The sequence below is a fragment of the Vicia villosa genome, linkage group LG4 (assembly GCF_029867415.1).
Source record: "Vicia villosa cultivar HV-30 ecotype Madison, WI linkage group LG4, Vvil1.0, whole genome shotgun sequence".
In the NCBI taxonomy this organism is placed as follows: domain Eukaryota; kingdom Viridiplantae; phylum Streptophyta; class Magnoliopsida; order Fabales; family Fabaceae; genus Vicia; species Vicia villosa.
In genome coordinates, this window is record NC_081183.1 from 93848247 (window position 1) to 93920335 (window position 72089).

Below are 72089 nucleotides of genomic sequence, written 5' to 3' on the forward strand. Positions count from 1 at the left end.
ATACCCGTGAGATTGGGATGGGACAGGAAACCTGACCTTCATCATACCCGGATTTCTGCTATTTAACAAAAGGCGTCGAACCTTTGATCCTGGGACATTTGACTTATACAGAAGTTCTATATCAGTTATCTATCAGAATCAACGTCGAACCTCTGAATCTGGAAGGTTCGACCTTATTTGACTTATGCACAATTATCTATTAGAATCAACGTCGAACCTCTGAATCTCGAGGGTTCGACCATCTCTGACTTATGCCCAAGCTATTTATCCAGAAAGTAACGTCGAACCTCTGAATCTGGAGGATTCGACCATATCTTATTGCCATGAGAAGTTGTTATCCAAGAGGCCTTGATCCTGATTCCTGCTGCATTTGCATCTTCATTAACATTTTTGCATTCATGCATGTGCATCCATGGTTATCAAGACTCTTACCTTCTTCCTCTCCATCAGATCAGTCAAGACGATTCCTCCGCACCGATATCTGACAAAAGCTCACAGAAGAAGAATCATGGGGAGTTACAAACGAGATCAAGCTACTATCAGAGAATCCCATGCCTCCTCATGAAGGAACCTTCCACCAAAGGAGCCTAAAGACTTTATGTTTGTCAAAGAACATTTCATTTGCATCAAAATAAGGCCAAACTTGTCATTGTATAGATTTCTCAAGTATCTTCAATTGTATTACTTTTGTTGTTATCAAGTACTTCTCAATGTAAGAAACTCATTCTGTTCGAATAAATAAAAATAATGCAATATACATGTTTTTCTCAAATCATTTCATCTTTGTCATTATGTTCATTGATACTTCACTCATTTGTCTTAAGCAACTAAAAAAGGAGAATGATGAAAATCAAAAACACATGAACTACTAACTGTATGCTTTTGGAACAAAGACCCTGCTGACGATGTACAGGCATTGTTTCAATTCCTAAACACTGGAGTTATAAGGGAGTGAAACCTTCGTCAACCCCTTTGAGCCTAAGGAGTAGTAGTTTCTTTTCAAAAAATACAAAACCCTCAATCTTAACCAGGGGCAGGGTAGTCTTCAGTTAGTGCGACCGAGCACTAAACTTTCAGGTATTCCATCAGAGGATCAACCATATCTCAGATCTCACAACAAAAAAGGGAAGAGCACAATCCACAATGAATGTCTCTCATTCACTAAGAAGAAGGCAGTCACAACCTTTTCATCAAGTCAATCACAAAAGTCATACAACTTGTTCCCGAACGAGACAAAAAAAAGAATGAAAAGAAAGTTATGAATCATGATCAAAAAAAAAGAAAGAAAGAATAGCCCGCTAAGTCAAAAAGAAAAAAGAAAAGCTTTGAAGCAATTGACTTAGGCAAAAATTAGGGCATATCCCGCTGGACAACGGAAACCAAATTCAAAAGAAACTTTTTCTCCAGGAAAAAGTTAGGGATAACAAAAGACAAAGCAAAGAGAAAAAATCCTCCAAGGGACAAGTGTTGTAACCATCAACAAAAACACCAAAGGGTGACTGCCACCTCCATCAAAGCCATAAAGGATCCTCATCCATCACAATCCTTCCTGAAAGGCGAATACTCGTGTCGAACTAGCTGAACATAGGACTGGAGAACATCACGAAGAGGGGTGGGTTAAGTAGAATTTGAGCCTTTATCCTTTGTTTCTCAAACCGCGAACCCGGCCACGTTACAACCCTCAAAAGTCCTAATTGAAGTAGGGTTCGTTCCGAAAGCATACAAACTGTAAGATCATGTCAAACTGACTCCTTATGTTGCTGTGTCATTTGTGTTAGTATCAATACAACATTTTGACAAATAAAAACTTTTCTTTGAGAGTAACATGTGCATTGCATTTCTCATTATCTCTTACAAAACAGAATTGTCTCCAATCTAAAAGCAAGTACTTGATACCAAGGAAAGTTCAACATTGAAACTCCATCGAGTAATCTTACAAAGGCAAAGGTTGGTCATCTGCAAAGCAAATATCTGAAGCATCCATTTGGTGGAATAGTTCCTTTCAATCTGGGGCACTCACTCCATGATCAACACTGGGGCAAACCATTGCAATCTCCATCATTCAAGCACTATCAAAATTTCTATCTCAAAAGATCACGTAAGCTGGGGAAAGATAGAAACAAGTCGTTTCTTCATCTTCAAGCAAGTGTCAGATATGTGTCGATGAGTCAAGCCAAACACCTCACCCTCAGGAGTCCTGTACTTCAAGCTATGACCTTTCCATAAAGGCATTCTCCATCCACTCCTTATATCCTGGAAGCAATCATTCCATTCATCATCATACATGCATCATGCATATCATTGCATTCTCATTGGCATATCTCCCTCAATAATCCAATCATCAACAAAACAAGGGCATCCACCCTATCTTAAATCAAGAAGAGTTTCTGAACTCCATCTAATCTACACCATACAAAGCAGAAACCTTGATCAATCAGTACACTGCATATAGAATTCATTACATAGCATCTCCAGAAGTGCATAAAATAAATCGAACATTTCATGTGAAGCATAAGCCAAGTTACTCATCATATGAGGTCCCTACAAACAATCAATTGATATTCCACTGGATTACTCAGAGTTACCATTGTGTTGTCATCTCCCAAAGTCAATCATGTTCATCTTTCTTCAACCCAGAGTTGATGTTTTTGTGTTCAACCCAGAGTTGACTTTCCTTTCATCTTTTAACCCCGAGTTAATTATCTCTTCCCACTCAACCTAGAGTTGACGGTTATCCCCTTTCTCAACCCAAAGTTGATGTTTTGGTGTTCAACCCAGAGTTGGTTTTCCTTGCATCTTTTAACCCCGAGTTAATTATATCTTCCCACTCAACCCAGAGTTGACGTTATCCCATTTTCAACCCAGAGTTGACCTTTCCTTTATTTCTCTCCCTCTCACCCAGAGTTGACGGATATTTATTATTGGTTCTCTTTCCCACTCAACCTAGAGTTGACGGTTATCTTTTCTCCTTTCTCATTCAACCCAGAGTTGACGGTCACCACTTGTTTCTCTTTCCCACTCAACCCAGAGTTGACAGTTATCTTCTTTCTTTCCCACTCAACCCAGAGTTGACGGTTGTCCCTTGTTCAATCCAGAATTGATTTCTTTCCCACTCAACCCAGAGTTGACGGTTGTCCCTTGTTCAATCCAGAATTGATTCCTTTCCCACTCAACCCAGAGTTGACGGTTGTCCCTTGTTCAATCCAGAATTGATTCCTTTCCCACTCAACCCAGAGTTGACGGTTATCTTTTCTCTTTTCTCACTCAACCCAGAGTTGACAGTTATCTTTTCTCTTTTTCCACTCAACCCAGAGTTGACGACCATCTTTTACCCACTCAACCCAGAGTTGACGGTTATTCCTAATTGTTCATCTTTCCCCTTTTAACCCATAATTGAATTAGCTTCTCTCAACCCAGAGTTGATGTCTATCTCTTCTTCAACCCAGAGTTGATTCTCTTGCTCAACCCAGAGTTGATGCCTATATCTCATCCCATTAATATTGATTTCCTTTTCCATCCTCAATCCAGAATTGATGTTTACCTCTTATTCAACCCAGAGTTGAATTCCCTTTATTCTTCGACCCAGAGTTGATCTACTTTTCTTTCTCAACCCAGAGTTGAAGTTTATGTCATTTCTAACCCAGAGTTAATCCATTCAACCCAGAGTTGATGTTTATTTCATTTCTAACCCAGAGTTAATTTGTTCAACCCAGAGTTGACATTCCTCAATAAAATGACACCATCTTTTCCCCAGTGGATCCTATCTCTCATCAGGCAAATTTTCAGGTTCACTTGGTATTTAATCTTCTTCTACCTTGAATACTCGAAAGGCCAACGCCAATCTCACCTTCAGGTTTAAGGCGATTAAATAGGGGCAGCTGTTGCACCCCAAAATTTGCCCATCTATTTTTATTTCTAACTGGCTTTTCTTTAGCATCATTTTGCATCTTAGGTCATCAATAAAATCAAGCATCAATTCTATATCATTCCATCACCGTTTGCAAGAAAAGAAATTAAAATTTTTTTTTACGTTTTCACCACACATTCATCAACCAATAAAACATGCATGCATTAACCAATTGCATAGGATCAGGGATCTTGGAAATGTAGGTTCTACTTATATGCTCGAATGTGTTGCAATCGAAGCCGATTTATACTGGCCCCTGGAATCCCCTCGACATATGGTCAAGATGTGGTGTGTCCAGGCGTCATCAATTCAAGTTACTTCTTTAGATCAATTGGCTCACTTGTAGGTTTGACCATTCATTTAATTATGGATCCTCGAATCTTTGAAGCTCAAGTCATCATGGGAATTAAGTTTAAATTGGAGGAGGGCTCATTCTCTCATCATATGCTATACGATTAGAAGATTCATCAAGTCGTTTGAATAATGATTAGGTTCAAATTCCCTTATGGTGTGCCATGACATGAAGCATTTGTTCATTGGTTTATTTGTGTTATAAGTATTGATACAAATTGAACAAGTTGGAAATGTGAGCGCAAGGTAACATGAAATTTGAATACTTATGATAATGTCACTTTGTGTCAATTGGAAAAAGAGGTTACGTGAACGTGGTTCACAAAACACAAACATCATGATTTCAAAGCCCATTATTTAATATTCAAGCTTCTATCCATTACAAATCCAAATCCAAGTGTACATTACAAGAAAAATTACAACAAAAAGGCTCCTGCAAATAAACTGAGACATGGAGCCATCCTGCAAACAAGAAGCATAAACCGGTCCGAACCAAAAGGCTGCCACCACCACGATTCCGTCTTCATCATCTTGCTTCCATGGTCATCTTGTCTTCACAAATAATACATTGCCAAGCCATGCTTCAATTTCATTTGCAGCCAGACACAATTTCTACCCTGCATCTGTTCAAAACAAAAAGAATCCAGAATAAATAAATAAGCTCCAAAACCAAACTGATTCAACCATGAAAAGCCATTAAAACAAGCACACTGTTTTGAATCAGTCCACACTTATTTTTCCATTCCAAATAGCCTTTCCTAATAACTAACAGCTAGCACAAAGCATATTTATGCAGAAAATTCAAACTATTTCATATTCTACTAAACCAATACAATACCTCCATACACAATTCAGCATCATCATAAAATAAACCTACACATGCCCATTCAAACCTTAACTAACTTAACTAGCCTTAACAGTTTTCTAACACATAATTTCTTATACCAGTATTCAACCAAAACAGAATTTAAACTTCCCATCCTAACTTCATATCTTACAAACTAACTCTGTTTTCAAACTAACAATCTTTAACTAACTTTCCCAAACCTCTCTAACAGATTTACCAACCATCTAACAGGATTTCTAACCACCCTAACAACTAACCGAATCTGTTAGCTTATAACAGAATGTAACCACTTACAACTAACTCTCTCAAAGCATAACCAACATATAACAGTTTTCTAACTACCATGCATCTAACATATAACAGCTTCATAACTGTCCATAACAGAATCCAACAGAAAGAAACTAACTTGAGAACCAATTCAATCCTCACCCTTCAATTCCTAACAGAATCTCTAAGATCTAACGGCCCATGTATTCCCTTCTCAATCTATTTAAACCGTGCTTCCCTCCACAATTCAGTCTCTCCGCCATTTTCACTCTTTCTCCACTTCATTCATCATCTTCAATCCTCTCTCAACCATCTCCACACACCAGAACCTCCACCATTTTTCTGATTCACTCATCTTCAACTTCCATTTCTTATTCCTCCATTTTATCTCCATCATCTTCCACAATCCAGAAACTTCCTCTTGCTCACCAATCTTCACTTTCAATCACCTTCTCCACTTCTCACCCTTCATCATCACCCTCATCAACCTCATTCTCTCTGAAACTTCTCCATCCATCGTGGGAAAAAGGAGACCATAACAGAAGATGAGTGTTATGACTAACCTCTGAACAGATTCTTCAATCTTCGCTCCTCATCAACCTGCAATCAACTTTCATCTTCTTCATCGTTGCGTTCAATCTTCATCTGCAACAACAACCTCACCACATACCTTCGACGTGCACCGCCTTCATCGTTGCGCTAAATCTCGCAGCAACAACGGAAATCGAATCACGACAAAGAAAGAGTAAAACAAGAAGAGGAGGAGCAAGGCGAAATAGAGAAGAGGAGGAACAATAGATACTCGCCAATTCGAGTTCGCCGAAAGATTCGCCTTCACCACCGCATCGGAATCTCAAGTCGCTTAATCAGGTACGTCCGACGCATCTTCTTATGCTTTTTTTAGCATTTGCATCTGATTAGAAGTCTTCTTGCTCCAATTGTTAGAAATTTGGCTTGAATATCAAAATCTTTGGCTTAGGGTTCGTCTTTCCCTTTCTCCGATTCGGACATGTGAGACCTCTTCTTAATAAATTGATGGTAGATTTGAGCTCAGGGCGTGATTTTAGGTCAAGGTTGTGTTTAGAGCACCATGATTCAAGGTGAAATCGTGGTGGTTGAAGGCGGAGAACACCGCCGGCGAAGTGTAGAGAGAGTTGAGTCTGAGAGTGATAACATGAAGAGTCACAACATTTCTCAACCCTAATTTCCCTCTATTCCTTATTTCTTTTTTTTTTTCAATTAATTGTTTTATTTTATTTAATCCAATTTTTGATTAACAAAATTCTGAATAATAAAAATCTGGATCAATAAGCTTTGGGCCGTGAAATCGCTAGATACACCTTCATGTGAGCCCATGCACCAATTCCATTTTTGGCATGCTGTTCAAACAAACAATAACTTCTGGGCCTGATTTACTGTTCGCACATCCCTTCAGGCTCACGGCCATTTTTGGCAACAAAAACCTGTAACAAAAATTGTCTTATAGGCTAGGCCTGGGCCCTGCGCCCATTTGCTAATCACACCATGCAATTCATTTTACACCCCTGGTTTCCATTCATATTTCTAATTTAATTTAGGTTCTTAATTGGATTTTGCCCTTTTCTTTTAGGTATAAAAATACTAATTTTTTCCTTATCTTTTTAGACTTCAATGACATAAAAATGTGCACAAATATATTAGTTTTTAGGCTATTTGTTTTTAGTCTTTTTACTTGACTTGTAATTCAATTTCTCTTATAAAAATCAACATAAAAATACTAGTACTTTTAATTCATTTTTGTGCTATATTTCAACTTGTTCTATTTCATGCTCTTGTACTATTTTCATGTATCCTACTTGTTGACTTCTAATTGTGACTTTAATTTCCATGTCTCCTTTAATCCTAACCTTAGGTAGAAACCATGATAACATTAGGTAGAAATTCCCTTCATACTTAGGCTAGTTTCTTTTTCTTTTCAACTTTAAAACACTTAACAACTACTTGAATTAAATCCCATAAAAAATACAAAGAAAATACTTAAAATACTAATAATCAAAGTGAAAATTCTAAAAAAGGGAATGGAAGCTTGAACATCCCTTGCTTAAGGGAATGTTCGAGTGCTTGGATCTCCCTTGCTTAAGGGTCCCATTCAGGCGTAAGTTCCCAACTTCTAAAAAATACAAACCAAAGAGTAACTCGAGTTTCCCTTGCTTAAGGGATTTCCTCGAAACACTCACATTCTTTCTCTTGCCTCCGAGGCATTCTTTCTCTTGCCTTTAGGGCATTCTTTCTCCTAATAGGACACGTTACTTCCGCTCCATTCCCAGCTTAAGACTCCAGAGGTCGAGCAGCGGAGTGCGAATGTAACTTCGTCCACTAAAAAACACAAAAACAAACAAAAACTAAAGAGCCGAACTACGGCGCTCTGATTCCTGAAAAGGATACGTAGGCATTAGGTCGCGGGGCCTAAGCGAGCACAACTATTTATAACCCTTATTTTCCCCGTGTTTCTTTTCTTTCATTTGCATGCATTCCCTGAGTAATTAAGCTTTAGATTTATAGCACACACCCTTTAGATAGCAACAAACATAGGTGGATACCATCGAGTACGATGGGCGTGAGGGGTGCTAGTACCTTCCCCTTGCGTAACCGACTCCCGTACCCTATCTCTGGTCGAAAGACCTCGTTCTTATTCATCCCAGGTTTTCTGATATTCCTTTCCCTCCTTGGGATAAATATATTGGTGGCGACTCTGTTCATCATTTTCGCGAGCGTGCGACACAAGGAACAACCTTAGAATTACTCACAGGAGAGGGGACGAGAGATGAGGTTGAAGAGGTTAGAGGGGCATCTGGAACCTGAATAACCAACGGAGTTCTCGGAGCCTGAATGACCAAGGGAGTACTCGGAGCACGAATGACCAAAGGGGTGCTTTGATTCTTTGACACCTCAGCAGGATAGTATGGTATCTCTAGAGTAGCCACATCTTTGTTAGAAACAACCCTTTCCACTCTAAGAACGCCTTCATCCATCAGTTTTTGAACCTCTTCTTTCAACTTAGCGCATTCTTCCGGATTAGAAGAACATTCCAAACAGAAGTCGTGTAATTCACACAAAACCTTTTGTTGCATGAGATGCTCTCTGATTGTTGCAAGCGGCATCTTAACCTCATTAACATCCGTCACCATGATCTGGTCGTCACATAACTCAATGGCATTGGTCGCACCAGCGTGAGGAGGCATAGGATTATTCTGCACATTAGGACCAGTGGGAGCGAACGAGATAAGCTTGTCATCAAGGAGATCCTGAACTTTGTAATTCAATGCTCTACACCTTTCAATCGTATGGCCTGGGGCACCTGAATGAAATTCACATCGAGCATTAGCGTCATATCCGGGAGGAAGAGGATTAGGTGGAGGACCCATTTCGCGGAGTTGCACCAATTGACCAGCAAGCAATTGGGGGAGAAGCTGAGCATACGGCATGGGAACCGGATTTATACGCCTGTCAGGGTATCTTTGCCTCTGTGGACCTCTCTGACCTTGAGGCCTAAGATTCTGTTGGCGATTCTGAGGAGCGGCAGCTTGTTGTTGTGGCACGAAAGGCTGTTGAGGTGCCACCCAAGGTTGTGGAAGAGCAGCAGCATATGCCTGAGGGATATACGGACCAGGAACAGCATAAGGCATCGGATAATAAGGAGGTGGAACAGCAGAATATGCGGGAGCTCGGCCTTGGTCAACAGAAGCGGTGCTAGTCTCACCTTCCTTCTTCTTCACAAACCCAGAATACGGCTTCTTACCATTACCACCTGGGTTGCCAGGACTAGTAACACCTTGAATGGTAACAGCTTTGACACAGTTCTCAACCCTCTCACCAATGATGACCACATCCGAAAAGGAAGGAGAAGTATTACTAACCATGTGCTGAAGATGCGGCCCCTTCAGAGTTCCCATAAACAGATCAATCAATTCACGGTCCAATAGAGGAGGTTGGACACGGGCAGCAAGCTCACGCCACCTCTGGGCGTATTCCTTAAAGGACTCTTCAGATTTCTGTGACATATTTTGCAGCTGTGCACGGCTAGGAGCCATAGCAGTATTGTAGTGGTATTGTTTTAAGAAGGCATCAACAAGTTCTCCCCAAGTACTGACATTAGACCTCTCAAGTTTCATATACCACTCCAACGGGGCTCCAGTGAGACTGTCCTGAAAGAAATGCATCAATAGTGGTTCATTCTCAGCATGAGCGGCCATCTTACAGCAGTAAGAACGAAGGTGAGTCTCTGGGTAGGTGACTCCCTTATACTTATCAAAGTCTGGCACCTTGAACTTTGGGGGGATCACAATCCCAGGTACCAAGCATAGAGCAGCAGCGTTGAAACTCGAAGTTTTAGCAACCTCAACGGCCTTAAGGCGTTCTTCGAGAGCTTGGTACATCTTAGCAGTTTCAGTCAACTCAGCAGTAAGATCATGTTCAAGATCGATAACCTCATGGTGGTCATCCACTACTTTTGGTATCCCCTCAACAGGAATCTCTTTAGTCTTTACTCCCCCATCAGTAGAGTTGGTAGGAGTATCCTTGACCATCCCAGCGACGCTCCTTCTGAGCTCTTCTTGTCCTTGGACAACGACATGGAGAGTCTCCATAAGTTGGGTCATTCTTTCCCCCATAAGATCCATATCCCTACGGAGGGCAGCTTGATTCTGTTCAAATTGGTCCATGATTCTCTTCTCGTTGTTTCTGGTGCGGTAAGGATGTAAGAAAGTCAGCTTCGTCGTCGGGAAAGAAATCTGTGTTGGAAGGGACCCCAATTAGAACCTGATAAAGACCTGAAAATGCAGTATGATATGAGTGCATGGGTGCATGTGCGCATGTTTTATTATTTTCAAGACTTTTTGGCTTTGCCTCAAACCAACAACACCAAATAATGGAAGAAAATAATGAAGTATAACCAAGATAAGCACAACCGAGATAAGCAAACATAATTGATTAATTCTGCAACCAAGTTCTTGAAGTACAAAATATTCTGCTCCCATGAGCCAACAAATACAGAAATAAAATCAGGAATCCCATCCAACAGGTCTGGTGGTGATTCTACAACAAAATCAACATTTAAGCAGGGTCCTCCATATCCACATGACGGAGGGGGCTCTCCCCAATGTTCTTATCACTCCAAGTCTTCATTTCTTCAAAGAGCTTATTGGTCTCAACACGGGTGGGTCTCTTAATGATCTCTTGAATCAGCAAGTCTTTTCTGAAGTGCATTGTTTCCATGTGACGATTCTTCACCTCCCAATACCTAGCTTCCTCTTGAACTTGGGCATTACTCTGGTCCTTTTCTCTTATCTGGCCCTTCAGCTTTCGAATCTCTTCATAACACTTCTCTATGGTATTCTGACGATCCAGCAAGAGTTTGTCTGCTTTCTTGCGACGAGATTTCTCTAAATTGGCGTTTTCAGTCTGAATCTGGAGCTTTTTAGTCAATTCTACCAACTGAGCCTCGTAATGTTCCTTTATCTTCTTCTCTTGGGTTTCAGTAGTTTTAGAATTCACAGTCATTCTTGGCCTCTTCTGAGAAGTGCTCCCTCTAGCATATAATTCTTCAAGCTCTATTTCTCTCATTTTCAACTTATGAAGAGCAGAAAGCTTCTCTTGTCTAGCAGTGTTCATTTCGACATGCATTGTTTCCACTTGTTCAGTTAATTTCCGATTCTCTTCCACAGTTTGGTTGTAACGGGGCATGGAAACAATGTTGGGTTGTTTACCAGCAGGAGGGTACAAAGGGTCCTTAGGAGGGAAAGGCATCCCTTGGGTATTGGCCACAGTCTTGACCCACTCAGTATAGTCTCCAAAAGTTGCATTATCTCTCTGTCCAAAATGCTTCTTATCTCTCCAACAAATACTCTTCCAGGCTTGCACAGCTTCTGCCATTTGTCCGATGTTGGTGGCCGCATGATAGAAAATGTTCTCAGCAATCTCAGTTTGCTCAGGAGGATTGATAAAAGCATATCCATAAGTTCTCCTAGCAAAGACGGGATTATAATTGATCCCACCTCTGATACCCATGAGAGGTACATTGTTGAACTTTCCAAAACTCATAACAACTTCCATGTTATCCAAAGATCTATTATACCAGACAATGTCCTTGGCCCTAAGCCCCATAATCCTTTCAGCCCATTTAGATGTGTGCCTACTATCAACGAAAGCTCCATGCTCAGGCAAATGTGATTTGAACCAACGGTATAGCAACGGAGCACAACATCTGACCAAACCTCTCTTCTGACTATTCTTGTGATGAATGGAGTGATAAACACCCCCCAGAAGTGTAGGAACAGGATTCTGCAGAATGAATATGTGAATGGCACTCCTATCCACAAAGTCAGGCACGTTTGAAAACATCATGATACCATAGATACTCAGGGCCAAGATAGCCCTAAAAGTGTCCCATTCTTTTGCTTCAGCAGCATCACACCCTCTTTTAACCAGAAACTCCATGCGAAAACCATGACAACCTCCTTTCTTGGAGAGATTTGCATCGACAACCGACTTGCTCAAATAAAGAGCCTTGGAGATTTCAATGGAAGTGGGAGCCTCCATGGTGCCATAGTACGGAACTTCTCCCTTCTTGATCGGAATACCGAGGAAAAGAGAATATTCCTCCAATGTGGGAACCAAAAGATAGTCGGGGAACGTGAAGCAACGGAGGGAAGGATTATAGAACTGAAGCAAGGTATGAACTCCCTCTTGCTCGTACTTGGTGAACGGCATCTTGAGAAGACTCAGAATATACCCATATTTCTCACGGATCTTGGTTGATTCATCTGGAGTGATCTTTTTTGCTAAACACTCAAGAGAATCCAGATTCGGATTTGGAAACGTATAGGAAATGTTGCGACTACCAGTCTTCAATGGTGGAGCCATGTGTTGGTCGGAGACAAAGCCAAATTTTCCTGAAAATAAATGAACATGCCTGTCAAATGATATGGTGGAATGCATTTCATTGGAAGAATCCTAAGGTCTTTTCATTATTTCTTTTCTTTTTCTTTTCTTTTTCTTTTCTCTTTTCTTTTCTTTTCTTTTTTTTTTTTTTTTGCAAAAAGTGCACATTTTGTCACTATTTTTGGAAATAGACTTTAGGATTCTCCACGAATGAAGTGAGGTGGATGCAATAACATGATGTGTCATGTGTGTGATGCAGTGAGAGACTGAATGTCCCTCGCAGCTCTGAATAACTGGGTAACACTGAATGTAGCGGGTTCAAAATTCCGGCTTCAGATTGCAAAATGGAAATCAGGGTATGATGAAGGCTAGTATCCTGTCCCACCCCAAACTCACAGGTATGAATTCTAGACACGGACAGGTGGTCCCTAATGGTCACCAGGGTCTACAGTTCCCATGGGGTACAAAGTGTTTGAGGCAACAAGCGTGCCAGACACAGTGTTCCATGAAAGAACCTCGCCCAGTTGTGGTACCCCATGTCAATCTCAGCCATAGCAAGCGCTACGGGAGTCAACATGAGCATCCACGCTAATCCTATGTGTCACTTGACCTGGGTAGTGGGCCTTTTACCTCATACAAACCCCCCACCTGCAAAACAGAACAGAAGACCCCAGGGAACACAAAATATAATCCATATGCATGATGTGCAAACAGAAATAAACATGATATGTAGGCAAAGAATAAGCATGCAGACATATATACAAGGTATAGACATAAAAACAAGTAAACACCCAGTAAATAAACAAACAAACGCAGGCTAGGATCGACTCGCTAAGAATGGACCCGCAATAGGTCTAGCAACATCCCCAGCAGAGTCGCCAGCTGTCGCACGCTCGCGAAAAATGAACAGAGTCGCCACCAATATATTTATCCCATAAGGGAAAGGAATATCAGAAAACCTAACAAAGGGTAAGATCAAGGTCTTGCGACCAGAGAATCAAGGTACGGGAGTCGGTTACGCGAGGGGAATGTGCTAGTACCCCTCACGCCCATCGTACTCGATGGTATCCACCTATGTTTGTTTCTATCTCAAGGGTGTGTACTATGTCTATGTCTAAATGCGAATGAATGCAAAATGTAGGGAAAATAAAGAATTGTACTCGCACGGGCCCTACCCCGCTGCCTACGTATCCTTTTCAGGAATCAGAGCGCCGTAGTTCGGCTCCATAGTTTTGTTTGTTTTTGTGTTTTTTAGTTGGGCGGAGTTAACGCTCGCGCTCTTGCATAAGGGATCGACCTAGGATGCAATAGAGCGGAGATAACAATGCCCTTAAGAAAAGAGAGAAGAGAGAGTTTGAGTGTTTCGAGGAAATCCCTTAAGCAAGGGAAACTCGAGTTACTCTTTGGTTTGTGTTTTTTAGAAGTTGGGAACTTACGCATGAATGGGACCCTTAAGAAAGGGAGATCCAAGCACTCGAACATTCCCTTAAGCAAGGGACGTTTCAAGCTTCCATTCCCTTTTTAAGAATTTTCACTTTGATTATTAGTGTTTTAAGTATTTTCTTTGTATTTTTTATGGGGAATTTATTCAAGTATTTTTAGATGTTTTATGGTTGTAAAAGAAAAAGAATGAAAGAGGGAACTAGTCCTAATTTCTAAGTCTATGTTGATATTGATTCTAAAAATCTATTTAAGCATTTCACAATATAAGAAAATATTCAAAAAAATAAAAGGAACAAAGTCTAAACTATTTATGAAAATTAATCACAAGAAAATTGCATTTTTTGATGTTAGGAACTATTTTTGAATTAATAAAGAAACTATTTATTTATGGTTTATCAACCAATCAAAATTCAAGGAAACAACAATTAAAATTTCAATTAAAAGAAAATAATATTCTAAAAAAACTAATTGGTTAGAAAAGGTTTTTTGTTGTTGTTTTTATTCAAGAAAATCAATCAATATGCAAAAAAGAAAAAAAGAAAATCAATTAAAAGAAAAAAATAAAATTCTAAAAAATCTAATTGGTTAGAAAAATGTTTTTGGTCATTTTTATTTTGGAAAAAAAGAATTAATATGCAAAAAAAATAAAAGAAAGAGGATCATTCTTATTTGTTTTTATTAACAGCAGAGGGGGTGCAAAAGTATTTTCAGTATGAACTAAAATTAGTTAAAGCAGAAAAATGGGCTCAAACAGGGGTGTATGAATAGCAAGATTGCTAAGGTCCAGTCCAAGCAAGTGGGGTGGTGCGCTAGTAGTTGTGGGGGGTACAGTCCAGAAGATAGCAAGGCCCAACGCGCGCCAGGGCCCAACATTACCACAATTGGTTCACTCAATTTTTATTCTATTTTTATTATTACCTTTTTTATTTGTATTACTCAGCATGTGAATTAGTGTGCAGCGTGACATGAAAGTATTCTGATGATGTATCAATTGGTCACATTATTTTAAAGTCACTAAAGGACAAAATTGATTCCCAGCCAATAAGCAAGTTACACGTCCATGGCTAATGATAGAATAAAACAAAAATCACAAGATAGTGGGAAGGCAGCCAACGCGCGCGCGCCACGTATTCCAGTCGGTGCAAAAACAATTAAACCAAACACGGACGCCGGAGCAGAGCTCCGGTCGTCTTCTCCGGCCAGCCTACGGCGGAGATGAAGCAAAATTTCCAGAAATCAAACAAATTACAACTGTTCCACTCGGATTTTCGTGTAGATCATGGATCTGGCATTAGTTTTCATTAATTCCTAGCCTAACAATCAAACCGAGGATAACTCTAAAACCCTAGTCAAGCACAACTTCACCAAAACTCAAGCTAAGCATATTAATCCACGTTTGAATGTGTCAGGAGCAAGATTATAGTATCAAAACGCTATGAAACGCCATCTATCATCATGAATCTTAAGCTACTAAGGAACTGTAAGAAGCTCATGCATACTCATCAGAACGTGCAAGCCAGATATGATACAGTTTAACATGCATCTCTATCATGTTTAGAGAGTTTAAGGCTTACTTGAAGTATCTTGAGCTAAGGATGAGAGCTTTCACGAATCCAAATCTACTTCTATGCGCTTAGATGATACGATCCACTTCAAGAAACTACCGGCATTGTCGTGAGCTTTGTTTGGAGCGTTCTCAGCAACCGATTGGCGGAGATGATGAAGTTGTTCAGTGCTGCGTTGATGGCGAAAGAAGCTCGTGTTTGTTGCTGAAGTTTGAATTGAGAAAAAGTGGCCGGAGTTTGTTATGGAGGTTGGTTAGGGTGGCAGTTGCGGTGGCCGGAGTTTGTTACAGCTCGTAACAAACTCTGATGGAGGGGAGAGTGAGCTGAGTGGTGGAGGTGGAGAGAACAAAATGCAAAAGAGAGGAAGATAGAAGAGAGTATGGAATGAGGAAGAAAGTGGGGAGAGTCAATCGTGAGTGTGAGAAGTGAGGAGTGAGCCTTGTTTTATAGTGTTAGTGTATGGGGAATGGAGAGGGTTTCTTGAATATGGGGCCTTAGTGGGTGAGATTTTGGCAGCAAAGTCATTTCTCTTGGTGTGGGACTTTAGGCATCTTAGTGAGCAAGTTTTGTATACTTGTGGAAGGTTTCTAGCATGCTTTCCCTAAGTGCCAACGTGCATGGCATTAATATGGCAAGAGAGGGATGTTTAGTGTGTATTTGCATGGGCTCTACTGTTGAAACTTTGTCAAAAACCAATGTTCACATTGCCATGTTCAAGCATGCATATCTCGAGCTTCACTTCATCATTCCATCCTCTCTAGGGCTCATTAGGAAGAATACATGGAGTAGATGAGGTTTGGCGTTGGGAGGATTGAGAGACAAAACCTGTAACCTATTCAAAATATGCTGGCAAGATGATGACATACCCTTGAACACTACCTGCGCGCATATCTTGGCTCTGGGCTCATGCTTCTTGGCAGAGGTGCAGTTTGGTGGAGGAGTAACTTTGCAGCCGTGTAACTTGCTCCATACATGTCCAAAATTAACGAGACTAGGCTCAATAGATAGGGGACATGGCAAGGAACAATTCAATATCAAGCTTGTTCAAAATGAAGGCTAGTGGAGGGAGAAAAGCGCATTGGGATTTGGCACACCATGTGTTTGCTGAAATGCATGCGTGTGCCTTAAGAATCTGCCTTGGCTGCATGCAGTGTTTGGCCAGTGTTGGGACACAACTTTGAAAGCTTGTATCTCACTCAATATTTGTTCAATTGTACCCATTCTTGTTTCAATGGATAGGGGGGATGGCAAGGAAAAGAATGATACCAAGTTTGCATTCATAGCACTTCTGTAGAACTCAAAAAATGGCTGGAGATTTGGCATGCCATGTGTTTGTGCAAATGCCAGGTCATGACCTGACTTGTGACCTGGAATATGACTTGGTTCAAATGGGTTTCCAGCAACTTCACACCACTTTATCTCTTCATACAAGCTTCAAATGAAAAAGTGTCCAACTACAAAGTTGTTCTCCTCCATGAGAGGAACAACTTTGATGTTGGAATTTTCTTCAAAAAATGTCATTTGCCACGTGTAATCTAGTGCTGAAGTGGACTGCTCAACAAGATTTAAAGCATCAAAATATTTTCTAAGTGTTGAAACTTTCTATTTTTGTCATTTTTCTATTTTTGGCAACTTTTTGTCAAACTCCCGATTTTATCCATTCTTCGACTTTTCTTGACCGATTTTCCTCCAAAAGTCAATATTTGAATAATTCTTTTGATTTTGACCCCAAAAGTCAACTGTTCTGATTTTTCCGATTATTGATGAAATTCCCGATTAAATCTCTTCTAGCCAAATCCAGTTAAACAAACACATCCACATGGTCAGTATGAGAAGCTTTTCACACATAGAAACCATTCCTGATTAAATGTTGACCAGAAAGTCAACTGGTTGACTTTGGTCAAAGAAACCCTGATTTAAAGAACCGGATGATTTGCAAGCTTGCACTCTTCAATCAATGCCCTGATTTGAAGCAGGGAGACACCCCAATCCAGGAGGACTTCAATGAACATAGAGCCACATGATTATACCTCAGTTTTCTCATTCTCTGATCAAACTTCTTTGTAATGGAGCTTTTTCTTGCTAGCCCTTGAATAACACCTATGATATGAATGCATGGGTATGGATTATGACCTAAGTGATGTATGTACATGAATGCAAAGCCTAAGCCAGTTAGAAGTTAAAGGGTAGGACAAATTTGGGGTATGACAGTTGTTAACTAAACTACTCCAGTCCACCCCCGCGGAGTGATTTACCTCACCTGAGGATTTAATCCACTAATCGCAACAGATTACAATGGTTTTCCACTTAGTCCGCGACTAAGTCTTCTAGAGTATCCTGATCACAACCTGATCACTCCAGGAACAAATGCTTAGACACAAGCTAAGACTTTCTTAGAGTATCCTGACCACCACGTGATTACTCTAATTACAACTGCTTAGACACAAGCTAAGACTTCCTAGAGTATCCTGATCAACACTTGATCACTCTAGTTACTTACAAATTAATGTAATCAATTCTAAGAGTATTACAAATGCTTCTTAAAAGCTATAATCACAACAGTGATATTTCTCTTAACGTTTAAGCTTAATCTCACTAATATATTACAACAGCAATGTAGTGAGCTTTGATGAAGATGAAGTTTCTGAGCTTTGAATTTGAACAGCGTTTCAGCAAGTTAATTATTAGCAAATCGTCTTCCTTGCTTCACATCAGAACTTCATATTTATAGGCGTTTGAGAAGATGACCGTTGGGCGCATTTAATGCTTTGCGTATTCCGTACAGCATTGCATTTAATGTTTCACGCTTTTGTCAACTACCTCGAGCCTTGTTCACGCTGTGTCTACTGACGTTGCCTTTAATAGCTTCCAACGTTCCTTTTGTCAGTCAGCGTAGCCTGCCACCTGTACTTTCTTCTGATCTGATGTTTGTGAATATAATATTTGAATATCATCAGAGTCAAACAGCTTGGTGCATAGCATCTTCTTGTCTTCTGACCTTGAAGTGCTTCTGAGCGTGATACCATGAGAACTTCAGTGCTTCTGCTTCTGATCTCAAGTTCTTCCGATGCTTTCATAGACCCATGTTCTGATTCTGCCTTGACCATCTTCTGATGTCTTGCCAGACCATGTTCTGATGTTGCATGTTGAACCTTCTGAGACAAAGCTTCTGAACGCTGATTTGTGCATACTCTTTATATATTTCCTGAAATGGAAATTGCAATGTATTAGAGTACCACATTATCTCACACAAAATTCATATCCTTGTTATCATCAAAACTAAGAATATTGATCAGAACAAATCTTGTTCTAACAAAGAGGACAAGTGACTCACGATGTAATCCTCTTCACCACAAACCGTCACCACTTTTCCGTCAACCGGGTACTTCAACTTCTGATGAAGAGTGGATGTCACAGCGCCAGCCTTGTGAATCCACGGTCGTCCCAACAAACAACAGTAATCGGGTTGAATATCCATCACATAAAAGGTTATAGTAAAGATCTGAGGCCCCACTTGGATTGGTAGATCTACCTCCTCGAACACAGACCTCCTTGAACCGTCAAAGGCACGCACTACCAACTCACTTGGCCTCAACTCAACACCAGCATAGTCAATTCGCATGAGGGCCGACTTGAGAAGTACATTCAAAGAAGACCCAGTATCGACCAAAACACGGGACAAAGTCGTCCCCTTACATTCAATCGAAATATGCAAAGCCTTGTTATGGTTTCTCCCTTCTGGAGGAAGATCACGATCCGTAAATCCCAAAGTTCCCAGCGGAGATATTATTGGCTACCGCCTCTAGCTGATTCACAGATATTTCATGCGGGATATAAGCGCCATTCAAAATTCTCAAGAGAGCATTTATATGACCTTCTGAACACATCAGCAGTTGCAAGATGGAGATCTTTGATTGGGTCTGACCCAACTGCTCAACCACTTTATAATCAGACTTCCTGATGATTCTCAACAATTCTTCCACATCCTTGGAAGACATAACATTGTCAGGTGCCCCATTCTGAACTGGAGAATTATGGACATCAGTCACTACTTGTTTCCCTTTGGTCTTAGCCACTGAATCTGCATTGCTTTGAACAGGCTGAGGGGAGAACACCCTACCACTGCGAGTAATTCTACCAGTACCGGCAAAATTATCAGTGTTTGCAACTGAGGCTTCCACAAACTTCTGTTTAGATGACACGCCCTCCTCCTTAGTGCCATAGTAATATACGTCCGAACCATAATGCCAAGGGACGGCCTTCTCACTCTCATATGGAATAGGCCCTGGCACGGTAATCATTAACGCCGTTGGTTGTTCCTCATACGGGATACTGACAGGTATCTGAATAGGCACTTGGATACATATTGGAGCAACCGGATCATACGGAATTGAGATCACAGACACTTCACCCTCATTACTCTTCGCACCTCTCAACCTTCGATAGAACTGAAGAGGACCCTCATCAATCAGCTTTTGTACCATACTTTTTAAATCAGCACAACCTTCAGGTTGACTCTTGCAATTCTTACAATCAATACCACAGCCCGGGAAGATGCCACTATTGACCAGATGTTGCTTCACAGACACAAGAGGGAAGGTCAAACAGCCCACGTCAGATACAACATTTATCTCTTCACTCTCAATGGCATTCACACCCGAACCTCCGTGAGCAGGCATCGGATTATTGAAAATATTGGGTGTAGGAGTAAACTGAATTATCTTTTGATCCAACAAGTCCTGGACCTTGTTCTTCAATGCGATGCACCTCTCTGTATCATGGCCAGCAGCACCTGAGTGGAAAGCACATCGTGCATTCGCATTGTAATTCGGAGATTGTGTGTCCGGAGCATTTGGAGCATCTCTCAAAGTAATCTTCTCAATCTTGAGCAAATGTTGTAGCACTTGAGCATAGGTCATAGGAATCGGATCAATCTTTCTGTGAGGCCTGGTCCTTGGAGGATAGCGGTTATTATTGGAATGATGTCCCTGCTGATGTTGTTGTTGCGGTACTGGAATCATGACAGCATTAACCTGTGAATTACTTCTCCCTGAACCCGTTCTTCCATATATGGCATCTGCATTTCCTTCCTTTCTTCTGGCATAACCCTCAGCTTGTTTTTTACCACTAGGAGTATTAGAAGAAGCTCCCAGCTGGATTTTCCCCATCTTTAGACCCATCTCAACACGTTCACCATATCTCACCATCTCAGAAAAGTTGGCTGAAGCACTACAGGCCAAGTAATAGTGTCCAGCCAAGTACTGGTGAACATATCTATCATTTCACACTCAGTCATGGGTGGTTGAACTCTTGCAGCTAACTCACGCCATTTCTGAGCGTACTCCTTGAAAGATTCTTTAGACCCTTGAACCAAACTTTGCAACTGAGTCCTATTGGGCGCCATATCAACATTGTACTGATAGTGCTTAATGAAAGCTTCCACAAGATCTCTCCAAGAATGAATATGACTGCGCTCAAGTTGAACATACCACTCCAAGGAAGCCCCAGCAAGACTATCCTGGAAGAAGTGCATCAGAAAGCCCTCATCCTCAGAGTATACTGACATCTTCCGATAATATGCCTTGACATGAGTCATAGGGCAAGTCGCCCCATTGTATTTGTCAAAAGATGGAACTTTGAATTTCGGTGGGATCCTCACACCAGGAACCAACCCCAAGTCATTGATGTCCATGCCTAACACCCCTTTGCCTTCAACAGCTCTGAGACGTTCTTCAATCAGACGATACCTCTCGGCTTCCTCATGTGCACCATCAGCACTATGCCTCGATACCTGATCAAAGTTTTCAACATTGAAATCCAAATTATCACGGTTCTGATTATCTCTCCTTCCCAACAGACGAGACACATGGAAACCCGTGATGCTGATTGAAAGGATTATAGTGCCCTCCCACGCGATCAAACTCATTCGGATCATGGTGATCGTCAATCCTGCCAGACACATCGTCAAATAGCCTCAAATAAACTGCGCCATCTGCGCATTCATCTGCTCTGTCAATTGAGCTCTCATCTCAGCCATTTGTTCCTAAATCTGTTCCATCTATCTTCTCTGATTGCTCCTAGTCGGATACGGGTGATTAGCCGTCTTAGAACTCCTTCTGGTAACAAAACAGCGAGACATAAGATATAAACCCTGCAAAACCTGCAAATATATGACATGTATGATATATGAATGATATGCATGAAATGTTTGTCAATTTTCAGGTATCCAAGAGTTCATCCCACTTTCAGATAGGACATAGAAACCCTGATACCGGATATATTTGCACAGCAATCCACACACAAGAATAATTCGGCAAACTGAGCATATTTCATTCAAACATAACAGAGAATTTGAGTTCATACAACAAAACACATAACCGTGTCACAAAGTGCTCATAAGGCATACAAAAGAATATCCAGAACATCAAAATGCGACCCCATCCAACAATCCTGGACATGGGCGACAAATATCAAGGTAAACAGTAAATCGACCATCATGGGCCAAACAAGTCCACTCCACAGCAGCACTAGGATCGTCTGATAACAGAATGAGCTCCACCATCTCCCCTCCGTTGGGCTCGGAGTCTTCTTAGTTCTTCTTCAAGTCGAGCGGTCTTAGCTTTCTCTTCCACTAGCTGTTTATCGAAATCCCGCTTCTGCCTCTTGAGACTACTCTCTGATCTTTGTAATTGGATACACTCTTCCTTTAACAACTCATAGGGACACCTCTGGACACTTGCCTGACTTGAACTTGCACCTTCGACTTGCTTGAGCTGGTGCATTAACCTCATCTTTGCCTCTCTCTCTTCAAAGAACTTCAAGTTAGTCTCTTGCTCTCTTTCGTGCAACCTGTAATTGGTAGCCAAAGCATTCTTGTAAAGTTCTGTCGGCACAAATTCAGATAAAATCAAAGGAGGTTGCTTTTGAAGTGGTGCAACTCTGTCATATGGCAGCAACAAACTTCCGACTCGATTTTCAATCCACTTAAAATACGGTGTCAGAGCAAGTGATTCTTTCTTCCCTAAATGAGCTCCATAATGCCTACGGATCTTCTTCCAAGCCACAATTATCCTCTTCAACTTTTCTGGGTCCGACCCCTTCTCAAAATAGACCGTCTCCGATATCAAATGATCCGTCGGCTTGTCCTTCAAAGTATACCCCAACTGGCGCAAGGATACCACGGGATTATAACTGATGCAACCTCTAGTACTGATCAAAGGAACATTGTCGAACTCCCCATACCCGACTATCACCTCGGAAACATTAATTCGGTATCTTTGCCACTGAATATCGTAAAAAGTAAGTGACATAATCCTGTGTGTCCACTTGAGTGTATCCCTTGTCTTCACAAAAGGGCCTTTGCTGGGCAACAAAGAGAGGAACCAGATGAACAACAACTGAAGGCAACAAGTGATAGCACCACCACTTTTCTCATATCGGGAATGAACGGTATAATAAGTATCGGCCAACAATGTGGGAATAGGATTCTTTCCCATGAAGATGTGTATCGCGGCCGAGTCTACAAAATTAGGAACACTTGGGAACATCACAATCCCATAAATGGCCACAGCAAGCAATGCATTATACGCATTCCAATTCTTTTTCTCAAATTCCTCTTTAGCTTTTCTCACCAAGAACTTCAAAGAGAACCCCGAGACACCTCCATTCGACTTCCAATTATCAGATACTTCTTTTATGCTCAAATAAAGAGCAGCAGCGATCGACTTGAAATTCACTTCTTTAGGAACGTCGATGAATGGCACTTCATCTTTTACCTTGAGATTAAGAATGATAGAATACTCTTCCAATGTCGGGGCCAACTGGTAATCCTGGAACGTAAAACACCTCATTTCAGGATCATAGAATTGCATCAAAGTTTGCAAAGCAGGTGTATCAACCACGGTTTCCAACAAAGTCAAAATATTCCCATAATTGTCCGTGAAGTTCTTCAAGCAGAAAGCGGTCATTAACGAACTCAAACCCTCTAATGCGGTCAACGGCTCTCGGAAGAAGCTGTAGGTGTGCGTATGTCTCTTTGCTTCCTTGACAGTATCAATGGGAGTGTCCATCTTTAGCTCGAATGAACTCCTGAATGTCCCTGAAAAACATGACATGCAAATGCTTATTATACATATCTTTTTTTTTGCGTTTCTTTTGGAAATAAATATGCTATGATGCAAAGTGGTGGGGCTTGTTGCCACCCACCAGGCATTCTGGACCGCCGGTAACACACATAGTACAAGGCCAAAGGTCCAGCCCCAAATGGTATACCACACGGAACACGGAATATCAATCCACGGAACCAAAGCCCATAGTCAATAACACACTGGAATAGAACACAGATTACCACTCGAACAAGAACCATAGTACCCCACGAACAGGAACCAATAGTACACTCGAACGAGAACAGCGGTAACCCACGAACAAGAACAACGGTAACCCACGAACAAGAACAGCGGTAACCCACGAACAAGAACAGCGGTCACCAACACTGTACCTGTTAAATGATCATTGATTCCCGCCCCACTCACGGGTAAAATCTAGGCCAAGGTAAGGTCATGAAACGCAGTATACGGTCCGCCCGAAGGTAAGCATCATCACAGTGCGGATGCGGGTGACGATAATACCTCCGTTTGAAACCACTACTCTGCTCGTGGTCACATAATCCATCCCGAGACGTACACCTCGAGACAAACCATGCTCCCACTATATCCTAGGGTTCCTATGGTTCACACATAGCCTGGGTATTAGGCCTTTTACCTCTTGAAATACCCACCCAACAGACAGAGATCCACCCAGTCCAGAATATGATGCAGAAAAGTAAAAGCGCACATAGAATGCAATGCAAACAGGTAAATATGCAAAGCAATAAAAACACCCAATGATAAACACACAAGCGCTAGGATCGACTCGCTGAGTCCGGACCAGCAACAGGTCGAGACGTCCCCAGCAGAGTCGCCAGCTGTCGCTACCGCGAAAATTAACAGAGTCGCCACTAACATATTTATCTTGAAAAGGAAGGGAATGTCAGCAAACCACAAAACAAAACAACGGTCTCACGACCAGAGAAAAAGGGTAAGGGAGTCGGTTACGCGAGGGGAAGGTATTAGCACCCCTCGCGCCCATCGTACTCGATGGTATCCACGCCTGTGTCGAAATCTATGGGTGTGTAACAAATCTACGCTAATCTGGACTAAAATGCATGCAGAATGTAGGGAAAAGAAAGGATTAAACTCGCACGGGCCCTACCCCGCTGCCTACGTATCCGTTTTGCGGAATCAAAGGTACCGTAGCTCGGCTAACTAATTTCTGTTTGTTTTTTGTTTTTTAGGTGAACGAGTTACATTCACACTCCGCTGCTCGACCTTTGGAGGCTTATGCTGGGAATCGAGCGGAAATAACAAGTTCTTAAAAAAGAAAATCAAAGAGTGTGGTTTGTGTTTTAAAGAATGCATGAGGAAAACCTAAGCTAAGGGGGAAAGCTTTCTACCTAATGTTATCATACAAAGGGTACAAGTCTAAGCTAAGCTATCAGCCTACGAGGAAAAGGGGAAGCATACAAGAATATCACACAAACGAGCATCCGCTCGTAAAGCAAACAAAACCAACGGTACTGACCGAATGGTAGAAAAGCGGTCCCGCCATAGCCAAGGGGAGCAGCTCAACCCAAGTCAACCAAGCATTAGACCTCGCGAAAATGATCGGGCCATAGATAAGAGGGCGGACCCCTCTCAGCAACCAAACCGTCACGGATCGTAAAGGAAAACGGTGCGTGCGTACACCGAGCATCAACGTCGAGCGATGCGAGCTATAGGAAAGGCGGGGGTCCGGCTACATGAACCATTTTCCTGACATACTCGATAACAAGATCTTGTGCAGGTTCGGAAGCAAGCAACGTGTAGCGTGCGCATACCAAACGGACTCGATGAAACTAGGCGGGGGTTGATTGCTAACCCTTTCCGCATGCCTTCCATGAGGACTTAACGGAGTGCCATATAGGACTTATTACACCGTGACTCCCTGCCGCAAAGCACAAATGTAAACACACCAACAAAAACAGAGCCTCTTTCGAGGGCTTGGCCAGATGCATGTCTAGGTCCTACTTCTCATGTTAAAGGATGATGCGAGAAAGCGATAAAGTGCGAGAAAAGTAAAATGAAACGGAATCAATACCAAACGGATGATGATCCGTAAACTAAAGCGAAGCAAAGCGAAGAAACTAGAATCCCGCGAGCGAGCTAGCAAAGCAAAAGAAAATAGTCAGCACACCGATTAGCCATGAAAGCACACAAGGGTCGACGTATGCGTCGAGCATAATCACAATACACATGCAAGAGGAACAAGCAAACCAAACAAGCAGATATAAAGTAATAGGAATGTGTCTCTAGGATGAGAACACAAAGCAGGTGAATGAACCCGTGTCCCGCAAGTAAAGCGGAACACTCATAGAATGAGCATCGATAGGTGACCATCCAAAAGCCTCGCACACTAGCACACACGTTAGAGATAACAAGATACCGCAATCAGAATTGCGTTATTGCTATTCTAAAATAAACCGGACAAAGCAAACTTGGAAAACGTGCGGTAATATGCGAATAAGCATGCAAAAATCACACCGGAAGCCGACAAAAATACCATCATGGAAAACACAAAATTCAGCAATACAGATCATTCCATCAAATAGTACATCTCACAAGCTTTCCAACGATATAAAGAACATGCGAATCGGAGTTACGAGTCAAAAGATATGAACATTTGAAGTTGGAAAAAAAAACTAAAAAAGAGCATGTAACCGGTTACATGAATCAGGTAACCGGTTACATCACTGGCAGAAACTGGAAAACAGGGTCATGTAACCGGTTACATGAATCAGGTAACCGGTTACATCACTGGCAGTGGCTGTTTTTTTGAGAAAAAGGGGACATTTAACCGGTTACATGAATCAGGTAACCGGTTACATCACTGACAGTGACGAAAAATGACCAAAAACAAATCATGTAACCGGTTACATCAATCAGGTAACCGGTTACATCAGCACCAGAAGTGAAAAATCAACAAAATCAACATCCAAAAGCACTTCAATCATGCATCCAATAAGAGATGTAACCAAGCACGAATTTGCCTCAATTTGTACAGCATTATGAGTATCAAACAAGCACAATTAGGTATCAATCCACAAAGATTTCAAGTCATCATCAATAATCATCAAGCAACAAGTTCATGCAAGCATTATAACAAACACATAGTGCACCAAACTTGTATCCACATGCAATTGCAAGCAACGATATCAATGGATCCAACATTTAATCATCATCAACATCAATTAAGCATAAACAATCACTAGATCTAGCATTCAAATCATGTTAACATCAACAATTAAGCACTTAATTCAAGGTTCAAAGGCTTATCGGATGAAGATCTTTAACCGACGCGCGAACACGAACATGACACGAACGCGAACACGACACGAACGCGACACGAACGCGAAAACAAAATCCCAAGGGAGAGAGAGAGAGGTGCGCGAGATAGCGAGGAGAGAGAGAAGAGATTCGAACTTCGATTTTTGATCTTCAATCCATATTGCTTTTGATTCTCCAAGAAAATTGATGAATATTGATGGAAGTTTTATGTAATTTGTGGTTTTGATTCAAGAGAATTGAGAGAGAATTGAGAGAAAGTGTTTTTGATCCTTTTGGTTAATTGAAATTATGAGAGTCCTCCCCTGATTTGGGAAGAGCAAAATGTTTATATAGTGTCAACGCGAAATGTCCAAATTGCCCTCGGCGCGTCTTACTTTGGCTCGTTTTTAAGGAAATTCGGTTCGGCTCTGAATTCCGAAACGAAACCAATGCCATTGTGAAGATGACCAAATTCTTGACTCGTCGCCGCGAGAATCGTCTGAATCCGATAAGCGATGAAGAAATTACGCGCGTTTGAATGACGAGAAACGTCGATTCGTCTGGCGCGACTGTGAAGAACTTTGTGAGTACCGCTCAAAGAACTCGATAAAACTCCAACTTCGGCTCGAAATCTGAACAAGCATGTGTGACGAAGATTCGAAGCTAACGAAATTTATGAGAGAATGCCGCCGGAATGGACTTCATACGATAAAAATTGAAGGATTTATGAATTTTCGAACTCGGCGCGACATACTCGAAAACACACTTTTTACCGAAACAACGCGACGATCCTTAAAATTCTGGGAATTTTCCGTGCATAATTGGCCTTCGGTCCGAACATATGAAATCATAGTAATGATGGTACGGAGCTCCAGTTAAATTTTCAGGCGAATCCGACGAGCGGATTAGGAGATATGAATTTTCCGAGGTCCGAAACCCTACATTCAACACTGTTTTTCACTGCGAAACCTCAAGTAATTTGCAAATTTGACGACCTTCCTCAAAGAATTGGCTTCCGAGCCGAACACGAAAGTTGTAGATACCGTCGAAACAGTTGGGACAGCGCGGGAAATTAGCTCATATCACCTTCCAAATAGAACTTGCGAATTTTATCGTAGTTACACTGTTTAAACCATTTTTCCAACCTTATCTTCATAAGCCCCTGAAAACTCTTTATTATTTTTCTTCAATTTTTGAATGACGAAATAAACGTCATTACTAACTTACAGCTCAAATAAAGAGGGCAAATTTTGGGGTGCAACACCATGCAAGTGTTACTCATAGCCCATAATACCCTCCAACTAATTGGTAATTACCAAGATGCCACTTAGTTGGATTCTAACTAATCCATTAACTTTCTTAATAAATCCACATATATTCCCAATTATGCTTAGACAATTAGGGATGTCACAATATCTGAACATGTAAACAATTTTGGTTCTTCACTAGTCTCGAATCAAACTTAATATTATTATTTTAAAATTAAAAGTAAATTTTGTAAATACTATTAATCAATTATTTTGATAGGTTACAAATAAAAAAAATATTTTGAAATAAAAATGCAGATAAAATAAGAAATAGGTGATGCCTTTAATACAAAATTGTTACTTAGTCAATTAATATCTAAAGAAATCCGTCTACGCTTTTTGAATGAGTTTATTATAGAGTCTAATGATATAGATATAATTATTAACGAGCTTTTCGTGCAAGCTTAGCGTACATTCAATATTACTAAATAAGAGGAAGATTTACGTATGAATCAACTATATTAAAAATTACAATTTTGAACAAATTTACAAATTGTGATCCAATTTTATCTTTTGCATATTATTTAACACAATCTAGGTCAAATTAGTTTATAAATCCAAAACATTTTGAAAATTCAGCATATTTCTTCATTTCTCTATGTGGATTGCAAAAGGTTTTGGATTTATGAACCATAATAACCTAGGAAGAACATTTGTGAATTTTTTACCACCAAAACTATATTTATATTAGGAAACAAAATTTCTTCTTTGATGTGAAATATTTAAGGGAAGATTGTTGGATACGCTGAAATAACTGAGGGGGGTTTTTAGTATTATGTGAAATATTTGAGGCATGTTTGTAGGCTAATCTGAATATTTAAGCAATTTTGGTTCTTCGCCAATCTCATATAAATTCTTCTGTTCCTATTTTTAAATTAGAAGTAAGTTTTTTCACTACCACTAAACTTTTATTTTGATAGTTTGATAATGATAAAATATATAATTTGGAATGGAAATGTAGATATAAGGAATAGGTGATACCTTTAATTACATAAATATAAATTATCATACACATTTATAATGATATTCGCAAATACATTTTAAATGAGTTCGTTATACAGTCCAATGATATAGATGTATTTATTAATGAATTTTTCGTCCAAGCTTATCTCTAAAAACATATTTTAAAATTGACTTGATTAGAGTACATAGAATATTAATAAATTAGATAAACATTTGTGCATTAAAAAACTAGTAAAATATCCAATTTGTGAACAAAATTGCAAATAGTGATTCAATTTTATCTTTTGCAATACATCCATAACAATCTAGGTGAAAAGAGTTTATAAATCCAAAACCTTTTGAAATTTCACCACATTTTTCCATTTGTCTAAGTGGACTGCCAAACGTTTTGGATTTATGAACCATGATAACCCACCCAAGAAGATAAATTGTTACTTTTTACCACCAAAACTATATCTATATAAGGAAACTAATTTAATTGTATGATGTGAAATATTTTTGGAAAGTTCATTGGATACGTTGATTTAGTTAAGGAAGGTTTGTAGGCATATCTTAACATGTAAACAATTTTGGTTCTTCACTAGTCTCGAATCAAACTTAATATTATTATTTTAAAATTAAAAGTAAATTTTGTAAATACTATTAATCAATTATTTTGATAGGTTACAAATAAAAAAAATATTTTGAAATAAAAATGCAGATAAATTAAGAAATGTGTGATGCCTTTAATACAAAATTGTTACTTACTCAATTAATTTCTAAATAAATCCGCCTACGCTTTTTAAATGAGTTTATTATAGAGTCTAATGATATAGATATAATTATTAACGAGCTTTTCGTGCAAGCTTAGCGTACATACAATATTACTAAATAAGAGGAAGATTTACGTATGAATCAACTATATTAAAAATAACAATTTTGAACAAATTTACAAATTGTGATCCAATTTTATCTTTTGCATAATATTTAATACAATCTAGGTCAAATTAGTTTATAAATCCAAAACATTTTGAAAATTCAGCATATTTCTTCATTTCTCTATGTGGATTGCAAAAGGTTTTGGATTTATGAACCATAATAACCTATGAAGAACATTTGTGAGTTTTTTACCACCACAACTATATTTATATTAGGAAACAAAATTTCTTCTTTGATGTGAAATATTTAAGGGAAGATTGTTGGATACGCTGAAATAACTGAGGAGGGTTTTTAGTATTATGTGAAATATTTGAGGCATGTTTGTAGGCTAATTTAATTATTTAAGCAATTTTAGTTCTTCGCCAATCTCATATAAATTCTTCTGTTCCTATTTTTAAATTAGAAGTAAGTTTTTTCACTACCACTAAACTTTTATTTTGATAGTTTGATAATGATAAAATATTATTTGGAATGGAAATGTAGATATAAGGAATAGGTGACGCCTATAATTACATAAATATAAATTACCATAAACATTTATAATGATATTCGCAAGTACATTTTAAATGAGTTCGTTATACAGTCCAATGATATGGATGTATTTATTAACGAATTTTTCGTCCAAGCTTATCTCTAAAAATATATTTTAAAATTGACTTGATTAGAGTACATAGAATATTAATAAATTAGATAAACATTTGTGCATTAAAAACCTAGTAAAATTTCCAATTTGTGAACAAAATTGCAAATAGTGATTCAATTTTATCCTTTGCAATATATCCATAACAATCTAGGTGAAAAGAGTTTATAAATCCAAAACCTTTTGAAATTTCACCACATTTTTCCATTTGTCTAAGTGGACTGCCAAACGTTTTGGATTTATGAACCATGATAACCCACCCAAGAAGATAAATTGTTACTTTTACCACCAAAACTATATCTATATAAGGAAACTAATTTAATTGTATGATGTGAAATATTTTTGGAAAGTTCATTGGATACGTTGATTTAGTTAAGGAAGGTTTGTAGGCATATCTTAACATGTAAACAATTTTGGTTCTTCACTAGTCTCGAATCAAACTTAATATTATTATTTTAAAATTAAAAGTAAATTTTGTAAATACTATTAATCATTTATTTTGATAGGTTATAAATAAAAAAATATATTTTGAAATAAAAATGCAGATAAAATAAGAAATGTGTGATGCCTTTAATACAAAATTGTTACTTACTCAATTAATTTCTAAAGAAATCCGCCTACGCTTTTTAAATGAGTTTATTATAGAGTCTAATGATATAGATATAATTATTAACGAGCTTTTCGTGCAAGCTTAGCGTACATACAATATTACTAAATAAGAGGAAGATTTACGTATGAATCAACTATATTAAAAATTACAATTTTGAACAAATTTACAAATTGTGATCCAATTTTATCTTTTGCATAATATTTAATATAATCTAGGTCAAATTAGTTTATAAATCCAAAACATTTTGAAAATTCAGCATATTTCTTCATTTCTCTATGTGGATTGCAAAAGGTTTTGGATTTATGAACCACAATAACCTAGGAAGAACATTTGTGAATTTTTTAGCACCACAACTATATTTATATTAGGAAACAAAATTTCTTCTTTGATGTGAAATATTTAAGGGAAGATTGTTGGATATGCTGAAATAACCGAGGAGGGTTTCTAGTATTATGTGAAATATTTGAGGCATGTTTGTAGGCTAATTTGTATATTTAAGCAATTTTGGTTCTTCGCCATTCTCATATAAATTCTTTTATTCTTTTTTTTTTAAATTAAAAGTAAGTTTTTTCAATACCACTAAACTTTTATTTTGATAGTTTGATAATGATAAAATATAATTTGGAATGGAAATGTAGATATTAGGAATAGGTGATACCTTTAATTACATAAATATAAATTACCATAAACATTTATAATGATATTCGCAAGTACATTTTAAATGAGTTCGTTATACAGTCCAATGATATGGATATACTTATTAACGAATTTTTCGTCCAAGCTTATCTCTAAAAATGTATTTTAAAGTTGACTTGATTAGAGTACATAGAATATTAATAAATTAGATAAACATTTGTGCATTAATTAACTAGTAAAGTATCCAATTTGTGAACAAATTTACAAATAGTGATTCAATTTTATCTTTTGCAATACATCGATAACAATGTAGGTCAAAAGAGTTATAATACTCCTTGCTCGACCCTCCCCCGATTGACTCTCTCCCGACCCACAAAGGAAGAATACTCCTCACTCGACCCCCCACCCGATTATTACGTTCCTCAAAGGGAAGTTCCACAAAAGTAATAATGCACCTTACTTGACCCTCCCCCGACTTTTGCGCTCCTAAATGGAAAGTCCCACAAGAGTAAGAATGCTCCTCGCCCGACCCTCCCTCAATTGTTGCGCTCTTCAAAGGAAAGTCCCAAAAACGTAAGAATGTGCTTCGCTCCACCCTCCCTCGATTGTTGCGCTCCTCAAAGAAAAGTCCCACAAAAGTAAGAATGCTCTTCGCTCGCCCTCCTCAGATTGTTGTGCTCCTCAAAGGAAAGTCCCACTAAAGTAAGAATGCTTCTCGCTCGACCCTCCCTCTTATGATGCGACGTAGGATATGATTGTAATATTCACCTGTTCTTCTAAACATAAGTGTTGTGTTAATTTTCATCAGTGGTTAACGTTGTAATGGATTTTAAGTCAATATATATTAGGAGCTTCATAACTGCATTGATTTTTGTTGAGAATATAGCAAGTGTGAGTATTATGGAGAAATAGTCCCACATTGGATGTCCCACTAAAGAACGAATGCTCCTCGCTCGACCCTCCCCCGATTGACCCTCTTCCGATTATTGTGCTCCTCAAAGCAAAGTCCCACAAAAGTAAATGCTCCTAGCTCGACCCTCCCCCGATTATTGTGCACCTCAAAGGAAGTCGCACAATAGTATGAGTGCCCCTCGATCGACCTCTCGCTTGATTGTTGTGCTCCTCAAAGGAATGTCCCACAAAAGTTAGAATGCTCCTCCTTTGATCCTCCTCCGATTGTTGCGGTGCTTAAAGAAATGTCGCAAAAAAGTAAGAATGCTCCTCGCTTGACCCTCCCCTGATTGTTGCGCTCCTCAAAGAAAGATCCAGAAAAGTAAGAATGTTTCTCGCTCGACCCTCCCCCGATTGACCTTTCCCCTATTGTTGCGCCCCTAAAAGGAAAATCCCACAAAAGTAAGAATGATCATCGCTCGACCTTCCCTTGGTTGTTGCGCCCCTCAATGGATAGACCCACAAAAGTAAGAATGCTCCTCGCTCAACCCTCCGCCGATTGTTGCGCTGCTCAAAGAAAAGTCCCACAAAAGTACCAATGCTCTTCGCTCGTCACTACCCCGCTTATGGCGCTCTTCAAAGGGAAGTCCCACAAAAGTCATTGATTAAATCTTTCTGAATATTTTTAGGGTTTTATGTTTTTCTTGCACTTTTAATATTAGCATTTGACGTTCCATCAGTTGGCAAACCAACTTCACCAATTATAAGGTTCATTGTCAGCTGATGTTGTTGTTGTTTACTTTGGCACGATAGATGGATCAATATGAAATTGTTTGCTAATGCAAGAAGGGGAGAATGTTACGGGAATGTTTAAATTCTTATAAAAATAAAAATAGAATGTACTACTGCTGTACAAAATCAAAGATAAACAACAGTTAATCATTATATAACTTTATTAACCCTTATATAATTTTATATAGACTGTGTGAAATTGTATATGTAATTTGATTGTTTGAAGTCTTATGTGAACTTACTGAAACAGAAATTGTCAAATCAGAGATGGGACTTCGGTTGCCAATTCTTTTGGTGGGAGGACCAACTCAGGCGTTGTTTGTGTGGTGAAGGTATGTGTGCCCTTGTACGATACGAAGACAAGGGCATGGAAGTGTGCTCCCTGCAGGTATGCAAAATGTTGTTTTATTGAAGATGGCAATGGTTCACCAGCTGAATCTGAAGATAGCTAATTATTGAATAGGTGACAGGAGTTAACCAATTTTTTCTAAGCAATATATTTTAAATTACTATTGCCTGAATTATCTGGTACCACAGGGTTGTTCACCAACTGAATCCGGAGAGGGCAGTGGTTCTTCAAAATCTAGACAGTGCCAAGTTTTATCAATCAAAATCAAGATTTTGGAAGCCAAGCTGGAGGTTGCTCAATCTCCGGAGAAGCACGCCAACACATCATCCGCCATTTTATACGAAGCTTTGGAAGAGGTGTCTGATGCGGTGGCGGGACTAATGCAGGATCATCAACCAAATATTTCTTAATGTGATTGTTGACAGTATAGGTACTTGAATTCATTTAGGTGTTACTTGTTTTTCATTCTTGTAATTGTGAGACTTGTTAATTGTGCCCTGTTTTGGAATTTTATGTTAGCTTTTTATAGTTTATTTGCCCTTGATTTTGGTAGTATTTGACATATTGTTGTAGTACTGTACCGGCTACAACAGAAACAATAGAATCCTATAAGTATCACTTTTTTTTACTAGAGTCTCTAGACACACATGCGTTTATGTAGGGGTGTGCAAAAAATCCAATAACCGTAAACCAAATTGCTATCCAAATTAATCCAAATTTTAAAACCCAATCCATTATTATATTTTTAAATTGGTGGCCCAATCCGGTGATACAGGTAGCTATAACAAACCAATGGTTTAGTTACCCACATTAAATCTGCCCTAAACATACCAATCTATTTTTTTTATTTTATTTTATTTTTTATTTTATTTTATTTTTTATTTGTTGATTGACATTTGACATGATTTGGTATGTTTAGGGCTGATTTAATGTGGGTAACTAAACCATTGGTTTGTTATAGCTACCTGTATCACCGGATTGGGCCACCAATTTAAAAATATAATAATGGATTGGGTTTTAAAATTTGGATTAATTTTTGTTACTAAATTCTCTGTCAATCTCTGCAGTTTCTAGGGTTATCTATCTATTCAGAATTTGTTTGCCTTCGAAAGAGCTTTGGTTTGCATTGAAAAAGGTTTGCAAGCTTTCTGCATTCCAAAGTTTTTTACCTTAAGAAAAGATGGTGGACAATAGATTATAGACTTATGTGGTTTGGGCATTCAGAGAGAAGACGTGTAGATTTTGTGGTAAGGAGAGTAGGTTAGATGGAGAGGAGTCAAATAGTTAGGTAGAGAAAGACCTAGAAAAACTATAAGGGAAGTTATTAAGAAAAATCTCGAGATTAACGATTTGGATAGAATCATGTTCTAAAAACATTATGGAGGAAGTTGCTCCTTCTAGCCGACCCTACTTGAATAAGGTTTGGTTGTTGTTTTAAGAAATAAATTCATTGCCACTTTCATCGTGGAAGCGTAATCACGATATCGCTCTGATACCATGTTAGTAACCACATGATAAATGAGATTAAGATTTATCTCATATGAGAAATAACATTGAGAATTTGATATAAGAAAGACCTTAAAATTTATATTGAATTAGATTGAAAAAATAGTAAATGAATACATGAGATACTGTCTATAGAAAGGCTAGCCTGTAGGCCCTTTGTTATCGGTCTGCCTATTTCCACCACAACTTGTGCGACACTAACAAACTAACTACTTATTAGTAAACTCTATCTGACAAACTAAATGTTAACTAACTCAATATTAACTTTTATATTCTATTAAATTTAAGATCCATTTATATGTAAAGTTCATGTGTGAAAACCAAAACGGGATGAAATATCAGGGAAATTATCTGTCATTTATTCTATAAGTTAGTATTTCATTTATATTTTCTACTTGTCATTGAGGTTTAGATTCTTGAAATGTACTAGGTTATAGAAGTGGAGATAAATGGGGTGAAGCAAAAGAGTGGCGTCCGTATAAAAAAATGCAGGTAGAATATCATTTTTCTGAAATTGATAATTTAACTTAGCCCATATTATATGTAAGTTTGTATGTGAATCTAAACATGTAGATTTATATTTAGGGGTGATCATGGTTGATTATTTTCAAAAACCAAACCATAACCATTTTAAAACCATTTAAATGGTTTGGATTTATAACCATAACAACATTTTAATCAAAAGTGGTTATAAAATTGGTTATAAATTTGGTTATGATTATATAATCGATTTTTAAAACAAATCCAGTTTTAAAAATTATTTTTTCCGAAAATATATTTTTTCAAAAAGAAATTAATATTTTGAGAATTAAAATATTTGGATTTGGATAGTAACCGGATTATAACCAAATCCAAAATAATGTAACCGGTTAATAACCATTTAATAATATCCGAATTATATGAATGGATAACCAAACCATTAATAACTAAACCGGTTAATAACCCTTCAATTATATCCGGATATTTAAAAGCGGTTTAGGTTTGATTATGGATTTGGACATCAAAACCGGATATTTTGCACACCCCTATTTATATTAGACTGGTCTTTGTATGAATGAATAATGTTACAGAAAGTAATATTTCTGTTAGGAATTTGGTTAGTTTGTTAGAGTTAGTTAGTGTTTTGGACTGACCAAAATAGTCTCTATGTTACTTGGGAATCGAGGCTACGGATAGTTTATATACAACCTCACACTCTTTAATCCAATGCGACACACATTTTCTAAAAGACAAAGTCGTAAGGGTTCTCACACTCAAATCGGACAGTACCTCATAGCTACAGTGACGCAAACTTGAAGTCGACCGAAACATTGGTGCTGTTTATGGTGCTGCTTGTGGAAACTCGAAGTTCGCACCGTGTCTCTTAGCCTCGATGGAGGGGCCACTGTTATAGGTTATGCTTGAGAATAGAGAATAAGGATAGTTTTTATATATAATAGTTAGATTTAAATTAAAATTCTTGAAAACAACTAAACTTTGCATTGATTATATGGCCCTTGTAATGATTTTCTTTTTGGGTTTTTAATTGATTTATATTTATTCTTGCAAATAAGGTACCTGGAGAACACTGGTTGTGTTGGAATGTGTGTCAATATGTGCAAGATTCCTACACAAGATTTTTTCACTAATGAATTTGGACTTCCATTAACAATGATTCCAAGTATGTTTTCTTGACATTGTTTACTAGCTAGCCAAGATTTTATTGGAATTTTTACTTACAAAGTTGTGAGTTCATTTTAAGTTTTTATTCACATGTCTGAATTTACTATCAGATTTTGAAGACATGAGTTGTGATATGGTGTATGGCCAAACCCCACCTTCATTTGAAGAAGACCCAGTTTCCAAGCAACCTTGTTATGCTGATATATGTAAGTATGATCATTCTCTTTTATTCAATCAAACAATACATTTTTTATATTCTAAATAAGGAGTAACTTGCAGGTTCAGTAGCAAATCCCAACTCTAGTGTATGTCCAAAGTTACTAGCATGCAAAGACACTTCTTTTGGATAATTTTCAATGACATAATCAGTGTACACTATAGAAGCTTCTAGCGATTGCGACTTGAGGTTTTGTTGTCACTGGAGTATAGTTGTCAAAGGGAAAAATATAGACCAACATTACAAACATATGGGAAATATTAGGGGTGACAATTGGATCCATTAAGCTAAAATCCATCCAATCCATTCACAAAAAAATCCATCCAATCCATCCACCAAATAAAAAAATAAGTTAATGGATGGATTAAATTCATCCATTTATATACATGGATGGATCCAATCCATCCAACACATTTTGATAATCCAATGGATTATTTTTATTTTACACTTTAAATGGTTTAAATTATTTACGAGTTTCTTCATAAAATTGAAAAATAGAGTTTTTTTCCGAAAAAACGAAAAAATCGTATTTTTACGAAAAACAAAAAAATCGAGTTTTTTCGGAAAGACAAAAAAATCGTGTTTTTTCAGAAAAACGAAAAAATCGAGTTATTTCAAAAAAACGAAAAAACCTAGTTTTTTCCCGAAAAACGAAAAAAATCAGGTTTTTCTCAAAAAACAATAAAGTCGAGTTTTTTTCCAGAAAAACGAAAAAAATCGAGTTTTTTTCGGAAAAACGAAAAAATCGAGTTTTTTTCGAAAAAATGAAAAAAGTCGACATTTTTTTGGGAAAACGAAAAAAATCGAGTTTTTTTTCAGAAAAACGAAAAAAGCCGAGATTTTTCGAAAAACAGAAAAATCGAGTTTTTTCGAAAAAAAATAAAAAGGTCGAGATTTTTTGGGGAAAACGAAAAAATCGATATTTTTTTGAAAAACAAAAAAAGTCGAGTTTTTTTGGGCAACGCGAAAAAATCGAGTTTTTTTCCGGAAAAACGAAAAAAGTCGAGTTTTTTTTTGAAAATCGAAAAAAACGACTCTTTTTCTTTCTGTCTTTAAAAAATCCTCACTTTATTTTTCTTTCTCTCTCTAAAAAATAAAACCTCAGTTTATTTTTCTTTCTTCACTTTGTTGTATATGTCTAAAACAGAGAAATGAGAAAGAACAAATAGATCGAAAACGACGATCTAAGCTTCTTCAATGTTGTTTCTTAATATTTTCTTTTAATAACTAAACCTTTTTTATCGCTTAATGTTGTTTTAAGGAAATATACTGAATATTTCTTCTGTTTTCAATGGTAGAATGCATTGCAGATTCTTAATAGGAACTATTACAAGGATGTGGGTTTCAGGTAATTTTTAAATTATACTTTCTGAATTGTTTGTTTATTTTTACTAAATCGTTTGGTTAATTTTTTTTTTTCAAATTAGTTTTGTTTTGAGTGTGATGAAAATTGAATTCTTGGTGTTAATTGGATTGAATTGTTTTTTTGTTCTATTTGTTTGACTATCTGAAATGTTCAGGTGTTGAATTTTGGTGTTTTGAATTGTTCTTTCTGTGTGATTAATAAACCGTTGGTTTGGTGATTGTTGAATAGGATCTGCTTTATTCAAATTTGTCATTCGTTTAGGTTTTTTCTCTCTGTTTGTGGGTGGGTTTTTAATCTTTTGTTGTAACTAAATTGAGGGAAGACTTGCATGGTTCAGTGTGAATAGATTAAGATTTTGTGTTACTTTATTCTGTTCTTGATCTTTTTTACTCAAACTTGGAGCTAAGGGTGATATTGTGATGCCTAATTTGAAATTGTGGAGCTAAGGATGAAATTGTGATGCCTAATTTGAAATTGTGGAGCTAAGGATGAAATTGTGATGCCTAATTTGAAGCTGCTCCACTATTTTAGTAGATTTTTCATTACACTGATGAGCCTATGTGTAACTATTTTGGCAGAGAATGAATAGTTTTTAATGTATTTGAAACCTGTCGCCAATTCGTAATTTGGTTTCAACCTGTGGTGTGATAAGTTGGATTTAGATGTATTCTCCTAAGGATGAAATTGTGATGTCTAATTTGAAATTGTGGAACTTAGGATGAAATTGTGATGCCTAATTTGAAATTCTGGAACTAAGGATGAAATTGTGATGCCTAATTTGAAATTGTGGAGCTAAGAATAAAATTGTGATGCCTAATTTGAAATTGTGGAGCTATGGATGAAATTGTGATGCCTAATTTGAAATTTTGGAGCTAAGGATAAAATTGTGATGCCTAATTTGAAATTGTGGAGCTAACGATGCAATTAGTAGATTTTTTATTACACTGATGAGCTTATGTGTAACTATTTTCACTGCAATTTTGAAATTCCTTGGCCCGAGATTAATCGGTGAAGAATGATTTTTTTTGATGCATTTGAAACCTGTGGTCACATTGCAATGTGGTTTCAACCTGTGACGTGATAAGTTGGATTCAGATGTATTTTCCCAATCCTTGTCGTCCATCAAATTACTTTTGACAACTAAGCCAAAATTCGAGTGGGTAATTTTCTTGCATAGTTGCCACTATTTTATTGGGTGAATTTGAAAATGTGAAAAGATTTGATTCATGATTAGAGTTATTGGCTTACTTGTATTGCTTGTTCAACTGTTAGAACTGAGTGCTGGTATTTTTGTTTAGCAAATATAGACAAAATAACATTGGAATACGGTGATTTTCAAGCTTTCTTTTTCCAATACTGGGTGTTCAGAAGTATTTTCACCTAATTGGTGTATCATGAGATCATTGCATTAGTGTAAGCTTTTCATATGTTTTGTAGTTTTTTCCTGTTAAATGGTCCTTATGCAAATTGTATTGGATTGAATGAACTGTTGGGTTTTCGTTCTTAGTAAACCTGTCTGTCTTCTTGCAAACATAAATCATGTTGGGTTTTCGTTCTTAGTAAACCTGTCTGTCTTCTTTCAAACATAAATCATGACAGATTATACTTATAGGTGAGCATTAATAAATGCTTGTATTTTGTGACCTGAAGTCCTATTATCACAAATGCTCTTTACATGGCTGACCCTTTTGCAACCCTATAGTTTGGTTAATTTAGGGATTTCCTCTCTTTTTATTTGCAGTCTGAAGTAGTACACATTCGGTTGTGGTATTGCTAAACATTGCAAAATCTGTTATGACTGTAATATTCACCTGTTCTTTTAATCATACGAGTTGTTAGTTTTCATCGGTGGTAAACGTTGTAATGGATTTTTAGTCTAAAGTATATGACATATAATATGAGCTACATAAGTGCATTGATTTCTGTTGAGAATATAACAAGTGTGGGTTGTATGGGGAAAATAGTCTTACATTGGAAGTCGCACAAAAGTAAGAATGCTCCTTGCTCGACATTCCACTGATTGACCCTCTATCGACTGTTGCGCTCCTAAAAGGAGAGTTCCACAAAAGTATGAATGCTCCTCGCTCAACCCTCCCCCGATAGTAAGAATGCTCCTCATTCGACCCTCCCTCGATTATTGCGTTGCTAAAGGAAAGTCCCACAAAAGTAAGAATGCTCCTCACTCGACCCTCCCTCGATTGTTGCGCTACTCAAAGGAAAGTCCCAAAAACGTAAGAATGCTCCTCGCCCGACCCTCCCCCAATTGTTTCGCTCCTCAAAGGAAAGTTCCACAAAAGTAAGAATGCTCTTCGCACGACCCTCCCCTGATTGTTGCATTTTAAAAGGAAAGTCCCACAAAAGTAAGAATACTCCTCGCTCGACCCTTCCCCCGATTGTTGCGCTCCTCAAAAGAAAATCCCACAAAAATAAGAATGCTCCTCACTCGACCCTCCCGCAATTGTTGCGCACCTCAATGGGAAACCCCACAAATGTAAGAATGCTCCACGCTCGACCCTCCCTCGATTGTTGCGCTACTCAAAGGAAAGTCCCACAAAAGTAAGAATGCTCCTCGCCCGACCCTCCCCCGATTGTTGTGCTCCTCAAAGGAAAGTCCCACAAAAGTAAGAATGCTCCTCGCACGACCCTCCCCCGATTGTTGCATTTTATAAGGAAAGTCCCACAAAAGTAAGAATGCTCCTTGCTCGACCCTTCTCCCGACAGTTGCGCTTCTCAAAAGAAAATCCCACAAAAATAAGAATGCTCCTCACTCGACCCTCCCCCGATTATTGCGCACCACAATGGGAAGTCCTACAAATGTAAGAATGCTCCTCGATCGACCCTCCCTCGATTTGTGCTTCTCGAAGGAAAGTCCCACAAAAGTAGGAATGCTCCTCGCTCGAACCTCCCTCGATTGTTGCGTTGCTCAAAGAAAAGTCCCACAAAAGTAAGAATGCTCCTCGCTTGACCCTACCTCGATTGTTGCGCTCCTCAAAAGAAAGTCCCACAAAAATAAGAATGCTCCTCGCTCGGCCCTCCACCGGTTGTTGCGTTCATCAAAGGAACGTCCCACAAAAGTATTAATGCTCCTCGATCGTTCCCCCCCCCCCCCCGATTGTTGCGCTCCTCACAGGAAAGTCCCACAAAAGTACGAAAGCTCTTTGCTCGATCCTCCCCCGATTGACCCTCTTCCGATTGTGGCGCTCCTCAAAGGAAAGTCCCACAAAAGTAAGAATGCTCTTCAATCGACCCTCCCGTGATTGTTGCGCTCCCCAAAGGAAAGTTCCATAAAAGTAAGAATGCTCTTTGCTCGACCCTCCTCTGGATTGACCCATCCGAATTGTTGCGCTCCTCAAAGTAAAGTCCTACAAAAGTAAGAATGATTCTCGCTCGACCCTCTTCCGATTGTTGTGCTGCTCAAAGGAAAGTCCCACAAAAGTAAGAGTGTTCCTCGCTCTACCCTCCCTTGATTGTTGCGCTAACAATATCTATAAGTAGTTAATATGTGTTATTTTAGAGGATGGATCCTCTCCTGCTGAATGGAGCTCTGCCATCATGTTGCCCATGATCTAATGGTTTCAAAATTTTGAAATAGTATAATAAAAATAAAAATGTTGTTTTCAAGAAAAATGAGTGGTGGAGATTGTGGATGAACCTAAGCATGAGAGAAATAGCTGTAGAGAATTCAAACCCGTTATTTTACAATAAGGAGTCTCTTTGTTTAAGGATCTCAGAGCTCGGTGTTGCTGGGTGGTCTTTCGTCTTCTCCATGGATGTTGGTTTTTTTTACATTCACTTTCAACTCAGTATTTCAGTAAGACTTTCACCTTTTTATTCTCTGGGGAATTAGCCTTATCTGTTCAAATCTTGTTGCATTTGTTTTAAACAAGGGGTTAAGAGTTGGAGAGACCAAGTGAAAGCTAGGATATGATGGCAATATTATTGGTTTTCTAGTGAGGTTTTCTTAATTTTTTCTTTGGAAGTTGAATACAATATTTGGTTATGATTTTTAACTATGAGGTGCAAAGACTTGTAAAAAATGAAGAAGACCCATATGTTAAGGTTTCCAATGGCATTATAGTGCAAGGCTTTTAGAATGCGTATTTTATTATGTAAAGCTGACTACTAAAATGTTAATCTGCCCATGGAAAAATTAATTTACTAGTTTACTTCAAGACACCTCAACTGTACTTAAGTTATGAATATTTTTTGTTAAAATTTACTTTCATTCATTATACTTCTAGATAAATGTATTTGAAAAGATGTGGAAATCTGATTAATTCACATCTTTTCTTTTCCTTTTTCTATTAAGTTCCCTTAATAATCCATGTATTATGGGGAAAAATTAAATTTTTCAGTAGAAAACTATCTTTGCAATTGCTAGCACTGTAGATGTGTTACCGTTTCATCGTTTGGGTAACTATTTGGATATGGCTTTACATCATTAAATCTAGTAACGAGTCATTTAATTGTATGGCTACTTTTCAAGGATTGAGTTATTTGATGGCGTGCTGTATTTGGGATGAGTATGAAATAAATTAAGATATTGCATGGACTGCGATATTATTAAGTCGAAAGAGAAGCTATATATCACTACTTAATTTATGACAGAAATTTCTTATTAAAATATATTTATGATCAATTATCAGGGAAGGTAACCAAAGTTTAGAGTCTTCTGGGAAACTACTCGATGAGAGTTCTTAATGAGGAATCCAGCAGTTGCGGCTAGCCCCTATTTTATGGAGATAAAACACTGACAAATGGGCAATATTATCATAACCATCTTCCAAGTGTCGCAGCAGATGTATGTTCAGCATATGATAAGGATGTTGTGAAAAGGTGATGCTTGAGCACCAGGCCATAATTAAAAATCAGGTATGAAGTTCTAGTTTCTTTTGATTCTTGGCTTATGCACCTTAAAGGTTTTGCGTACTTACAGATCAAGTATATAGTTTATATTATTTATCATGTTTTGACTCAAAATATGAAAATTTTCAATCGATGGTTTTTAAGTTCTTAACAGTGAGATACCAACAGTAGTTCACTTCAATATTGACTTAAATAAGTTTTAGAATGGGTGATATAGTTTCACTTAATTTTTTTATTTACCTATAATTGGTAAAACTATTGATAATTGGTTCAATGTGAATAGATAAAGATTTTGTGTTACTTTATTCTATTCTTGATCATTTTTACTCAAACTTGGAGGATGAAATTGTGATGCCTAATTTGAAGCTGCTCCGCTTTCTTTGTAGATTTTTTATTACACTGATGAGCCTATGTGTAACTATTTCACTGCGGTTTTGAAATTTCTCCTCCAGAGATTAATTGGCAGAGAATGAATAGTTTTTAATGTATTTGAAACCTGTCGCCAATTTGTAATGTGGTTTCAACCTGTGGTGTGATAAGTTGGACTTAGATGTATTCTCCTAAGGATGAAATTGTGATGTCTAATTTGAAATAGTGGAGCTAAGGATGAAATTGTGATACATAAGTCATGTCAGATTACACTTGTAAGTGAACACTAATAAATGCTTGTATTTTGTGACCTGAAGGCCTACTATCACAAATGCTTGTTACATAGTTGACGCTTCTACAACCCTATAGTTTGGTTAATTTAGGGATTTGCTTGGTTGTGGTACTGCTAAACACTGCAACATCTGTTATGCACCTGTTTTTCTAAACATAGGAGTTGTTAGTTTTCATCAGTGGTAAACGTTGTAATGGATTTTAAGTCGAAAGTATATGACATATATTAGGAGCTACGTTAAGTGCATTGATTTCTGTTGAGAATATAGCAAGTGTGAGTAGTATGGGAGAAATATTTTCATATTGGAAATCCCACAAAAGTAAGAATGCCCCTTGCTCGACCCTCCCCCGATTGATCCTCTTTCGATTGTTGCGCTCCTCAAAGGAAAGTCCCACAAAAGTAAGTATATCGCTCGACCCTCCCCCATTGTTCACTCCTAAAAGGAAAGTCCCACAAAAGTAAGATATCGCTTGACTCTCCCCCATTGTTGCGCTCCTCAAAGGAAAGTCCCGCAATAGTAAGAATGCTACTCGCTCGACCCTCCCCAATTGTTGCGCTCTTAAAAAGAAGGACCCACAAAAGTAAGAATGTTACTCGCTCGACCCTCCCCCGATTGTTGCACTCCTAAAAAAGAATGTTCCACGAAAGTAAGAATGTTCCTCGTCCGACCCTCCCCCAATTGTTGCGCTTATCAAAAGAAAGTCTCACAAAAGTAAGAATGTCCCTCGCTCGACCCTCCCCCGATTGACCCTTCCTCGATTGTTGCGCTCCTCAAAGGAAAGTTCAACAAAAGTAAGAATGCTCATCGGTGGACCCTCCCTCGATTGTTGCGTTCCTCAACGAAAAGACCCACAAGGTAAGAATGCTCCTCGCTCAACCCCTCCCTCGATTGTTGTGCTCCTCAAAGAAAAGTTCCACAAAAGTAAGAAAGGTCCTCGCTCGATCCTCCCTCGATTGGTGCGCTTCTCCAAGGAAAGTCCCACCTCTCTCCCGATTGATGCACTCCTCAAAGGGAAGTACCACAAAAGTAGGAATGCTCCTCTCTTGACCCTTTTCCCGATTGTTGCGCTCCTCAAAGAAAAATCCCACCAAAGTAAGAATAATCCTCGCTAGGCCCTCCCCCGATTATTGCGCTGCTCAAAGTAAAGTCCCACAAAAGTGAGAATGCTCCTCGTTCGACCCTCCCCCGATTGTTGCGCTCCTCAAATGAAAGTTCCACAAAAGTAAGAATGCTCTTCGCTCTTAAAAAGAAAGTCCCAGAAAAGTATGAATGCTCCTCGCTTGACCCTCTACCGATTGCCCCCGCCCCCATCGTTGCGCTCCTCAAAGAAAAGTCCCAGAAAAGAAAGAATGCTCCTCGCTCGACCCTCCCCCGATTGTTGCGCTCCTCAAAGGAAAGTCCCACAAAAGTAAGAATGCTCTGTCTCGACCCTCCACCAATTGTTGCGCTCCTTAAAGGTAAGTCCCAAAAAAGTAAGAATGCTCCTTGCTCGACCCTCCTCCGATTGGTGCGCTCCTTAAAGGAAAGTCCCACAAAAGTAAGAATGCTCCTCGCTCGACCCTCTCCTGATTGTTGCGCTTCTTAAACGAAAGGTCCACAAAAGTAAGAATGCTCTTCGCTCGATCCTCCCTTGATTGTTGCGCTCCTTACAAGAAAGTCCCAGAAAAGTAATAATGCTCCTCGCTTGACCCTTTACCGATTGACACCCTCCCCAATTGTTGCGCTCCTTAAAGAAAAGTCCCATAAAAGTAAGAATGCTTCTTGCTCGACCTTCCCCCGATTAACCCTCCCACTATTGTTGGGCTACTTAAAAGAAAGTCCTAAAAGAGTAAGAAAGCTCCTCGCTCGACCCTTCCTCCGATTGTTGCGATCTTCAAAAGAAAGTCGCACAAAAGTAAGAATGCAGCTTGCTCGACCCTCCCCCAATTGTTTCCTCAAAGGAATGTCCCATAAAAGTAAGAATGCTCGTCGCCCGACCCTCTTCGATTGACCCTCCCTAGGTTATTGTGCTCTTCAAAGGAAAATCCCATAAAAGCATGAATGCTCCTCGATCGACCCTCCTCTTATTAATCATCTCCCGATTGTTGCACTCCTCAAAGGAAAGTCCCATAAAATTAAGAATTCTCCTCGCTCAACCCTTCCCCTGATTGTTGCTCTCCTTAAAGGAAAGTCTCGCAAAAGTAAGAATGTTCTCGCTCGACCCTCCCCCGATTGTTGTGCTCCTCAAATGAAATTCCCACAAAAGTAAGCATGTGTCTCGCTCGACCCTCCCTCGATTGTTGTGCTCCTTAAAGAAAATTCCTACAAAAATAAGAATGCTCCTCAAAGTCCCAAAAAAGGAAGAATAATCCTCGCTCGCCCCTCTCCCGATTGTTGCGCTCCTCAAAGAAAAGTGCCACAAAAGTAAAAATGCTCCTCGCTCGACCCTCTCTCTTTTGTTGCGCTCCTCAAAGGAAAGTCTCACAAAAGTAAGAATGTTCCACGATCGACCAACCACCGATTGACCCTCCTTCGATTTTTGTGTTAATCAAAGGAAAGTTTCACAAAGGTAAGAATGCTCCTCGCTTGACCCTCACCCGATTGTTGCGCTCCCTAAAGGAAAGTCCCACAAAAGTAAGAATGCTTCTCGTTCGACCCTCCCCCGATTGTTGCGTTGCTCAAATGAAAGTTCCACAAAAGTAAAATGCTCTTCGCTCGACCCTCCCTTGATTGTTGCGCTATTCAAAAGAAAGTTCCAGAAAAGTAAGAATGCTCCTCGCTTTACCCTGTGTTGATTGACCCTCCCCCCGATTGTTGCGCTCCTTAAAGTAAAGTCCTAAAAAAGTAAAAATGTTCGTTGTTTGACCCTCCCCTAATTGTTACGCTCCTCTAAGAAAAGTCTTAAAAAGTAATAATGCTCCTCGCTCGACTCTATTATTGCGCTACTAAAAAAAAGTCCCACAAGAGTAAGAATGCTCCTCGATCGATCCTTCCTCCGATTTTTGCGCTCCTCAAAGGAATGTCCCACAAAAGTAAGAATGTACCTTGCTCGACCCTCCCCTGATTGACCCTCTCTCAATTGTTTCCTCAAAGGAAAGTCCCATAAAAGTAAGAATGTTCCTCGTTCGACCCTCTTCGATTGACCCTCCCCAGATTGTTGCGCTCTTCAAAGGAAAGTCCTACATAAACAAGAATGCTCCTCGATTGACCCTCCCCTTATTAATCCTCTCCCAATTGTTGCACAAATCAAAGGAAAGTTCCACAAAAGTAGGAATTCTCCGTGCTCAACCGCTCCCCCGATTGTTGCGCTCCTCAAAGTGAAGTCCCACAAAAATAAGAATGTTCTCGCTCGATCCTCCCCCGAATATTGTGCTCATCTAAGGAAAGTCCCACAAAAGTAAGCAAGTGCCTCGCTCGACCCTCCCCCGATTGTTGCGCTCCTTAAGGAAATTCCTACAAAAGTAAGAATGGTCCTCGCTCGATCCCTCACCAGATTGTTGCGCTCCTCAAAGGAAAGTCCCACAAAAGTAAGAATGCTCCTCGCTCGGCTCTTTCCCGACTGTTTCAATGTTTAAAGGAAAGTCCCACAAAAGTAAGAATGGTCCTCGCTTGACCCTCCCACTATTGTTGCGCTCCTCAAAGGAAAGTCCCACAAAAGTAAGAATGCTCCTTGCTCGACACACCATTAATTGACCCTCCTCTGATTTTTGCGTTCATCAAAGGAAAGTTCCACAAAAGTAAGAATGCTCCTCGCTTGACCCTCCCCCAATTTATTGCGCTCCTTAAAGGAAAGTCCTAAAAAAGTAATAATGCTCCTCGATCGACCTTCCCCCTATTGTCGCGCTCCTCAAATGAAAGTTTAACAAAATTAAGAATGCTCTTTACTCGACCCTCCCCTGATTGTGGCGATCCTCAAAAGAAAGTCAAAGAAAGGTAAAAATGCTCCTCACTTTACCCTCTGCCGAGTGACCCCCCCCCCCGATCCACCATCAATTGACCCTCCCCCGATTGTTGCGCTCCTCAAAGAAAATTCCCACCAAAGTAAGAATGTTCCTCGCTCGACCCTCCCCCGATTGTTGCGCTCCTCAAAGAAAAGTCCCTAAAAGTAATAATGCTCCTCGCTCCACCTTCCCACGATTAACCCTCCCTCTATTGTTACGCTGATCAAAAGAAAGTCCCACAAGAATAAGAATGCTGCTCGATCGACCCTTCCCCCGATTGTTGCGCTTTTCAAAGCAAACTCCCATAAAAGTAAGAAGGCACCTCCCTGGATTGTTGCGTTCATCAAAGGAAAGTCCTAGAAAAGTAAGAATGCTTCTTACTTGTCCCTCCCTCGATTGTTGCGTGCTCAAAGGAAAGTCCCACAAAAGTAAGAATGCTAATCACTTGACCCTCCCCAGATTGTTGCGCTCCTCAAAGGAAAATCCAACAAAAGTAAGAATGTTCCTCGATCGACCCTCCCCTTTTTAATCCTCTCCCGATTGTTGTACTCCTCAAAGGAAAGTCTCACAAATGTAAGAATTCTCCTCGCTCGACCCCTCTCCCGATTGTTGCACTCCTCAAAGGAAAGTCCCACAAAAGTAAGATTGTTCTCGCTCGATCCTCCCCCGATTGTTGTGATCCTCAAAGGAAAGTCCCACAAAACTAAGCATGCGCCTTGCTCGACCCTCTCCCGATTATTGCGCTCCACAAAGAAAATTCCTACAATAGTAAGAATGCTCCTCGTTCAACCCCTCACCCGATTGTTGCGCCCCTCAAAGGAAAGTCCCACAAAAGTTAGAATGCTCCTCGCTCGACCCTTTCCTGATAGTTGCGATGCTTAAAGGAAAGTCCCACAAAAGAAAGAATGCTCCTCCCTCGACCCCCCCCCCCCCCCACCCCCCCCCCCCCTCTATTGTTGCGCTCCTCAAAGTAATGTCCAACAAAAGTAAGAATGCTCGTTGCTCGACCCATCACTGATTGACCCTCCCTCGACTTTTGCTTCCTGAAAGGAAAGTCCCACAAATATAAGAATGCTCCTCGATTGACCCTCCCTCGATTGTTGCACTCCTCAAATGAAAGTTCCTTAGAATTAATAATGCTCGTCGCTTGACCCTCCCACGAATGACGCTCCCCCAATTGTTGCGCTCCTCAATAGAAAGTCCTACAAGAGTAAGAATGCTTCTTGGTCGACCCTCCCCCAACTGTTGCGCCCCTCAAAGAAAGTCCCACAAAAACAAGATTGCTCCTCTCTCGACCCTCCCCCGATTGTTAAGCTCTTCAAAGAGAAGTCCCACAAAAGTAAGAATGCTCCTCGCTCAACCCTCTTCGATTGGCCCTCCCTCGATTATCACGTTCTTCAAAGGAAAGTCCAACCAAAATAAGAATGCTCCTCGATTGACCCTCCCCAAATTGTTGCACTCCTCAAAGGAAAGATCCTTAAAATTTATAATGCTCGTCGCTTGACCCTCCCACGATTGTTGCGCTTCTCCAAGGAAAGTTCCACGAGAGTAAGAATGCTTCTTGCTCGATCCTCCCCTAACTGTTGCGCCCCTCAAAGAAAGTCCCACAAAAACAAGATTGCTCCTCTCTCGCCCTCCCCCGATTGTTAAGCTCTTCAAAGAAAAGTCCCACAAAAGTAAGAATGCTTCTCGCCCGACCCTCTTCGATTGGCCCTCCCTCGATTATCACGCTCTTCAAAGGAAAGTCCAACAAAAGTAAGAGAGCTCCTCGCTCGACCTTCCCTTATTGTTGCGCTCCTCAAATGATAGTCTCACAAAATTAAGAATGCTCCTCGCTCTACCCCTCCTCGGATTGTTGCGTTTATCAAAGGAAAGTCCTAGAAAAGTAAGAATGATCCTTGCTCGACCCTCCCTCGATTGTTGCACTGTTCAAAGGAAAGTCACACAATAGTAAGAATGCTACTCGATCGACCCATTCCCTATTGTTGCGATGCTTAAAGGAAAGTCCCACGAGAGTAAGAATGCTCCTCGCTCGACCCTCCCTCTATTGTTGCGCTCCTCAAAGGATAGTCCCACAAAAGTAAGAATGCTCCGTGCTCGACCCACCAACGATTGACCCTCCCCTGATTTTTGCGTTCCTCAAAGGGAAGTTCCACAAAAGTAAGAATTCTCCTCCATTGACCCTCGCCCGGCTGTTGCGCTCCTCAAAGGAAAGTCCCACAAGAGTAAGAATGCTCCTTGCTCGACCCTCCCCTCGACTGTTGTGCCCTTAAAAGGAAAGTCTCACATAAACAAGATTGTTCCTCTCTCGACCCTCCCCCGATTGTTGCGCTCCTCAAAGGAAAGTTCCACAAATGTAAGAATGCTCTTCGCTCGACCCTCCCCCAATTGTTGCGCGCTTCAAAGAAAAGTCCCACAAAAGTAAGAATGCTCCTCGCTCTACCCTCTCCTGATTGACCCTCCCATGATTGTTGCGCTACTCAAAGAAAAGTCCCGCAAAAGTAAGAATGCTCCTCGCTCGATCCTCCCTCGATTGTTGCGCTAGCAATTTCTATAAGTTGTCAATATGTGTTCTTTTACTAAAGGAGTCTGTTAGTTTATGGATCTCAGAGCTCCGTGTTGACCCGTGCTCTTTCTTCTTCTCCGTTGATGTTGGTTTTTTAGCTTTGCTATGCATTTCGGTAAAGGCTTTCACCTTTTTATTTTTTGGTGAAGTAGCCTTATCTATTCAAATCTTGTTGCATCTGATTTAAAAAAGGGGTTAAGAGCTGGAGAGACTAATCACTAAGTGAAAGCTAGGTTATGATGACAGTATTATTGATTTTCGAGTGAGGTTTTCTTAATTTTTTCTTTGTAAGTTGAATAAAATATTTGGTTATAATTTGTAACTGTGAGGTGCAAAGATTTGTAAAAAGTGAAGAAGACCCATATGTTAAGGTTTTCAATGGCATGATAGTGCAAGGCTTTTAGAATGCTTATTTCATTATGTAAATGTAAAGCTGGCTGCTAAAAGTAGCAGGTCTCCTTGTTCAAGGGTTCAATACTTATTTATATAGCTTTTTCCTTATTGAAAAATTAATCTGCTAAAATGTTAATCTGCTCATGGAAAAAATTAATTTACTAGTTTACTTCAAGACACATCAACTGTACTTGAGTTATGAATATTTTATATTAAGATTTACTTTCATTCATTATACTTCTAGATAAATGTATTTGAAAAGATGTGGAAATCTCATTAATTCACATCTTTTCTTTCCCTTAATAATTCATGTATTATGGAGAAAAAAACTAAATTTTTCGATAGGAAACTATCTTTGCAATTGCTAGCACTGTACACACTACTAGAAATACACGGTATAGCTCTGATCAAATATATTTTAACTTTTGCTTCGTGTGTTTTGTTTTTATTTTTTCAGGTGTCCGAAATGCATGGAATTGAAGCTTCCTCGTGAAGGTTCTGCATTCTGGTATGTGATTGTGTTCTACTGTAAGTTGTTTGAAGTTCCATTATTTTGGTTATTTAATCTTTATAGGTAAGTATGAAATGAAATAGCCATGAGGATAGATTCTATATGATCTTTTAGAATATTTAGGGAATGTTTGGTATGCTGCAACTGCAGCATAATGCTTGATTTGCTCCAGTGTTGTCAAATAGTGGATATAGTAGTGGCTTTATGGTGCAGCGGATATGAAAAAGCTTCTATTTTTTATGCGATACACAATTTAGTGTAAAGTGTTGCCAAATAGAGGCTATAACATTGTAGAATAGTAGAATTCAAATAGAACATTATTTTCTGCTATCTGTGACATACAACTTAGATATGATCCTGACCAATAGTATTGTTATAGTTTTATTGTAAAAAAAAAAAAGAAATTAGTAGTGATTGATCTAGCTAAATATTTATAACATATTGGTTTAGTTATTAGGGATTAGCATTTGTGAATAGAAATTAGTTTAAATGTAATTATTTAGTGTAATTACCGATATAGCCCTGTAACTTTTATATATACGAGAAATAATAATGAGAAAAGTATGAAGCCAAAAATTATTGACATGGTATTAGAGCCTCGTTTAAGATCCGGTGGGCCACCTTCTTTGGCTTCCGCTATCGGGCCACCCATCATTTATTTCTACGCTCCAATTGTCTAGTCCTGGGCGTGAGGGGTGTATTAAGAGTCTCACATCGGACAATATATAGCCTGAACATGTCCTTATAAGTGGGGGCAATCCTCATCCTACTAGCCGGTTTGGTAGGGTGGGTTAGGTCTAACCACAATTCTTAACATGGTATCAGAGGTGCAGATCAATACTAGTAGGCGAGATCAATTTCTCATGAAGCTTCGTGCAGAATTTGAGGTTGTCAGAGGTGTTTTGCTTAATAGGAATCCTGTTCCTTCTTTAGATACATGTGTTGGTGAACTTCTCAAAGAGGAACAACGTCTTGCTACTCAAGGATCCATGTCTCATGATGTTGTCATTTCTGAGTCTGCTATGTTTGCATATGCTCCTCAGAGTAGAGGTAAAGGTCGTGATATTCGACATGTCCAATGTTTCTCTTGCAAACAATTTGGACATTTTGCTCAGAGTTGTAGTAAGAAGTTTTGTAATTATTGCATGCAGCGGGGCCATATTATCTCTGATTGTCCCACCCGTCCTCCACGATCAGCACAACGTTCGGTGCAAGCATTTCCTGCTAGTACAAGCTCTGCAGTAGGTCCTTCCATCACCAATCCATCTAATGGTGGTGCTCTCCAACCTGAAATAATCCAACAGATGGTACTTTCCGCTCTTTCAACCTTGGGAATTCAGGGTAAGTCTTCGAATGTTTCCTGCCCGTGGTTTCTTGATTATGGTGCATCCAATCACATGACAGCCTCTTCTGAATACTTGCACAATTTACATTCTTACTGTTAAGATACGAAAGGCTAAGAGGCATTTGAATAAACCGTGTGTCTTGTAAAGCACTACGGAGACTTTATTATATATAGAGAGATTACAGCTAATTACATAATATAGTCGATGTGGGACTATTCTATATACAAATATTCTTAACACTATATTTACAAATATCAACACTCCCCCTCAAGCTTGAGCATATAAGTCAAATGCACCAAGCTTGCCACATATATAATTAGTTCTGGGACTTCGCAGGGATTTTGTAAACACATATGCTAATTGATCATTGGAGTTGACAAAACTTGTAACAATTTCGCCTGATTCAATCTTCTCTCTGACAAAGTGACAGTCTATGTCATACCCCAAAATTTGCCCATGCTATTTTTCATACATAAAACCAAATCAAAAGACAAAGCTCCAAAACACACTCTCCTATACAAAAGCTCTGAACTAGGGTTTGATTGATTCAATGGAAAATCATTGAATCAATGGCTCAAGGTGGTTCCATAGGTTCACCAACATCCCAAAGTATATCCATATAAAGTTTCAAGTCAAACAGAGCAAATTTAGTCCCTCAAATCCTGATTAGGTCAACAGTCGACTCCCAAGGGCAAAACAGTCATTATACAGTCAAAACTCAAGATATTTGGTCAACAACATTCTCATAACCCTAAAATCATCATTTGATCAAGGGTTGATCATGATGATGCAAGGAAAGATCAGAGAAGTCAAAAGTCAAGAGTTACTATTTTGGGCATGAACTAAAAAAGTCAACCAAACTTTGAAAATTCACCAAATATTCATACTTCATCAGAAAAATTCCCACCAAAGCTCATTTTGAAGGGAATTCATTCCTCTATCCAATGGCCCAAGAATCAGAGCTCATAGGTCAACGGTTTAAGAGATATGGCTTCATACATTATAAGTCCTTTTCAAAAGTCAACAAGAAGACACTTTTTTCAAAAGAACATAAAATGAACATGGAAAATAATTTTGATATGAGACCAAAGACACTGGTTAGAAGACTCTTCAAGGTTTCTAAAAAGTCCTAGAACACCTCCATACCTCAAAAATTGAGAGAAATAGGCTTTGTCAAAGTTGGACTATTTTGGAGGGAAAAATGTGAAGAAGTTTGAATTTTCTTGCTAATGGGCCTATATTTTTAAGACCCAAACTTGCTCCTTGTGACATTGAGAGCCCATAAACAATTTGCCACGAATTTATGTGATTTTAATTAATTTTATAAGAATTTTATTCACTTAAAATTCAATAAAATTAAGGAAAATTAAAAAGATTTGGAAGGAAATTGGTTGTGAATCAAATCCAATCACATCTATACCTTATTATTTATATAATTTTCGTGCAAAATAAAGAAAAAAAGATTGGATTACTCTTGGCCAAATATAGAAGGATTCCATAGCATATTACAAATCAAATTTTCACAACTTGCAAAGATTGATTTAGCAAGATTCTCTCCACAAATATTAACCTAATTTGGTCCATTATATATAGTAAAGCTTCCCAGATGCAAGGTTCACGAATTTTTGCTCTCAAGAACCCTAATCAAGCTCTAAAAAAATTACGAGAAAAGTGAGATTCTGTTTCTGAGTTTAAGGCCGATTCAATCCGATCCAAGGCTTCCAACACGTTCCCTGAAGGTCTCTGGAGCAATTGGGATCATCACACGCAATCAACACCTCCAGAATTGCCTCCATTCAAGCAAGGTAAGTCGCCACTTTTCTTGAATACGATTGTGCTTGTCCATGCATCATTCTTGAAATTCAATCATATATTATTGATCATGGTGATGTTCTGATACTACCTGGAAGCGTAATTGCGTTTATACACTGTTTTGAGTAGTTTACCATAATTAGGGTTTGGAATCTCCAATTGGGGATTTGCGTTTTAGGAAAAATTAGGAGTAATACCAGGTACCATCGTGCTCGTGAGTCTTGGACGATCGCAATGGTGTGGTCGCGCCAAATTTTTGGTTGTGTCTTCTTGCTTTCGTGACTTGCAGGCTATAGCTACGAAACGCGTCCGTTGGTAAAGCCTATTTACAGAGCGAAGACGACGGAAGGGAGGTTGAAGATGAGACGTGGCATGCCCTCACTGGCCAAAAAACGCGCGCTGAGTTTCTTTCAAATTCAGGGATCGAGTGCATTAAGACGCATGTGTTATCATGTGTCTTCCTCATCAGAGCCATCAGATGCGCACCCCATCAATCCAACGCCTCAAAACTGCCAGCGCACCATGATCCACCATACGTGAGCCACACGGAATCAAACAGCTAAGTTTTGCAATTTTTTTTATTTTTTATTGCATAGCGTTTTTTTTTGTTTATAATATATATTATTTGTTTTCAATATTTTTTTCTCTATTATATAAAATCTATTATATCTTTTTATTTTCAAAAACTTTTTATATAATAAATGTTTATTTATTTATTTTTTATACTTATGTATTTTTTTATTACATTTATAATATTTGTTTTCTTTATTTATATTTAGTTACTAATACCTAATATATGTATTTATTATATTATATTTATATAATTAATATTAATATTATTTTCTTATATAATTATTTAATTTATCATTTTAAATTACACTTATTACTTCTATTTATTCAAAAAATTTACAAAAAATCACTTTTTGCATTCGATTTAATTTTATTTTCCCGATTTAATTAATTAGGTCGCGAGACCAATAATTAATTAAATCGTACGCATTTGTTTCATTTAATTCGTACCCTAATCAGGGTTTACAAAGATCATGCCCTACACTGAATGTTTTTATTTATGCCTTTTCAGGGTTACCTTTCAAACGCTTTCCGACTACGAACCACGATCCAAAGCTAAGTACCCTATTTATTTTTAAAGTCTATTTTATTTCCTTTTAAATTAGGGTTACTTTTTGAACACCGCATACACTCACATCCATTATTTTGCCTTTGCCCTTGTTTCAGGGTTTACCTCCGAGGCAACCTCCGACTCTAACCATATCAGATCAAATGCAAAGCTAAGTATCTATTCTTCTTTAGTTATTTATTTAGCCTTTACAATATTTATCCTTTATTTTAGGTTTAGTTATTTTGCCTTCGAACCGATAATGCACTCACTGTACTTTGCCTTCTTGTTCTCCCTCCTTTTCAGGTTTATCAATTGCCAAAGCTACGTCATTGGTAACCCTAAACCTCATTTTATTCTATGCCTTTTATTATTATTACTTGTGTCAAACCCTGATAAGGGATCCGCTGGTTTCAATTTCCCCTCCCCTTTATTGCTTTATATACTGCGTGGTTAGTAAAATAGGGAGTGCAACCCTAAATTAATTAGAATAACTAAACACAAGATAATATAATCTGAATTGAATCACATGATTGGTGCACACACGCACGCTTTTGGGTAACCCTCTCTGTTGCCTGTTGCCTGTTGCCTGTTGCCTTCGTTTTTCTGCAGAATAAGCCATGTCCCTCGAATTCGAGGATACCTCAGCCGTGTTGCCTCGGTAAAAAGGTCACGACCCTAATGATGCTGCCTTCGATACACAAATGACCTCGACCCTCGGATGTTGCCTACGGAAAAGGCTGAGGTATCTTCTGGCTGCCTACGAAAAGGCTTATTCTGATCCTTGCCTTAGACTACCTGCCCTTCTATGGCATGGGACAGTCTTATGGCAAAGGATATTTCGATGACCCTTAAACCTCCAAATGAAAGGCTTCCTGCCCTCTTATGGCAAGGATAGACCCTTTCGCTCTGAAAGGCTGAAAGAACAGATTTCTCAAATATAAGGTAAATTGCTCTTAAATTGCTTTGCCTTGCTCTAAATATTTTCAAATATTCTTTCTCAAAATTCTTCAATATGGCTACGCTCATTTACGAGCTAAAGTCCATATCTTCTTCTTCTACCTTTCTGAAACAAAAAGAGCAAAGCAAGTTAAGAGCCCATGGATAACCATGGATGCAAAGGGTGCCTTACACCTTCCCTTTGCATAATTACCCCCCGAACCCTATTTTATTTAAAAGGTTTTTCCTGTTCTTTTAGCCTTTCTAATTAATTTGGATAAAATAAAAGTCGGTGGCGACTCTTGCTAACCGCGACATTTCGATCGATAAAAAGTCAGTTCACCGTATTACAGTCTATCTCAATATGTTTGGTTCTTTCATGGAAGACTGGATTTGAAGCAATGTGCAATGCAGCTTGATTATCACAAATAAGTGTCATTGATCTTGCTTCTTCAATTTGAAGTTCTTTGAGTAATTGTTTTAACCAAATGAGTTCGCATGTTGCCATTGCCATGGCCCTATACTCTGCCTCGGCACTTGATCTTGCAACTACATTTTGTTTCTTACTTTTCCAGGATATAACATTTCGTCCAACAAGTACACAATACCCAGAAGTGGATCGTCTATCAATGGGTGACCCTGCCCAATCAGCATCAGAGTATCCAACTATCTGAGTATGTCCTTTATCTTCATACACGAGACCTTTTCCTGGAGCACACTTGATGTATCTCAGAATCCGGACAACAGCATCCATGTGTTCTTGGCAAGGAGAATTTAAGAACTGGCTTACCACACTAACTGCAAAAGAGATGTCCGGACGAGTGACTGTGAGATAATTTAACTTTCCAACCAATCTCCTATACCTTCCTGGATCAGATAGAGGCTCCCCCTGATTGGGTAGCAATTTGACACTTGGATCCATAGGAGTATCAGCTGGTTTAGCGTTTAACAACCCTGTTTCTTGCAAAATATCCATAGAATATTTCCGCTGGGATATCACCAAGCCATCTTTAGATTGGGCCACCTCAATTCCCAAGAAATAGCGGAGTTTACCAAGATCTTTTGTTTGAAATTGATTCGAGAGATGTTGTTTCAACTGGAGTATTCCTTGATGATCACTGCCAGTTATCACAATATAATCCACATATACAATAAGATAGATACACCCTTGGGCAGAGTGACGATAAAACACAGAGTGATCAGCTTCACTATAGACCATACTAAACTGTTGTACTACAGTGCTGAATCTACCAAACCAAGCTCTCGGAGACTGTTTAAGACCATAAAGAGACCTGTGTAGCCTACAAACCATTTGTGAGGACTTCCCCTGAGCAACAAACCCAGGTGGTTGCTCCATATATACTTCTTCTTCAAGATCACCATGTAAAAAGGCATTTTTGATGTCAAGTTGATGAAGAGGCCAATGTCGAATGGATGCAATGGCTAGAAGAAGTCGAACAGATGCCATCTTGGCTACAGGCGAGAAAGTATCACTATAATCCAACCCAAAAATCTGAGTGTATCCTTTGGCTACCAAACGAGCTTTAAAACGATCAATCTTACCATCTGGACCAACCTTCACTGTGTAAAGCCAACGACAACCTACTAACGATTTCCCAGGGGGTAGATGAACCAATTCCCAAGTACCACTGCTTTGAAGAGCACACATTTCGTCAATCATTGCTTGCCTCCACTCAGGGTGAGATAATGCTTCACCTGGAGTGTTAGGAATAGAAACAGAAGACAAAGAAGACAAGCAAGTATACTGTAAAGGAGAAAGACGATGATAACATAAATCAATATAATGTGGAGAAGGATTTCGTGTTTGACGTATACCTTTTCGAAGAGCAATCGGAAGATCGGACTCAGGTTGCGGGATCGGATCCGGTGATGGCGAAGGCGTCGGAGGAGAGTCTGCAATGACCTCAGGGACAAGTACTGCCTCAGGAATAGGTACAACAGAAGTGGGTTGGCGACGCTGATATGTTTGAAATGGGCGAGTAGTGGGAGGGTCAACCGTAAGGCTAGAATGGTGGGGGATAAGGGGAAATGAGACTTCCGGAAGAGCTGTAGGAGTACTTTCCTGAAGGGGTTCCGGAGTTACTTGGCTGGACTCGAAGTATGGAATTGACTCGAAGAAGGTGACATCGGCCGATACGAGGTATCGTTTTAGAGTATGTGAGTAGCAACGATATCCCTTTTGGGATCGATGATAACCAAGAAAGATACATTTTAGTGATCAAGCTGATAGTTTATCAAGACCAGGGGAGAGATTGTGTACAAAACACGTAGACCCGAAAACTCGAGGAGGAACTGGGTGAAGAGGAGAGTTTGGAAACAGGATTGAGTGAGGGATTTTATTATTAAGGACAGATGAGGGCATGCGATTAATGAGGTAACATGCCGTGAGCAACGCATCCCCCCAAAACCGGAGAGGAACATTACCATGGAGAAGTAGGGTCCGAGTGGTTTCTACGAGATGCCGATTTTTACGTTCGGCTACCCCATTTTGTTGAGGTGTATGGGGACAAGATGTTTGGTGCAGAATACCATAGGATGACATAAAAATTTGAAATTGTTGAGATAAATATTCGCGTGCATTGTCACTTCTTAAGGTACGGATAGACAAGCCAAATTGGGTTCTTATTTCTTGATAAAATTTTTCAAAAATAGAAAACAATTCTGATCTGTTCTTCATTAAAAATAGCCACGTGCAACGTGAAAAATCATCAATAAAAGTGACAAAATACCTAGACCCAAAAGTAGACTTAGTATGCGAAGGACCCCAAACATCGGAGTGAACTAAAGCAAAAGGGGACGCAGCCCGTTTATTGACTCGATTGGGAAAGTGACTACGAGTATGTTTCCCTAACTGACAAGACTCACAATGTAAACTAGATAATTTAGATAAGCTGGACACCATCTTTTGGAGCTTGGGGAGACCTGGATGACCTAACTGCGCATGTATAATGAGTGGAGAATCTGTGGCAGAGCATGTGGTGGAGGACGCAGAGAAGTAGTAGAGGCCTTGAGACTCATATCCGACGCCAATCGTCTTCCCCGAACTTCGATCCTGCAAAGTAACAACACTATTAGTAAAGGTGATAGAACAATTAAGGGCACGAGTTAAACGACTGACTGACAGTAAATTAAACGGACAATTAGGTACATATAGGACAGAAGTAACAGAGAGAGATGGTAGGATTTGAACAGTACCAATCCCTTGGGATTGGGTTTGAGAACCATTTGCGGCGGTTATACTAGGTAAGAAACCAGAGGTAGAGATGGAAGAGAAAAAACCTTTATTACCGGTAACATGATCAGACGCACCAGAATCGAGGACCCAAGGACCAAGAGGAGATGATTGAGAGAGGCAAACAGATGAATTACCAATGTGTGCAACCGAAGCCGTGGAACCAGAGTTCGGATTAGTCTTACACCACCTGAGAAAATCGTCGTAGCTTGGCGTAGGATTTTGAAGTGAAGGTGAAGTCTGCATAGTATCGGGATAATCAATTTGAGCTGCATTTACCTGACGTGGAGGTCTACCATGCAGCTTCCAACAAAGGTCGATAGTATGCCCAAGCCGATTACAATGGTCACACTTGGGACGAGGTTTGGAGTTGGATGACCCTCCTCGAAGGCGATTTTGATTGTTTCCAAGAGATGCAAGGGCAGCAGTGTCACCTGGTGTTGGAGCAGCAATAGATGGAGGAGAAACCGGACCAAACTCATGAGGTGTAGCCAAGCGCAACAGTTGTTCACTAACTGTATCATAGCTAGGAACAATAGTACCTGATAAAATCTGGTTACGAACGGATTCAAGTTCTGATGGTAGTCCTTTAAGTGCCATGACCATGAAATATTTACTCTGCTGTTCGGCATGAGCTGTTGCATCTTTTGCGTAAGGCATGAGGGTTTCATAATTGGCTTTCAAGGCATCAAGCTTACTCAGATAAGCTTGCACATCCATATTTTCCAACGTCAGTGTGTTGAGTTTGTGGATGACACTGTATAGAGAGTGAACGTCGTTGGAAAAGATTTTCTTGGCCTTTTCCCATACCTCATAACAAGTGGAGTAGGCTTGGTACTGAGCTTGGAGGTTAGGTGCTATGGAAAACCACAACACAGTACACAGAGAGGCATCAGTTTTCTTCCATTTAGCGAGTTTGTCGGTTGCAACGGCAGACAATTTTGTGGTTAGGTGCTCTTCAAATCCCTGACCGTGAAACCACATATCGACAGCACGAGCCCATATGTTATAGTTTGCTGATCCGGTTAGTTTTTCACATGGGATTAGCGGAACTTTAGTAAATGAGTCTCCCATAGCTTCAAGTTAACAAGAACGGGGCTGTTTGAACTGGAGGGTAGGTTTTTGCGAGTCGGAAGAATAAACCGAGAGCGGATCTGCGATCAGAGAACAAAACTAAGAAAAAAAAATATTTTGATGAACAGTACCGCGCCGGTGAACAGTATCGCGCCGGTGAACAGTACCGCGCCGGTGAACAGTGCGCACGATGAACAGTGACGAAAAAAGTCGCCGAAAAAAAAAGACAAACCGGAGTGATGACACGGTTTGCAGAAGGAAATTTCTCACCGGAAGACAGTAGGTCAACCGGGTAAAACACGGCGAAGAATTTCCTCTTAGTAGGCTCTAGATACCATGTTAAGATACGAAAGGCTAAGAGGCATTTGAATAAACCGTGTGTCTTGTAAAGCACTACGGAGACTTTATTATATATAGAGAGATTACAGCTAATTACATAATATAGTCGATGTGGGACTATTCTATATACAAATATTCTTAACACTGTATTTACAAATATCAACACTTACCATGGTAATCAGAAAATTCAAATTGCGGATGGTAATGCTCTCTCTATCACTAATGTTGGTGACCTCAACTCTGATTTTCGGGATGTGTTTGTATCACCTGGACTTGCTTCCAATTTATTATCTGTTGGTCAATTGGTTGATAATAATTGTAATATAAATTTTTCTCGTGATGGTTGCCTTGGGCAGGAACAGGTGTTGGGGAAGGTGGTTGCGAAGGGGCCTAAAGTGGGAAGACTGTTTCCACTTCAGTTTATTTCTAGTCATTTATCTCTTGTTTGTAATAATGTCTTGAATTCTTTTGAGAATTGGCATAGAAAATTGGGTCATCCTAACTCTGTTGTTTTATCTCATTTATTTAAAAATGGTTTGTTGGGAAATAAAAATGTTGTTTCTAATGCCTCTCTTTCATGTTCTGTTTGCAAATTAGCTAAAAGTAAAACACTTCCTTTTCGGTCTGGTGCTTATCGGGCTTCCTCTTGTTTTGAAATGATTCATAGTGATGTATGGGGTATGTCTCCTGTAGTTTCTCATGCTCGCTATAAATATTTTGTAACGTTTATTGATGATTATTGCCGTTTTACTTGGATATATTTTCTTCGGTCTAAATCTGAAGTGTTTTCTATGTTTAAGAAATTTCTGACATATGTTGAAACTCAATTTCATGGAAGTGTTAAAAAATTTCGCTCTGATTCTGGTGATGAGTACATGTCTCGTGAGTTTCAAGAATTTCTTCAACAAAAAGACATTTGGTCTCAATGATCTTGTCCCAATACCCCCCAACAAAATGGGATGGCAGAACACAAGAATCGTCATTTGCTTGATGTGACACGCACTTTACTTCTTCAAGCTTCTGTACCACCCCGATTTTGGGTGGAGGCTCTTTCCACGGCTGTCTTCTTGATCAATCGTCTTCCTTCTACGGTTATTGATCTCGATTCTCCTTTTTTTCGTCTTTTTAAAATTCAGCCTAATTATAATGATTTACATACTTTTGGATGTGTTTGTTTTGTTCACTTACCTCCATTTGAAAGGCATATAAGCTTGGAGCGCAGTCTGTTCAATGTGCGTTTATGGGGTATAGTCACTCTCATAAGGGATTTGTGTGTTATGATGTCACTAACCATCGTTTTCGCATTTCTAGGAATGTGACATTTTTTGATAATCAGTTTATGTTTCCATGTGTTTCTCCTGTCATGAATGATATTATTACTCTTCCTAAGTTTTCTATTATGCCTCAATCTATAGAACGCTATAAACCAGGTCATGTATATGTCAGAAAACACAAACAGCAGGTTCCCACACCCCTTCCCGATGCTGAACCGCCACCTGATCCTGTAACGATTGAACCACGACATTCTGGCCGAATATCTCGAGCACCAGATAGATATTCACCAGACAAGCATGATTCCTCACATACTTCTCTGACTGCCACACTCTCTAGCATATCTATTCCTACTTACTATTCACAGGCAGTTAAAGATGTACGTTGGATAAAAGCAATGAATGAGGAACTTCAAGCTCTTCAAGAGAATTTCACGTGGGATATTGTCTCTTGTCCTCCTGATGTCAAACCCATTGGCTGCAAATAGGTGTATTCTTTGAAATCGAATTCTAATGGGTCTCTCAACCGTTTCAAAGCTCGCTTGGTTACCTTAGGAAACAAGCAAGAATATGGAATTGATTATGATGAGACATTTGCACCGGTTGCCAAAATGACATATGTTCGTACGGTAATTCTATAGCTGCTTCTAACGGGTGGGCTCTTCATCAATTAGATGTGAAAAATGCTTTTCTTCATGGTGACCTGGCGGAAGATATTTATATGACTCCTCCTCAAAGTTTATTCCCGTCATCTAAGGGTGTGTGCAAGCTCAAGCGCTCCTTATACGGTTTGAAACAAGCGCCTAGAGCATGGTATGAAAAATTTCGCTCCACTCTACTTGGGTTATCCTTTACTCAGAGTCAGTACGATTCTTCTCTATTTGTTCATAGAACGTCTACTGGAATTGTCCTACTTCTTCTGTATGTTGATGATATGATTATTACTGGTTCTGATCATGCTTCCATTCAAAGCCTTAAACAGCAGTTACAAGCAGCGTTTCATATGAAAGATCTTGGTAATTTGCATTATTTTCTTGGTCTTGAGGTTCATTCTACATTCAAGGGCATATTCATCCATCAACACAAGTATGCCACAGATTTAATTTCTATGGCTGGTCTGCAATCGGCTAATCCAGTGGATACTCCTCTTGAGGTTAATGTTAAATATCATCGTGATGATGGTGATCTGTTACATGATCCCTTATTGTATCGTCAACTCGTGGGTAGCCTTAATTACATGACTATTGTTAACCCTGACATATCATTTGCTGTTCAACAAGTAAGTCAATTCATGCACTCTCCTCGCCACCTTCACTTGGCAGCAGTTTGTCGTATAATTCGTTACTTGAAGGGAAGCTCTCATCGTGGTTTATTCTTTCCTACCGGAGTTTCTCCTAAATTGAGTGCTTATAGTGATGCCGATTGAGCAGGGTGCCCTGATACTCGACGATCTGTCACTGGTTGGTGCATGTTTCTTGGCTCTTCATTGATCTCATGGAAAAGTAAGAAACAAGCGAGAGTCTCTAAATCTTCTACTGAATCTGAGTATCGTGCCATGTCTCCTGCTTGTTCTGAAATAATTTGGCTTCGTGGTCTTTTGGCTGAACTTGGATTTCCTCAGATAGAGCCAACTTCACTTTATGCTGACAATACAAGTGCCATCCAAATTGTTGCGAATCCTGTTTTTCAAGAACGCACCAAACATATTGAAGTTGATTGTCACTCAATCCGTGATGCTTATGATGACAGAATAATATCACTTCCTCATGTCAGTACTCAGTTGCAGATTGCAGATATTCTTACCAAGGCTGTTCCGCGTCCACGTCATCAATTTCTTGTTAGCAAATTGATGCTCATTGACAAGCAGCATCAATTTGAGGGGGGGTGTGAATAGGAATTAGTTTAAATGTAATTATTTAGTGTAATTACCGATATAGCCCTGTAGCCTTTATATATACGAGAAATAATAATGAGAAAAGTATGAAGCCAAGAATTATTGACAGCATTATGGTCAAAGGGATGACATTGTTGCTCCGAAGGGCACAATATAGAAGGTGAGTTTGAGCAATGTTGCATATTGTAACGAGTGAACCGTGATTTACTACTAAATACTTACTATTACAACTGTTGAATTTGAATCACACAAACTTTTATTTCTCGCAGTATTATTATCTTTCATATATTTGGAATCCATTTTGATATCTTGTAACAGCTCCCAAGAATGTTTTAAATCTTCATGGAATTCGCCCAAGAATGTTTTAAATCTTCATGGAGTTCGCACAAATCAGTGCGTCTGAAGGCAAAGCTATCTTCGGGTGGTACACAGAATTCGGACTCACTTGGTGAAGGATGGCTATATTGCGTGAAGAGAGGGCACGATCGAACTCCAAAGCTTCCTTACTATGACTGGACTGGGTAAGTTTCCAGCATTTCTAAAACCTTTCTCGTTTCAGTACTTAATGGGTCACGTCAAGTAAAATCCGACCCGCTATTGCTTCCATGGTTCTAATTTACTCACACTTCATAGCGATTTGCATTTCTTCCATTTTGTCTAAAGCAAAGCAACACACCTCGTCACAGTAGCAATCTTCTCCTGGTTCTGCAGCTTGAAATTGATGAAGACTTCTTTTATTTCTTAGCTGATGTTGCAATTACAGAGGTAATTGATATGACATGCGTTGTTTTTTTATTAATTCAATCGTTAGTGTTTATATTGATTTTGTTGTTGTTAAACTTGTGGTGTTGAAGTTGAAAAAATGGAGTCGAGGTGCTGTATGATTGTGTTGTGTGCTACCTCTACGTCGATCCGGTGACGTAAAGTTTGGCTACTTTGATCTAGTGAATTTGCCGATCTATATGAAAAGTGTGGGTAATACTTTTCAAATTGATATGCATGTGAGTTCGAAAATTACATTGTTTTCTTTTCTGTTCTCATTTCAAATGTTATACACAGTCAAACCTGTGTAACGAGACAAACCGTCGATTTACTCGGTTTTTTATGTTCCATGAATTGAATGTATTAATTTATAAACCCTTCTGTTATAAATATCAATAACAAAAGTGATGCTTCTATATGTTATAATACAATTGTTACTCTATATATTTTTTTGTTCTTTAACCACAAATATCAGTGATGTGTCAATGTGCACTGCAAGATCAAAGGTAACTCAGGGTCACCAAAATCAGGTCTGGATGCTATATCTGATTTTTATTCGATACTTCATGATGAAGCTGCTAGAAGTCACAAAATGGACGTCAACTGTCGCGATGCATTGAATTGGATATCTCATAAGGTGGGTTCACTCTTCATTCAACTGTATCCCTGTAGTGTTGTAGAAAATGATTTCCACTTCAAACTTGATGGATTGGACTCAATTTTGACGATTTCATAGTACAGTATTCAAAGTAAAATCAATTATAGGAGAATGGTTTATTTCATGGATCGAGAAACCCTAGGCTTGTTAGTATTGGCCAATTATGGTTAGACTTCACTAAAACTGTCAGTGACGTTTTTAGAATGCCTTTAGTTGAGTGATCATATTTCCTAATTATATAGTGATGAGGTAAGTGGTTAATTTGGAGCTTATAGAAGGTATTATTCTTCACCGTTGCTATATGAAGGATATTTATTAGAAACCCACAAATATATAAATGTTCAATTTTAAAAGATCCATTAAACGACTCTTAATATTGTCAACTAATTGAAATCCATTTACAGGGATATCATTGGAGTTATGAGTCTAAATGAATATTCAGGTATCATTCTTATTTCCTCATTACTTGCCCTTACATTTGAAATTAATTGAAATCATTAAATATTTTCCAATTGTTAAATGAAATGAGCAACAGTAAATGTATGGACCAGTAAATATGGACTTGGATGAGGATAAGGGTTTGTGGCACTTTTTAGATGACGTGGCATAAGAGAAAAGGGATTATTATTTTTCAAGTCATTTTTCATTTTATAAATTCAACTAAAAAAAATTGTGAATACTTAATAGTTAATATATATAGTTCCTCGGTCTAAAAGTTACTTTTTAGATTGTATCTGGACTATAATCTCTTACTTCTAGGTCATTTGTATTATTTGTTTATATATATATATATATATATATATATATATATATATATATATATATATATATATATATATATATATATATATATATATATATATATATATATATATATATATATATATATATATATATATATATACTAGTAGAAGACCCGTGCTCCCGCACGGGTAAATTCATTTCTTTCTTAGATCATTTGATAAAGTTAGGTTGTTGCTGATATATAATGTTATTATAAAATCACTAATAATTAAAAATATATAAAAAAATATGTAGCAAATCATCCACACGATAAATCTAAACATGTCTAATAACTAAAAATATTTACAAATATCGCTAATAACTATAAATACTTATAAATACTTTGTTGATTAAAATTTAAAAAAAAAAATGTATTGTGATGATAGTGACCCATGAAAATATTGAGTTTCATTGATAAAATTTAAAAATAGCATTATCATTGTTTCCTTATACTACAATAATAAATTGATAGTTTTAATGATAAAATTCAGATGAGTTGCATTAGAAATTAAATTTATGGCGGTTATTTTCGGTTAATGGATTGATATAATATTTATGCCCAAAAATATTTAAACTTATTTAAATCTAATTTAAGACATACTAATTTAATGCAGATCTCATAATCATATACTATTAATTATCAATGACTGCTTTTAATGGCAGCTAATCAAATATTAAATTGCCAATACAAATATAAAACATATATCATGAAATATAATAACATTGAAAAATGATAATTAAATATACTTTGACGATGTACACGAAAAATATTGTATTAACACTGTCAAATTTTGTATAAATTTGTATTTTATAATACATTACGTGCATACCCTTGATCCAAAAGCGTGATACATGACCTGCTGTGACAAAGAACCAGCCCCTGATTCAAGCATGTTTTCTTACCATATTGGTGTTGACATTTGCAGCGTTCTTATTCTATGAGAAATGAAAGTTTTACGTAAGTTTAACACTTACACCGTATTTTTATACGGTTTTGTTAAAAAGGCTATTGAACTAAAATTCTTGATAAGAGTTAGTAATAGTACAAGACTATCTAATTTAACTATAATAAAAGTATACAGTTAGTAATAATTGTACTAAATCAATATCATTTTCCTTTCCCTTAAATATACTCACAACCTTTGCTTATATACTCAAAATATTTATTAGTGTTGAGTTATTATCATTGCATATTCGATAAATATACTCGAGGTGTTTATGGGTTGGGTAAACCCAATAAACCCATTGCTAGGGGTGTTTTAAATAGTAAAATATTGGAAAATATATATTTTCATTTTTAGGTAAAAGAAAAAAATAGAATTTTTAAATATATTTTTTTCCATGGAACTGGTTCAATTGTTATTGTAGTAACCAAGTTTTACAAATATCACAACCCAAGTTTGTTTAGTGTGGTTAGCAAATAACTTCACTATGTACTTTTCGCAATTGAAATAGCAAAAGTGTCAAATAGGCTAAGTAATTTGACATAAAGTAATATTTAGTTGACTTCCTATAAGGAAAATACTGCAGGCTGCATAAAGATAGATAGCAAACATTGTTCAGTAAGTTATCACAGCAAGGTATAAAGATATTTCAGGGATTAGGTTTCAGAAATATACAAATATGCATCACAGAAGTTTGACATTGAACATGACGTCTATGAAAATTCTTTTGTAAAAGAGGAGTGCTTTAATAGAGGATTAGGCTAAAAGCAACACATATTTTATTATATAACAGTGTCAAATCATTAAGAAAGAAATGTCAACATCAATGGTAAGAAAGCATGCTTGAATCAGGGGTTGATCCTTTGTCAAAGCAGGTCATGTATCACACTTTTGGATCAAGGGTATGTACATATTATATTATAAAATATAAATTTATACAAAAGTTGACAGTTTTAGTACAATATTGGCCTATGACGAAAAATATGAGGAAGTGAAAACGAAAAAATATACTTTGAAGATCAAATGTATCCATACTTTGGTGGTAAATATGGCCTGCATGTTTTATGGTCTTGTTTTATTTTTATGGTCTGCTAAATATGTGTTTGTTCATTTGAGCAACACAAAGTATAGCTTTAGTCATGCTCTTGAACCTTAACTTGCATTCCTATAGCCATTGATTATAATTCATTTGAACTGCATCAATGAAATATGTATTTTCCAAATATTTTAAAAACAAATGCTTTATTTTTACTAATAACTTCCAGCATGACTGATCATAGTTACAATTATAGTTTGATGTACAAAACATCTAACTGAGCTATAGATAAAATTGTCCTTTCAGCTTTTTATATATCTTTAGCTATTTCAACCAAAGCTACAAACTTGACTTCTCTATTTGTGTGGAGTATGCTGCATATAACATGATGCGATTCCATTTGATGTTGGAACTTTGGGAGTATATGTCTCTAAGTTAGATATCAATATATGTCTAAAGAGTGGTTTGACATAAGCATATGTTTCATGTCTCAAAGGTCATTGCCTAATAATGCAGAAAGTTCAAAGTGGCCAATATCCCTGTCGCTCAACAAGCGCATAACTGCTCCCCGGGAGAATTTCCTAGCAAACAAAAAACATGGAACAGAGGTTGAATTGCTATGACACCATTCTGGCTGGTGCGGAGGATGTCCTGTTTTAAAAAAAAAAAAACATGAGGAAAAGAAAATAGTTAGTCCCTTCAACAAACATTAGAAAATTGTTTTACCGATGTAAATCCATAAAATCTTATTTTGAGCACAAAAGCAGAAAAAACAAATCTTATTTAACTTATTTTCTGTCCTAGTGTGGTACAGAATTGAAGTTGATTGGTTAAACACTACACTAATCTTCATTAAACAGAAGTTGACAAATACTGTATTTTTTAGTCTATATCACTTTGAAACTTGCTTTTTGGTGATATTGGTACTTTCCTTGTCAGCTAATACTTTATGATTTTGCTAGATATATTGTTTTAAAAGTTGTTCAAGGACTATGATTTGATATAACTTGTTTCGAAATATTATTAATATTATAGAAATAACATTTTAAAATGATAAGTGATCAGCACACGTTGCTTGTACGGGAACAATTAATTTGAGTCAATGTAGAAGACAATCAATTGAGGTGATTTTCAAAAATAAAATATTAAAGGATAAAAAAAAAATAGAAATGGTAACAAAGTGATAGCTTCATTCTTGAGATGAACATGTCTTGAATGGATACTGATAATGCATACTCAAAAATATAGAAAAAAAACTAATTTATGTCTTTCAAAATGCTGATAATGCATACTAACTAATAGAAAAAAAACTGATTGATACAACGCTGGGAGTCTCCTTTGACATTGATGTTCTTATATTCTTTATTTATCGCTGGTTCCTGTCCTAAAGTTAAGCCGCAATACTCAGCAACATTGTTGGTTTCATATCTCAGTTCTTCGCGAAACGATACAAATGCGGAGAAATAAACATGACTAAATTGCATCTTAAAAAAATACAATCTAATTAAATTGTTGCATTAGTTTAATACCATACTCCCTTCTTCATTAAGCAGTACAACTCCTGCACCAGCTGGTTTAATATTTTCACGGGAGGCCACCATCGACATGAAGGGTATAAAAATGCTGCAAATAAGATATATAACTATGGAGTTAACAAATGATTGTCAAAACTATACAAATTATTTCTAAAAATTAAGAAAGCAATTCATGTGGAGCTTGAACAAGCGTCAAATGTATAGTGTACTGTTAATTGAAGAATAAACTAAATGAGAAGTTGTATGTGTGAATAAACATCTAAGTCACAATATTAATTTCAACCCACGAGCATATCTCCATATTATTCTTATGTTGAAATCAAAACAACAACCCACAAGCAGATCACCATCTTCTTTTTCCCTTGAAATCGAAACACAACCCAGAAACAGATCTACATGAAAGACAGAAGAAGCAGAAATGAGATGGAGAAACCAAAAACAAATAAGTGGCAAATCAGTTGAAAGGAAAAATAAATTGCTTAACTTACAGTACACCGAAAAGAAAAGAAAGAAGAAAAATTGCCCAGCAAGTCGGTTCCACCGTGATTGTTAGCCTATCTTGTTCAGTTCACAACCTTGTAACTCCTTGTAGTCCTGCAATAGCATCCTTGAGACTTGGCAGCTCTACCAAATTTATCACTTGATCCACAAATTATTGAAAACATCAATTAATTCAAAATGTTTTATTTCTAATCCTTCAGCTATGTATGCAAAACAATATATTCTTATGTAAAACTAATTTTTAATACTAACATAGCATATTTTGTTTTCTATTTTAAGAAAAGAAGAACTAAAAGATATAGTTGTGAACACTTACTGTTTTTTCTTCAATGCCAACTTCTTTATGTATCCCTAAGAAAGCAGACTAAAGCCAAAATTCTTTGATATTAACTTGAGGTGAATGAAAGGGCAGTTTGTTCACAGCAACCAAAAACTCTTCGCTTGAAATCTAAACCACAACCCATAAAGAATCTACATCTTCTTCTTTTGATTGAACTCAAACTTACAGCCATCAAGCAGATCTGAAACTTTAAAAGGAATAGCAAAAAAGGTATATCATATCTGAAACTTAAAAGGAATAGCTTTAAAAGGTATTTTTAGGGTTTGAGGGAAAAAGAGGGAGAAGAGATCTAGATCGGACAAGGTGATGAGAGAGAATGGAGGAAGTTGTCTTGTTACAGCTTTTTGAATGAATATTGAGAGGGAAACAAAACCCATGGAAAAGAGTTTTATGAGAGCTTAAAAATATCTATCGGTTAATACATGTATTAACAAACAATCAATAGGGAAATGAAAATAGGGTGGGTGCCACTTGGAAGAATGGTAAAAGCTGATTGGTGGGAATAAATTTTGATTTAGCAAATTACAATAAAGGGCATTTCTTAGTTCAATAAATATTTTGGTTAAGGGTAATTTAGGGTGTTAAGTGGCATGTAATATTATTAGTTAGATAGTTGATATATATATATATATATATATATATATATATATATATATATATATATATATATATATATATATATATATATATATATATATATATATATATATATATATATATATATATATATATATTAATAACAACTATTTATTTTCCAAATTTATTTTACTATTCAACCATATTTCAAATACTCATTATAATTTTTAAAATAAATTTATTATTTAAACTGAAATATATTATTAAAAATATTATTTAATTCTCATGTTTAATATATGTATATTCAGTTTTTAAATAATACTCTCTCCGTTCATTTTTAAGTGTCATTTTAGCATAAAACTCTTCAACTAAAATAGTGGATTGTTAGAGTTACTTTTTCTATTATTATAGTTTTATTTATTTTTCTCTTTCTAAAT

At 38.2% G+C, this 72089-nt stretch overlaps 3 protein-coding genes and 1 long non-coding RNA gene across 4 annotated transcripts; 1 reads left to right on the forward strand and 3 right to left on the reverse strand.

Moving 5' to 3' along the window:
• Positions 1 to 10463: 10463 nt before the first annotated feature.
• LOC131597532 (uncharacterized) lies at positions 10464 to 12272 on the reverse strand. The gene is made up of 2 exons (XM_058870224.1): positions 11117 to 12272; positions 10464 to 10960 (listed from the first exon to the last, which is right to left on the reverse strand). Exons 1-2 carry the CDS (start codon positions 12270 to 12272, stop codon positions 10464 to 10466), a joined length of 1653 nt encoding a protein of 550 aa, XP_058726207.1.
• Positions 12273 to 15338: 3066 nt separating this feature from the next.
• Positions 15339 to 20466, reverse strand: LOC131597534 (uncharacterized). The gene is made up of 2 exons (XM_058870225.1): positions 19224 to 20466; positions 15339 to 15502 (listed from the first exon to the last, which is right to left on the reverse strand). Exons 1-2 carry the CDS (start codon positions 20464 to 20466, stop codon positions 15339 to 15341), a joined length of 1407 nt encoding a protein of 468 aa, XP_058726208.1.
• Positions 20467 to 21825: 1359 nt separating this feature from the next.
• Positions 21826 to 23367, reverse strand: LOC131597535 (uncharacterized). The gene has a single exon (XM_058870226.1). It carries the CDS (start codon positions 23365 to 23367, stop codon positions 21826 to 21828), a length of 1542 nt encoding a protein of 513 aa, XP_058726209.1.
• A 14894-nt stretch (positions 23368 to 38261) lies between these two features.
• LOC131594983 (uncharacterized) lies at positions 38262 to 57019 on the forward strand. Its single transcript, XR_009281643.1, has 4 exons — positions 38262 to 38387; positions 38487 to 38536; positions 43201 to 43426; positions 51419 to 57019. It is a non-coding gene; the product is annotated as an uncharacterized LOC131594983 (long non-coding RNA).
• Positions 57020 to 72089: the final 15070 nt, after the last annotated feature.

Bases quoted from the DNA above. Each gene is read 5' to 3' on its own strand.
- LOC131597532 (XM_058870224.1), bottom strand. From the start codon at position 12,272: ATGGCTCCACCATTGAAGACTGGTAGTCGCAACATTTCCTATACGTTT. The intron at 10,961-11,116 runs GTAAACAACCCA...TGAGAGAAATAG, and splicing joins CCCTTTGTACCCTCCTGCTG to AGCTTGAAGAATTATATGCT.
- LOC131597535 (XM_058870226.1), bottom strand. From the start codon at position 23,367: ATGGACACTCCCATTGATACTGTCAAGGAAGCAAAGAGACATACGCAC.
- LOC131597534 (XM_058870225.1), bottom strand. From the start codon at position 20,466: ATGGGGAAAATCCAGCTGGGAGCTTCTTCTAATACTCCTAGTGGTAAA. The intron at 15,503-19,223 runs GTCAGACCCAAT...TTCAAACTTCAG, and splicing joins TAAAGTGGTTGAGCAGTTGG to CAACAAACACGAGCTTCTTT.